Here is a 71,350-nt window from a genome sequence, read left to right as displayed (position 1 = left end):
ATGCTATCCTTACCAATAGCTAAAAAGATCTGCCAAGTGGCATTGCACCCAGAAACATGCAGGGACAATCGGATGGGAAGTCAATCAGACACAGGTCAGGGAACCCCTAGTAGCCTCTGGAGGAACCCTGGCTGATGAGGGCTATAGAACTGCAGCATGTGAGCCATATAACTTCTTCCCATCAACGTTGAGCCATCCAACTCTTTTGCTCATACAGTATAGGCAGATTCAGAGACTGACTGGTACCTTCAGGTGATTGGATACTGGCAAAAATACTGCAAAGACCCCCATATAATCCGTCCCGCTTTCAGCATGCCTCAGTTCTTTTCTAATGTCTTTGTGTTGGACATCTCCTCTATGCTAAGGGGGGAATTTTATTACCAGCATGGGTTCCTTTAGTTTTGCGCATTTACCTGACTTTAGCCAATGTTTACATGAGGAGGGTATAAATTATCAGGCACCAGTATCCGGTCTGTTGGCCCATCTCAGTGTTGTTCCTCCTGAGCTCTCTTGATCTGTTCATCATGCTGCACCTTTTTTACTTTATCAGACGCCATCTTGGAGGTAAACTTGGGACATCTATCAAAGAGATCCTAGGCGTGGAGTATATGGGTCAGCTGACCCAGTTCAGTGAATCGCATCTCCAGAGCCACTTTGGTGATAAAACTGGGTAAGTGGAATGTAAGTTTGTGACGGGAGTCACTTTGGGGGGGGGGGCATGGAACCCCGCTCACTTTGAGGTGGGGAGACCCCTGTCTCAGCTCCCCATATCCCTCTTATGTGTAAGTCACCCTGTGCCTGTTAGGGGTACAGGGTGATCTGTCCTAATATTGGGGTGGGGGGGAGGGTTGTTGATTGTTTAATGCCATGTGGTTGCATCCAATTATTCTATTGTTTGTCTTGCTTGGGAGCAAACCATTATGGGATGTATGCGTTTTTTGTGTATTAGCTTAGTGGGGGGGTGTCTCCAGCAGCCCTCCCTCCTGATGGGACTGTGTGCTGGTGTAAAGTTTGATTACCTGTGTGTCTCTTGTTACTAAATGTAGATTGCCCCACCCTGTGTCATTATGCAAGGAGGGGGGGATTGTCCCCTGAGTGTATATATCTTGTATCTGTGTTCAAATAAACTAGTCTACCTCCTGGTTTACTTCAAGACTGGTGTCATCTAGTCTTGTATGGTCGGCTGTGGTGTCTGTTGTCGGTGTTCGGACGGGGAAGCGGTATTCTAACGGAAGTACCCAAGTGCAGTCGGGGTCGGTTCCGTTACAAAGTTCTTTAGTCTTCTTTCTCCACTTTGCTATGAAGCGACGACATTGCCAATGAAAGCGGCAGTCTTCAGACTGCTGGGCCAGGTATATCACTCACAGTAGAACAGGGAAGTTCAATGAGCCGGAACTACTTTGTGCATCAGGTGTCAGAAAATGGCAAGAAGAATAAAGCAACCAAATGCACGTGCTCCTGCGCTGGACAGCGGACCCCACAATGTCAATATCCCCACATGAGTAAGAAAGGAATGCAAGCCTTGCTGCCCTCAACGGACCAGGGAAATCCAAAGAGAACTTTGTATAAGAAACAAAAAGAAGGTGCACGGTCCTAGTGCATTACCTTTTAAAAATGAGATTTATTTATAAATCGTAAAATACAAGAGAAATAAAATCAGATCAAATGGAAAGCATGTCGCAAAGGATGCAGTGTGGTCCAGAATCCCCTGAGGGTGGTCTGGTGGGGGACTGTGAACCTCTTGATAGCTGGTGGCTGACGTGTTTCGAGGTTGTACCTCTTCCTCAGAGTCAGAAAATGGCAGCTGATTGCTTTAGTGCAGGGGTGGGCAACCTGCGGCTCTCTAGCTGTTGTGGAACTACATTTCCCATGAGGCATTGCAACATTACTAAACTGACAGTTACAGCTATGACTTGCAGAGGCATGATGGAACTTGTAGTCTTGCAACAGCTGGAGAGCTGCAGGTTGCCTACCCCTGCATTAGTGGATTCCTGGCATTTGCTATATGATGTGCTGTTTGACCTGTTCACAAGGTGCGTTTTCTAAGAACAAAACTGTTGTCAATATTTGTATAATGCACTCCTCTCCCTATACGTCAGGAATGTTTATTTTTGTTTTTCTATATGTTCTTCGTTCTTTTTGTAACTGCAACATATATGAAACAAAATGTTATGTACTGTTGAAAACCTTTATTAAACACATTGAAATACAGAAAATGGCAGCTACTAACACAGGTTTCTCAGCCCGATGTTTTGTGTTATGACCAATTCTGTTGTATTTCCTGTCCTCTTAGATCATGGCTCTACAATCTGTGCCGTGGAATTGAAGATGAGCCGGTGAAACCCAGACAGCTACCCAAATCGATTGGTTGCAGCAAGACGTTTCCTGGAAAGACAGCGCTGTGTACTCGAGACCAGGTGGAGTAACCACAGAGAAACGACCAGGAAACCACAGCTCAGTGACTTATGCAGGCAACCTTACACCGCCCCCTCAATATTTACCATTATCTGTGCACTTTTATTTAAGATCTCTTTATACTATGTTCTCCAACAGTCTACTAAGCAGCAATAACTGTTGATGGTTTCCACATAGCAGCTATTTGTTTTTTTCTGTTATTCTTCCAAAACAGATTTCGTTTCAGATACTTTAGCCCTGTCTGATGGAGTTTTGTTTCCGGCAGGTGCAGCACTGGCTCTTACAGCTGTCTCTGGAGTTGGAGGACAGGCTAAAGAAGGACAGGGACAATGTAAGTACCTGCCAGTGCCACCCCATATGGAAGAAAAATATATTTTAAAAATATTCTTCCCAAATATATTGCCGTATATTTGAAATGCTACAATTTTGGCCGTATTCAGTATATTTCAATAAATATTTAAATTAAATTAAAAAAAAAAAATATATATATATATATATATATATATACTCTGCCTGTTCAAATGCGTTTTTATTACAAAATATATGAAAAATATTTTTCAAAATACATTGCAAATATGTCTTTAAAAAAACAAATCTACATTTTTGGAATGAATTTACAAATATATCTAACAATATATGTTAAAATGACTTTTTCTATATGTTAAAAAATATCTGAAGAATATATTTAGAAAAATATATATTTTTAAATATATGCTTCAGATTTTTTTTTTTAACATATAAAAAAGTTATCTTAACATATATTTCAACATGCAGTGTGTATACATACACATATATTTATTTGTGTGTGTGTATGTGTGTGTGTGTATGTGTGTGTGTGTGTGTGTATGTATATATATGTATGTGTGTGTATGTATATATATATGTATGTGTGTGTATGTATATATATGTATGTGTGTGTGTATATGTATATATATATATGTATATATATATATATATATATATATATATAATATGTTGTAGATGTACATGGACGTCATTGTGCTTGCACGTGCCGCCCATGGGCGGTTTGCAAGTGGTTACATACCACTCAAATAAAGCTATGTCTCAAAATATTTATGTAAAATTCATTTGAGTGCAGTGTTGATTGACCGAGTAATTGTCAGTCAAACTATCAAAGCACTGCAAAATGGCCTGAAAAGGGAGGGCTAGAGGGTGTAGCATGCTGGTTAAGGGATTTCTTAATACCTTTTTATAGTGCATTGAGAACATTTAGAAAACGCTGGTTGAAGTCCTTAAAGATGTCAGCAGACAATCTTTTAGTTACTCGGTGGGGGGGGAGGGGGGAAGAAAACCTGTAAGGAGGCAATGTCATAGTGTCAATTGATTGTCTTGGATACTTGCATCTCCTGCATTCACTTCCATAAATTTCTCCTCTGTAGAATCACAGAGTGGCCAAACTACTGACAGTGGGCACACACCGGCAGGGAGACCCTGGATGGAGCAGTGTGTCCCGCTGCTGTGCCCTTGCCCGCTATGAAGCACAGAAGATCAGCAGTGATGCCTTTGCGCTCCTGAAAAGTTTCAATGTGGCCGGAAGCCACCAAGCTGCATGGTGAGTGGGTGCCTTTACATACGTCTGAACAATCATTGGGGACACAACATATATTAGCCCTCCCCTAATAATATAGACCCTAAATAGAAAGCAGAAGAACATGCTTTTTCCTCTTTGGGTTGTACACCTTTCAGAAAGTTAGGACTTCAGCTTTGGTTTAGTATCAAAGAGGGTAGGATATCCTCTACACTATATTGCCAAAAGTATTGGGCTACCGGCCTTTCCACGCATATGAACTGTAATGGCATCCCAGTCTTAGTCCGTAGGGTTCAATACTGAGTTGCCCATCAGACATGGGGATGATTGTATGAACATAATAGGTTTGATTTACTAAAACTGGAGAGTGCAAAATCTGGTGCAGCTGTGCATGGTAGCCAATCAGTTTCTAACTTCAGATTGTTCAGTTAAGCTTTGACAAAACCTGATTGGTCTCTATGCAGAACTGCACCAGATTTTGCACTTTCAAGTTTTGTTATATCAACCCCATAGAGTCGCATGACAAGTTGCAACCCATGTATTTTAATAAAAGCCGTTCAATCTATGCAAGTTAAAGTGTCCCTACATTACTTTGATGCGGCTTGAGTGTCATAGACTGCAAAGCGATCTGTCAAAAGTTGCATCCTAATGTTATTGATGTACCAATCAAATCCAAAGGTCAACATTCAAAGTTTCATCCAAGTCGTACCCATCCAAAGTTGCAATGGAAAACGCACGACTTTGGAGTCACACAAGTGTGAATGGAGCCTTAGCCACTGTGCTGACTGATCAGTTGGATGATGAGGATGATAAAGCACTGAGTTTATGTTCAATATTTAATCACGCAGGTGATATGAACATGCATGTATATGTACCTGTTTGTTTGGATGGACTTGCATTTATAACTAGCTTCCTGGTGGGGTTCCCTTTGCTATCACAGGGAGAAACAATGTCGCTTTTATATCAAATTTGCTGCTTTCATTACTGCTGAACAACAGTCTTGCACAGCTAAACAGTCAACCCTAACCCAACAGCTAAGTACAGATATGGGGACTATTTTACTGCCAATGTGTATGCCTTCTTAGCCAGCCTTATAATCCAAGGAGCTGTCAGATAGCATAGTCGTGTTCCTGGTTACAATTCTCTCAACTGTAGTTAATCACTTTAGGTTGTTCCTACTCATTGAACAGTGAAAGAGCATCACTATACTGATGAGGTGCTACCAGCGTTACACAAGGCTGATATCGGAACAGGTTCAGATACTTAAAAATATGCATAGTTAGATTAACCACTTGCCGACCGCGCTATAGCCAAAAGACAGAGGCGCACATTGTGCACGCTCTGTGACAGCTGAGTCTGTCTTGGAAATTCGCTTTCAACAAATTTTTCCTTACCGTGAGTACCCGCAGTTGGATGCGCAGCAATCCCCCGTAAAGCTGTGCGAACTTTACTGCAGCCGTATTGCGCCCTCCACTTACCGCGACTGTAGCTTAGCTCTATGATTCCTGTGCCTCCAACTGGTTTAGCTCTGTTGAGATGTGGGGAAAATGGAGCTTCCGTGACCCAGGAATAATCAGATGATACTCTCAGGTTGGAGGTTGAATTCACTCTGTCTCTGGTTCTAACCCCAGACTCTTGTTTTATTAAAAGCACACACATGCCCCCCCCCCCCCCCACACGGGGTCAGGTCAATCCCCTCCCACAGAACAATGTATAGGGAGTGTCCATACATGAGAATGTACATCCTGTTTGGAGTGTAGCATTTCCTCTTATCTATACTGAAAACCAGTTAAACCAGTCCTCCCCTCCCCCATAAGCTCTCTTTGGAGAGCAAGCTTCCCATCCTTTACATGCTATCAGCTCCTAGTAGTATGTACATTGTCTGTACAAGCATCCCCTAGATTAAACAGTGCCAGTCTGTATCTGAATGGGCCCGATACGATCTTTATTAAAACACATCCATCCAGATACAGTTCAGGTCGGTAGTGGCTTGTAAGATATACATGAGCCTACACACGGAGTTCGCACTGCCCGGCGCCTGGCCATACGAAGTCCATGTGGTACTGTGCTGTTGATATGTGAATACAGGCCCGCGGCATTCGCATCGAATGCCGTGGTGGCATACACGCCATTCTATAAGCGGAGAGCCGGTAACTGGCAATTCTGACAGGGAACATTTTGGCTGCACTGATGTGGCAGCATTGATAATCAGGGTACAGATCATCAGTGTAGCCTCCTCAGTGCAGATCAGTGAAGAAGAAAAATTACTTCTTTGCAAAATGTTATTACCGAAACTAAGAAAAATGTGTTGTGTTTTTTGTTTTTGTATTTTGGGGGTTTTTTTGTTTTTAATCTTCATTTAGCAACAAAAAACCCAGTGGTGATTTAAATACCACCAAAAGAAAGCTCTATGATGAAAATTTCATCTGGGAACAGTGTTGCATGACCGAGTAATTGTCACTTTCATCATTCACTGTGTGCGCTAGTAATACAGAGTCATGTCAGAGCTTACTGAGTTTCAAAGAGGACAAATTGTTGGTGCCGCTTAGCTGGAGCCTCTCTGACTAAAGTTGCCAACTTATTTGCCGTGACACGAGGTACAGTATCAAAAGTTATGGCGGCATATACAGTTTCTGGGAAAACGGTCTCTGATCAGCATAAGCAGGGTGGATATGGTCAACTGAGGAAAAGAGACAAAAGGACATTGCGCAGGATTGTGACCCGGAATAAGAAAACAACTGCTGCAAAAGTGATTGCAGAACTCAATCTCAGTCTTCACAGGACGTGGCGAAAGTGAGGCTTCCCACCTGTTAGCTATGTGTCTCATCACTTCCGTTTTCAACGCGAAACATGGCGTCACTTTCACACCTACAAATCATGTAGTGTTTTTTTTTTTTTTGTTTAACCTCTGTATTATGCATCACAAGGTGAGAAAAAAAGTGCATAATGGATTAGAGGCTGAATGGTGGGAGGTCAGTATTTTCGTGAAAATGAGCTGGTAAAAAATGGTAACTCTGCTTTTGTTGCGGGGAAAAATGGTGTATATACAATTGTGAATCAAGTCATATTGTAATTGAATGTTATTACCCATTTGCTGACTGACCTGTAGCAGTTTTACTGCTACAGGGTGGCCACTCTGCGCAGAATCATGTGTGTGTATATGTGCATGATTCTGCATTTCCGGGTAGGGGGCGCGTGCCTTCCTATCTGCGCTGTCATTGGCTCCTGTAGATGTCAATCACTGGGTTTTGGCCAGCGATTCTTGACCGGGACTCGGCAATCGGTGGACCAGCTGATACGAGAGTGTAAACAACACAGAGCTCTCTCCTGTCAGCGGGGACTTGCTGCTTTTTATCTCTCTGAAAAGCGGGAAGATAAAAACCAGAACACCCCCTAGTAAAACACCACAAAGCACATAGTCAAATCAATACCTAACACACACTTAACCCTTTGATTGCCCCAGAGGTAAACCCCTTCCTGCCCAGTTCCATTAGTACAGTGTCAGTGCTTTTTATTAGCACTGATCACTGTATTCATGTCACTGGCGATGTCAGTGGCAGTTCCATCCAGATTCCGTTTAGTGTTAGAATGCTCACCATACTTTCACATATCCCACGGATTACCACTATTACTAGTATAAAAAATAATTCCAGTATACAGTATATACCATTGTTTGTAGATACTATAATTTTCAAGCAAACCAATAAATATACTGGTAGTTTTTGGTAAACAAAAAATACCATAATTATTTTTTTTTTCTAACAAAAGTGAAGTTACTCTTTAAATCTGTATAAAAAGTATTTCAAATAAATGTTTTATAGCTCTTCTGCTTCGTGCATCACATAAAATGATTCATCCCTGTTTTTCCTACAGGTCTCCAGCGCTCAATCTGCTGGCACTCTCAGCCAGTAAATTTGCAGAGACCGCATCATCTGGAAGTGGAATCGCCAGCTTTCTCACCAAAGATACAGCCAGTACCCAGAGGGCTCCAGGCTGCCTCACGCAGAAGCCGCCAAATAGCCCTAAAACTCCACAGAAAGAGCGCCAAGAATCGGAGAACAGAACTCCCAGTACCATCCAGATGATGTTCCAGAGAGCGGTGGAGAAGAGGAAGAACATCCCAGAGGAGGCCTCTCTTCCAAGTGTTTCCACCCAGAATTCAGACGATAAGACAGACAATGTGAATGGCATGATGTCTGTCCGGAGATCCTTTTTTGAGTCCAAATCTCACCAACAGCTTACAATGGACCTGGAGAAATCTGAACCTCTGAGTAGTGTCCAGGATGGAGGGGCCTCCTATGAGGATCAGTTGTCTAATAAATGTATTTCATCTTCCATGGGCCCTGGAGAGGAGAAACTAGGAAAGCCTGAGGAAGACATGCTAAGCTGTGAAAAGTGTCATCAGCAGATCCTGGTGTGGGACATCCCAGAACACATGGATTTTCACTTTGCCCAAGAATTACAAGACTCTTTCTCCACTCCTAGTTCTAGCACTGCTCTAGCTAGACCCACCATGACCCCTCAAGCCAGGCCTAAAAACAAAGCTAAGGACCACCCAACTCCGAGTGCAAAACGTGCCCGGAGTGAAGGTAGCAGGACGTTAGATACCTTCTTCAAAAAAGCTCCTTAGGTCCTGCCTTCTCTGTAGGTCTTTTGCTGATGTACCAGATTGCTGCATAGGGATCTATTACCACCAGAAGCTTCTATGTAAAGATATGGAAAACCTCTGCGACCATTAATATTTTTATTTTCTGAAGTTGTCAGATGATGTAACTTATTTTTAAAATAGGACCTGAACTGTGGAAACTGGACCTAGAAAACAGAATGCAAAGAGCACTGTACTAGTCTCCAGTATTTCCTGGCAGAGCACAAAGTATGTAACCAGTATTGCTTGTAGGCTGTGACTGTAAATGATTACTGCCTTGCTTTCTGGGTGGAGGTGGCCATCTTGATAGAGGAGCAGAGCTTTTGTTCCTCATGTCAGAGCTGCCCCCAGTGACTGGTGATTTGATAATGGGTGGGGTAATAGTGGGGATGAAGGAAGCACAGATCCACTGAGTGGATGAAGCAGGGAGATCCTTGCACTGCAGGTCCTCAGGTACAGCTTCCTCTCCAGCAAGGAGAACAGTGATCAGCACTGAAGTGTCATCAACGAATCTCACTATAAATCTGGTGAGACTGGCAGTAGTGCCTTGGATAATCTCCCCCTGCAGATACACAACTATGAGGCTACAGAACAGGAGTGCCTAGGCACATAAAGTGCGCTATCTTTCAGGAGCACTGCAGGAGAAAAGGTAAACCTTTCCAGGGTAATGCTTTAGGCACTATTATTTCTAGATGTTCTCTATAGGGCAGCAAATCTTTGAGTTCAGGTGCAATTAATTCAAAATAGTATGTATCTCCGCTTTATCAAGTACAGGAAACTTAAGGACCAGATTTTTTTTTTTTCCCCAGTCATAATGAACAGAGGGTAAGCTCTGGGTCAAGCCAGAAGTCAAGGCCTCATGTATACTAGGACTACATATACAGTTGCAAGAAAAAGTATGTGAACCCCTTGGGATTACGTGGAGTTTTGCATGAATTGGGCATAAAATGTGCTCTGAACGTCATCTAAGTCACAACAATAGAAGAACACAGTCTGCTGAACATAATACTACACAAACATTAGATGTTGCCATGGTTTAATTGCACATAACATGTAAACATTCACAGTGCAGGGAGGAAAAAGTATGTGAACCTTTGGACTTAATAACTGGTTGACCTTCCTTTGGCAGCAATAACCTCAACCAAACATTTCCTGTAGTTGCAGATCAGACCTGCACAACGATCTGGAGTCATTTTGGACCACTCCTCTTCACAAAACTGTTTCAGTGTAGCAATATTCTTGGGATGTCTGGTGTGAATCGCTCTCTTAAGGTCATGCCACAGCATTTTATTCGGGTTGAGGTCAGGACTCTGACTGGGCCACTCCAGAAGGCGTATTCTGTGCTGTTGCAGCCATTGTTTTGTTGAATGACTTGTATGCTTTGGGTCATTGTCCTGTTGCATCACCCATCCTCTGCGGAGCTTCAGTTGGCGGACAGATGGTCGTACGTTTTCCTGCAAAATGTCTTGATAAACTCTGGAATTCATTTTCCCATCAATGACAACAATCCGTCCAGGCCCTGAGGCAGCAAAGCAGCCCCAAACCATGATGCTCCCTCCGCCATGTTTTACAGTGGGGATGAGATTTTGATGTTGGTGTGCTGGGCCTTTTTTTCTCCACACATAGTGTTGTGTGTTATTCCCAAACAACTCAATCTTGGCTTCATCTGTCCACAGTATATTTTGCCAGTAGTGCTGTGGAACATCCAGGTGCTCTTTTGCAAACTTCAAACGTGCTGCAATATTCTTTTTGGACAGCAATGGCTTCCTCCGTGGTGTCTTCCCATGTACTCCATTCTTGTTTAATGTTTTCCTTATTGTAGATGTGTCAACAAAAAAGTTAGCATGTGCCAGAGATTTCTGTAGGTCTTTAGCTGACACTCTGGGATTCTTCTTTACCTCATGTGCTCATGTGTTATGTGCAATTAAACCATGGCAACATCTAATGTTTGTGTAGTATTATGTTCAGCAGACTGTGTTCTTCTATTGTTGTGACTTAGATGACGTTCAGAGCACATTGTATGCCCAGTTCATGCAAAACTCCACGTAATCCCAAGGGGTTCACATACTTTTTCTTGCAACTGTATATTATCCGAGGATAAAAGAACATTAATGTACTACAAGGAGCCTGCCTTTTCGCAGTATTGTTGGATTCATCTTGTGACTCTTTCAGGACACTACTTATCTCTTTGGCACTGACCTCTTCCCAGCCCTTTAGGGGTTCTAAGAGGTGGAGGCGGGCGTTCGGGTCGTGTGACTGCTGTGATTGGCTGTCACAGTTGTTGCATGATCAAAAAGCTCCTGATCGCATCGGGAGCTTACCGATCCCTGCCAGCTACTGTGCAAGGAGCTCACTCACAGCACACTAAGTATTTTTAATAGGGCCACATATGTGCGGCCACTCAACGTCAAGGCCCACCAGCCGAGCGGCCACATGTATGCATTCTGCCAGCGCTAAGAGGATAAGTTCCACAGTCACCAGTCAAAATCAGACTTTTTTTTTTTTTTTTTCCTCTCCAGTTATTTTCCAATGCCTTAATTCTGTTTGGTTGCTTTAGAGCAGCCTTTCTCAACTTTTTTTTTTTTACCCTGGAGGAAGCCTTCAGTTTTTTCCAGAACTCAGGGAACCCCTGCTTAAAAAAAAAAAAATCTATACCGCACAGTACACAAATAGACATAATTGAGGAAAATGGTGACACTGTCCTGCTAGCGTGACAGTATGTTAAAAAAAAAAACAAATAATTATAAAAAAATAAAATGTAAAAACAAATTTTGTAAAATTATACTTTTTGGTTATAAACTAATTTTGTTTTGTTTTTTTTAACTGAAAAGATAGATGAATACATTTTGGTCAAGCTTTATGAAGAAAGATGATTTATTTGCTAAATTTTATAAGAAAAACACTTTTTTAAAAACATTTTTGGAATTTTTAATTTATATAGCAAAAAAATAAAAATCCCAGTAGTGAATCTATCTATCCATCCATTCAGTCGTATCCGACCCTTGGCGATTGCATGGACCGTCACTTGTAAGCAACTTTTTTCATGAATTCTCTTAGCAATTATTTTACAGGGTAGGTTGCCAGGTCTTTCCCCTACCATGCAGGAGATCCTGCGTGGCCAGGGATGAACCAGTAGTGAACAAATACCACAAAATAAAGTTTTATCTGTCTCAAAAAAAAATGCTAAAAAATTCATATGGGTACAGTGTTGCATGACCGCGCAATTGTCATTCAAAGTGCGACAGCGCTGAAAGCTGAAAATTGTCCTGGACAGGAAGGGGGTGAAAGTGTCCGGACTGGAAGGGGGGGAAAGTGTCCGAACTGGAAGGGGGGGGGGGGGGGGGAAGTGTCCGGACTGGAAGGGGGGGAAAGTGTCCGGACTTGAAGTGGTTTAAAAAAAAAAAGAACTTTCCCCTCTCTGCCTTAATCATTCGGTCCCCACATCAGATGGTGCACATGACATTTGCGCTTACCGTGTTGGCATCTAAGCGTGTGTGACACATTTTGAATTTTAGTAATCACAAGCTTGAGAAACTTGCATTGGGGGAAAAAATTACAAGAAACTATTTTTTTTTCCTAATTCCTATTTTTCTCAAATTTAAAATCTAGAAAATGAAAAATATAAGGATCAAAATCTGCTTCCAAATCAAATCCCTTTCTGTACCAATAAAGAAAAAAAAAAATTATACATTTAAAGCAGAACTTCACCGCAACTGAGCCCCACAAAGCAAAAACGCTGTTTGATTCATTTTTGTGGTTAAGGCAATGTTTCTCAAAGTTTTTTCAGTCAAGGCACCTTTTTAAAATGATAGACAGTCTTGAGGCACCCCATTCTAAAATAGGATTCCTCAAGACTATCCATACTTTTAAAAGAGCACCCCATTCTAAAATGTGTAAAACTATTCTAATAGTTTTATATAACACAGCAACACCCACACATGTAGGACACCCAACATTGGAGGTGATTTATTCTTCCAAAGCAAATACACTTTTGCACACTGGTACTGCCTAGTATTCCGATGTTTCTCTTCTCCCTCAGTTTTTATCCATCACTGAGCTAATGTGACCCCAGCAATGACGGAGAGGGGCGGGGGAAGATCAAACTAGGATGCTGTGCAGGCAACTGACATCCTCCTTATCGACTGATGATGTCATTGGTTGTCAGGACGCCGGCGGCTAGAATGTCATAATGGTGAACAATGAAAACCTGTGGCTTTGCGTAACTAAAAGGCGGGCTTGTTCCACCCGCTGGCTTGTATATAAGTTTTTGGCAATTTTTAGACATTTTGCCAAGGCACCCCTGAAGAAACCTCATGGCACCCCAGGGTTCCTGGGCACCCTGGTTGAGAGAGGCTGGATTAAGGAACCCCTAACAACCTCTGGAGGAAAGGTATTGAACAAAAGAGGGTATTGATGAATATAGCGTGTTCAAAGATCTTATCATCCTTAAAATTCATACATCACCTTAGAACATACTAACAAAGCGCACTAAATTTAAAAAAATATAGAATTTATTCCTACAAAACATTTCCCGGGTTTTAAAAATAGTTTTTCCTTCATTAGGCAAGTATGGTGTACATCACAGACTCCACATACATCAACAGATTCCATACTTTTCAGCCATTTAGCAGTATTACACTACAGTGTGGTCAGTGCGTTTTTTGCACGCTTCCATACTTCCGCAAGCTGGTGGTGAAATTGGCAGTATGCAAATATAGCTATGTGATGGTTATACATTTCATAACCGTAATAAATACAGTACTTTTTGTGTATGGCTCTCAATATAGGAAAGTTGGAAATACATACTGAGAGCAATACAAATGTATTTACTGTATGTATTGTTTTAGAATATAATACCATCACACTAAGAATTTGCATACTGCCTATTTTACAGCAATCCCGAGGAAGTATGGGAGCGTGCAAAATGTGTTAAATATATATAATTCACAACCAACTGGTGAATCAAAGCGGCGCATACACTCCACAGCGTCAAAACTAAAAAAAAATTGATATTAATAACTTTCCTATAATCACCGATAGATAGTATATCCTCTAAAAGTATATATCATATACAGTTGTGCTCAAAAGTTTGCATCCCCTGGCAGAAATTGTGAAATATCGGCATTGATATTGAAAATATGACTGATCATGCCAAGAAATGCTCTTTTATTGAAGGATGATGATCATATTATTATTATAATACAGGATTTATATAGCGCCAACAGTTTGCTCAGCGCTTATATGAAGCCATTTATTATCAAATAGTTGTTTGGCCCTTTTTAAATCAATGATAATAGAAATCACCCAAATGGCCGGATCAAAAGTTTCCCTCCCCTGGAATGTTCAACCTTGGTACAGACACACAAGCTGACACACCCAGGTTAAAATGCCAATTAGAGGCTAATGTCCCACATCTGTGGCTTTTTAAATTGCAATTAGTGTCAGTGTATAAATAGTCAATGAGTCTGTTCGCTCTTACGTGGAAGCACTGACTAGGCTAGGTACTGAGCCATGGGGATCAGAAGAGAACTGTCAAAAGTCCTGCGTAACAAGGCAATGGAACTTTATAAAGATGGAAAAGGACATAAAAAGACTGTATTTTACACCAGTGACAAAACCACAACAAAATTGTGCTTATATTATACCCTGTTCCAAATTATTCTGCAAATTCTATTTAAGTGTCACAAAGATTAAATATTTTGTTTTTCAGTTTAACTTATGGATGGCATTGTGTGTCAGGGCTCTTTTGATCACTGGAAACAATCTCGGACACCTGTGATAATTAGATTGGCCGGTGAGCCCAATTTAAGGAAAAACTCCTAAAGGAGGGTGTTCCACATTATTAAGCAGAGCACCATTTTCAAGCAATATGGGGAAGAAAAAGGATCTCTCTGCTGCCGAAAAGAGTGAAATAGTTCAATGCCTTGGACGAGGTATGAAAACATTCGATATTTCACGAAAATGTAAGCGTGATCATCGCACTATGAAGAGATTTGTGACTGATTCAGAGCACAGACGGGTTGGTGCAGATAAAGGCACATTGAGGAAGATTTCTGCCAGATCCATGCATCGGATCAAGAGAGCAGCTGCTAAAATACCATTACATAGCAGCAAACAGATATTTGAAGCTGCTGGTGCCTCTGGAGTCCCACGGACATCAAGGTGTAGAGCAGTGGTTCTCAACCTTTCTAATGCCGCGACCCCTTAATACAGTTCCTCATGTTGTGGTGACCCCCAACCATAAAATTATTTTCGTTGCTACTTCATAACTGTAATTTTGCAGTGGGAGGAGTAGTGCCACGTCATTGGTGTCAGTGGGAGGAATAGTGTCCCATCACTGATGTCAATGGGAGGAATAGTGCCCCATCATTGGTATCAGTGGGAGGAATAGTGCCACGTCATTGGTGTCAGTGGGAGGAATAGTGTCCCATCACTGATGTCAATGGGAGGAATAGTGCCCCATCATTGGTATCAGTGGTAGGAATAGTGCCCCATCGTTGGTGTCGGTGGGAGGAATAGTGCCCCATCGTTGGTGTCGGTGGGAGGAATAGTGCCCCATCGTTGGTGTCGGTGGGAGGAATAGTGCCCCATCGTTGGTATCGGTGGGAGGAAAAGTGTCCCATCACTGGTGTCGGTGGGAGGAAAAGTGTCCCATCACTGGTGTCAGTGGGAGGAATAGTGCCCCAACACTGGTGTCAGTGGGAGGAATAGTGCCCCATCATTGGTGTCAGTGGGAGGAATAGTGCCCCCATCATTGGTGTCAGTGGGAGGAATAGTGCCCCATCGTTGGTATCAGGGGGAGCAATAGTGCCCCATCGTTGGTGTCAGGGGGAGCAATAGTGTCCCAACGTTGGTGTCAGTGGGAGGAATAGTGCCCCATCGTTGGTGTCAGTGGGAAGTATAGTGCCCCATCGTTGGTGTCAGTGGGAGGAATAGTGCCCCATCGTTGGTATCAGTGGGAGGAATAGTGCCCCATCGTTGGTGTCAGTGGGAGGAATAGTGCCCCATCGTTGGTGTCAGTGGGGGGAGGAATAGTGCCCCATCATTGGTGTCAGTGGGGAGAATAGTGCCCCATCATTGGTGTCAGTGGGAGGAATAGTGTCCCATCACTAATGTCAGTGGGAGGAAAAGTGTCCCATCACTGGTATCAGTGGGAGGAATAGTGCCCCAACACTGGTGTCAGTGGGAGGAATAGTGCCCCATCATTGGTATCAGTGGGAGGAATAGTGCCCCATCATTGGTGTCAGTGGGAGGAATAGTGCCCCCATCATTGGTGTCAGTGGGAGGAATAGTGCCCCATCATTGGTATCAGGGGGAGCAATAGTGCCCCAACGTTGGTGTCAGTGGGAGGAATAGTGCCCCATCGTTGGTATCAGTGGGAAGTATAGTGCCCCATCGTTGGTGTCAGTGGGAGGAATAGTGCCCCATCGTTGGTGTCAGTGGGAGGAATAGTGCCCATCGTTGGTATCAGGGGAGCAATAGTGCCCCAACATTGGTGTCATTATTTTTGTTGCTACTTCATAACTGTAATTTTGCAGTGGGAGGAGTAGTGCCATGTCATTGGTGTCAGTGGGAGGAATAGTGTCCCATCACTGATGTCAATGGGAGGAATAGTGCCCCATCATTGGTATCAGTGGGAGGAATAGTGCCACGTCATTGGTGTCAGTGGGAGGAATAGTGTCCCATCACTGATGTCAATGGGAGGAATAGTGCCCCATCATTGGTATCAGTGGAAGGAATAGTGCCCCATCATTGGTGTCAGTGGTAGGAATAGTGCCCCATCATTGGTGTCAGTGGGAGGAATAGTGCCCCATCACTGGTGTCAGTGGGAGGAATAGTGCCCCATCGTTGGTATCAGGGGGAGCAATAGTGCCCCATCGTTGGTATCAGGGGGAGCAATAGTGCCCCAACGTTGGTGTCAGTGGGAGGAATAGTGCCCCATCGTTGGTATCAGTGGGAAGTATAGTGCCCCATCGTTGGTGTCAGTGGGAGGAATAGTACCCCATCGTTGGTGTCAGTGGGAGGAATAGTGCCCCATCGTTGGTGTCAGTGGGAGCAATACTGCCCCATCGTTGGTGTCAGGGGGAGCAATAGTGCCCCAACGTTGGTGTCAGTGGGAGGAATAGTGCCCCATCGTTGGTATCAGTGGGAGGAATAGTGCCCCATCGTTGGTGTCAAAGGGGGAGGAATAGTGTCCCATGGTTGGTGTCAGTGGGGGGAGGAATAGTGCCCCATCGTTGGTGTCAAAGGGGGAGGAATAGTGTCCCATGGTTGGTGTCAGTGGGGGGAGGAATAGTGCCCCATCATTGGTATTAGTGACACCAATGATTGGGCACTATTCCTCCCACTGACACCAATGATACTTACCTTGCTGACCCCTGCTCCAGCCTGGGCTCGCTCGCTCCCTCCCTCTCCCATTGTACAGACACTTACCGGTCAGATGTCTTCCTTCTCCGGCCGCTCTCCTCCTCTTCACTCGCTCGATCTTCGCGGTGCCGCTCGGCTCCTCCTTTCCAAGCTCCACCTCCTCGCCGGTGATTGGCCGCCTGTGTGCCTCTCCTGAGCTACAGTTCCGGCGGCCAATCACCGACGAGGATTGATCCCGGGGGTGTGTCCGGATGACAGGGACTGCATGTCATCCCGCCCACACCTGGAGACGGACAGAGGAGCGGTGTCTCGATTCCTAAGGCCATCGGAAATATGTGTTTTCCGATGGTCTTAGGCGACCCCTGGGAAAGTGTCGTTCGACCCCCAGGTTGAGAACCGCTGGTGTAGAGTCCTCCAGAGTCTTACAACTGTGCATAAACCTTCTATTTGGCCACCACTAACCAATGCTCACAAGCAGAAATGGCTGCATTGGGCAGACAAATACATGAAGACTAATTTTCAAACAGTCCTGTTCACTGATGAGTGCCGTGCAACCCTGGATGGTCCAGATGGATGGAGTAGTGGATGGGTGGCGGACAGCCACCCTGTTCCAACAAGGCTGCGACGTCAGCAAGGCGGTGATGGGGTCATGTTTTGGGCTGGAATCATGGGAACAGAGCGGGTCGGCCCCTTTAGGGTCCCCGAAGGTGTAAAGATGACCTCTGCAAAGTATGTGGAGTTTATGACTGACCACTCTCTTCCCTGGTACAGAAGGAAGAACTATGCTTTCCGTAATAAAATCATCTTCATGCATGACAATGCACCATCTCATGCTGCAAAGAATACCTCTGCATCAATGGCTGCTATGGGGATAAAAGGAGAGAAAGTCATGGTGTGGCCTCCATCCTCCCCTGACCTCAATCCTATTGAGAACCTTTGGAGCATCCTCAAGCAAAAGATCTATGAGGGTGGGAGGCAGTTTACATCCAAACAGCAGCTCTGGGAAGCTATTCTGACATCTTGCAAACAAATTCAAGCAGAAACTGTCCAAAAACTCCCAAGTTCAATGGATGCAAGACTTGTGAAGCTGCTATCAGATAAGGGCTCCTATGTTACAATGTAACGTGACCGCTTCAAATGTTGTTAAAAGTTTGATTGAAATAGCTTTTGATTTCAGTAAATATGCTGCAAACACAACAAATGACAATTTTCAGTTCTTTACAGCCAATGATAAAAAACTTCTCGTGATGAAAACCATATGGTATCATCAACCATGTACAGTGCCCGCAGTGCGCCCCCACTCGAGTGTACACTCACCAAATTTGCTTTTATTATAGAGTGATGAAGAAGGTTTCCATTGGTATAAACAGGAGGTTCCTCTGAAAACAGCCCACTCAATGATCAAATGACAGGATAATTCGAATCTCCATTCCATTAGCACTCCATACTCCACCATATCATGAAAAGAGAAGAACAAAAAACCCGCTCCAATGGTGTATTACCCAAGATAAATTGATTTATTGCTCCAAGTATTGCACTTACAATGTTAAAAACAAACACAAGCCCATATAGCACATATCTGTGACCAACAGATCCTGCCTCGTGCTCTCACCACCTCCGGAACTGTCAGACAGAATGCAGTTACGTCACTTCCGGTTACGTCTCTGTGATGGAAGAAAGGCAGGACAGAACACACAGAGTGGATGGCAGACGCACAAAGCTTTATTGAGACAAACAGACAGCAGTCCTTCAATATGGGGGGTGGCAGAGAGGGTGGATTTGCCACTAAAGGGTAACGAGAGGCCCCACCCACTTATAGTCCACTAGAAGAGCCAAGGGGGTGTCCCTGTAACAGGGGTAGTCTGACACAGGAGGGGGTGCTAGGGGTCACCACTGCAACAGTTCAGGTAACACAGTGGGGAAGCAGGTACTCTCGGATCCAACAGGGTGCCTGGTCTCCCAGGGGTAGAAGCAGAATCCAGGTACCTGTGGCGTCCAGATCAGGCGGGTGGCCTCTGGCTCTGGCAGACGGGCTGTGGTAGTCTCTCCCCCTTCTGTGGGGTCTCTTGCAATCGCAGGCAGTGATAGTCTCCCCCCCCTTCTGTGGGGTCTCTCGCAATCGCAGGCAAGCTTTCTCTGGCCGTTCTTCTCTCCTGTGGGATCTCTGTGAGGCTGGGGTAGGCTTGCAGAGTCTAGTCAGAAAGGTCTCACCGAAGGTTGAGATCCTTTGCTGACTGCACACCGGAATAAAAACGGAGCGCCTAGCATCAGCCTCTTAAACTGCTGCAGGACGCTCCCCGGTCGCCTTGGCAAGGGAAGGGAATACTAGACCCCAGGGAGAATCAGGGTGGTTACAGGGACATCCTGGGGAGCAGGGATGATGCCTGCATAGATGAAAAGCAAGTTGGGAGGTGTGCAGAGAGCTCCCAGCCAGCTGGCCCGTGAGGGAGGGGGCCCAGAGTAATTTGATTAGGCCATTTGGCCTAGTGACACAGGGGACAATTGGAACAATACAGAGCAGGACTCTGAGGGCATGTGATACAAGGCATTAATAAGGGGATTAATAATTGGCAGGCTCCCATACCGTGACAGTCTCTATGTCATTTTCGGTCTGCCGCACTGTCACGCCCTGATGCGTTTCGTCATATCCTGACTTACTCAAAATGTGTTGACCACTCTAGTATAAATAGTGCTCCGTCCTTGAAAAGTATGTGATTTGTTGATTATGTATGCTGAGTCTGTGATGTCCATCATCCGTTCAAACTATCAGAACCCTGGTTATGGTAAGGTTGTACACACACAGTGGACACTCCACAGGCTGACTGTTGGCTTTTTATGGAAAGCATTCTGTCAGCTGTAGAGCTGCCCAATCTCTTTATGTGACCCCAGGGGTGTGCCCTCCTACAGAGAATAATTTAAAATATATTACACGGGGGCTTTTTGTTCCTTATGTGATATAAATAAAGTTTTAGTGAAAGTAAAAAAAAAGATAAACCCAAACACTGAACATCCGCAAATAAAACATGTTAGCCCACCCTGGCCCCGGTGTGTGCATATATGAACATAAACGCACCTGTTGGGGGATCTCACATACGGAAACATTGCTTGCAATACAGATGTTGCATATTGCAGCGCACACACAAGTGAGAGCAATACCTATAGAAATAACTCCTGATTCATTCTAAAATTATGACCTGTTGCGGCTTTTAAAGGATAAGTTCACCTTTTGGAACATGTTACATGCTCCACCCATATTTAGGGTGGAACATGTAACATCAGCTGCAGCCTCTCCCAGCGCCCGCTGTCACTATTTGAAGATAACATGGTAGTGTGGGCAGGGGTGTCCCTAGGGTTGGTGTCACCCGGTGCGATAACACTTGGTGACACACCCTCTGATGATCCCCGCAGGATGGATTGTGGATTGAGCATAATGGATCGGACTCCGATCCATTATGCTCCCCAGTCCGCAGATCCGATCCATCCTGTGGGGATCTTCGGCTTTCTTTACAGCTTACCTTTTCGTGGAGCGGGTCTGGTGTCACCCCGTGTGGCGTGCCCCCCCCCCCCCCCGCGCACTTGCCTCGGGACGCTACCGAGTGCAGCCCCCCCTCCCCCACAGGGCTGTATCATTCATTCAGTTTCCTGTGAATGCATAAACTACAACTACCATCAGCCTTTGCAGCTGACTGCTTGTAGTTCTGAATGGACTACGAGGTCAATGATGAGCTGCCTCATAGTTCATTTACAAGCCCTGCAGTTGTAAACAGTCAGCCTATAGGAAGGTACAGGTTGAAGCTGCAGTGCTTGTCTGCAGGGGTCTGGCATTGCACCCCTGATTCACTGATCAATGCTTTTCAGGCTCCTTAGGGAAAAGATAATAAATGCACATTTATTTTCCCCTAAAAAATATGTGCGTGCATTTTTTTTTTTTTTTTTTTCCCCAAAAGGTGAATGTATCCTTTAAAGCACGGGTGTCAAACTGGCAGCCCTCCAGCTGTTGCCAAACTACAAGTCCCACGAGGCATTGCAAGATTGACAGCTACAAGCATGATACCCAAATGTAGAGGCATGATGGGACTTGTAGTTTCGCAACAGCTGGAGGGCCGCCAGTTTGACACCCACTTTAAAGCATTGCCTATGGCTACCATAGTAGATGGTCATTTTTCAGGCACCTGCAAATTTAAAAACGTACACGTTGGGTATCTATTTACTTGGCAAAAACTCCTTTTTATATTAAACCAAAATTAGGTAATATATTGTGCGCCCTATAGGGTGGTGTATTTTTAGTGAAACTTTGCGCTATATAAACCGTTGCGCAAATAATGTGTGACAAAAAATTGGAACTACCACCATTTTATTCAACAGGGTCTCTGCTTTCAGACATTTGGGGGTTTTAACTAATCTTCAGGCCTAAAATTTATAGTTTTAAACGTGTACAAAAAATGCAAATTCAATGAAAAGTTGACGTATTTTTGGGTTCTATTGGTTCTCCTTCATCAGGGCTTAGAGTGTTGAAGGAAACCGTGTGGAACATTAATGCTGAAATCCTGCTGAGGGGGTAGATTCATTCACTGGAGGTAACAATATAGCCTGCTTTAGGCATTGGTTTTCCAGCTAAATTTGCACTGGGTACCCGGGCTTTAATCTAGGTTCACACTTATGCGGTTTTCAGAGCGTTTCTCTATTTGCAGAAATGCACTGCAATCTATCTAACATAATTTCCTATGGCACACTTTCTTGCTCTTACATAGAAGAGACATTTTTGGGCCTATTAAGGGCTAACTTTCAGTCATATGAGTCCACGTTACTATATGATCAAGACTCCTGATATTTACATGCCATTCATGTTTGAAGATACATATACAGTTGTGTTCAAAATAATAGCAGTGTGTTGAAAAAAGTGAATAAAGCTCAAAATCCTTCTAATAGCTTTTATTTCCATCCACACAAATGCATTGGGAACACGACACATTCTATTCCAAATCACAACATGAAGAAAAATACATCAAATTTGTGTTGTTCCTCTAAACAAATTGAAGAAAAGTGAATATTAGACGGTTCAAAAAAATCGCAGTGTTTGTATTCTTCTTTACAAACTCAAACATTCACTATATAAACTGAGAAATGTTTGAAGATTTTGCTTTCCTTTGAATGACTTCATGAATATTTGGTTGTAGTCGCACTGTTTCTGAGAACTGCTGTACATCTGTGTTGCATGGAGTCACCCAACTTCTGGCCCCTGTGATCAGGTATTCCAGCCCAGGATGATTGGACCACATTCCACAGTTCTCTATTTCTTGGTTTTGCCTCAGAAACGGCATTTTTGATGTCACCCCACAAGTGTTCTATTGGATTAAGATTCGGGGATTGGGCTGGCCACTCCATAACGTCCATCTTGTTGGTCTGGAACCAAGATGTTGCACCTTTACTGGTGTGTTTGGGGTCGTTGTCTTGTTGGAACACCCATTTCAAGGGCATTTCCTCTTCAGCATAAGGCAGCATGACCTCTTCAAGTATTCTGATGGATTCAAACTGATCCATGATCCCTGGTATGCGATAAATAGGCCCAACACCGTAGTATGAGAAACATCCCCATATCATGATGCTTGCACCACCATGCTTCACGGTCTTCACAGTGTACTGTGGCTTGAATTCAGTGTTTGGGGGTCGTCTGACAAACTGTCTCCGCCCACTAGACCCAAAAAGAACAATCTTACTTTCATCAGTCCACAAAATGTTGCGCCATTTCTCTTTAGGCCGGTCAATGTGCTCTTTGGCAGATTGTAACCTCTTCAGCACACGTCTTTTTCCCAACAGTGGGACTTTGCGGGGACTTCTTGCAGATAGCTTGGCTTCACATCGGCGTCTTCTAATTGTAACAGTCCTCACAGGGAACGTCACACCTTCTTTCATCTTCCTGGAGCTGATTGTTGGCTGAGTCCGCCCCATTTTGGCTATTCTTCTATCCATTCCAATGGTAGTTTTTCGCTTTCTTCCACGTCTTTCAGGTTTTGGTTGCCATTTTAAAGCATTTGCCATCATTTTAGCTGAGCAGCCGATCATTTTCTGCACTTCTTTATATGTTTTCTCCTCTCAAATCAACTTTTTAATTAAGGTACGCTGTTCTTCTGAACAATGTCTGGAACGACCCATTTTCCTCAGAATTTCAGAGAGAAATGCACTGTAACCAGCATGTCCAACATTTGCTGCCTTCCTTCCTTAAATAAGGGCAATAATTGCCACCTGTTTTTCAAAGAATGAATGACCTCACTAATAGAACTCCACCCTGCTATTATTGTGAACACGCCCCTTTCAATGAGTGATTCAATGACACAGAATCAGCAGCATGCATGTCATGACTGTCGGGTCTGTTGGATTTCTATGACTCTACTACACCTGCTAGGAAATTATTTGCCATGTAGAAATATCATTTCCACCAAAAACAGCGATTGATCCGGTTAGTGATGTCTGACTGCTATTATTTTGAACACAACTGTATATATTTTTTTTTTTTTATGCAAACAAGAGGAAATCTTCATTGAAAACGGATCGTTAGATATCCTTTCTTCATATATGTCCAATCACGGACTTTATTGGGGTATAAATTATATATCCCAATATCCATTCATGATCTCTCTCCATCTGACTAATATGTTCATGTCATTTATTTTAGATTTAGAAATATATTGCCATTAATAGATGTCACTCCTTTAAGGGATATCAGCCTCTTGAGGCTGGAAACATATTGACAATTTCTCATATCAGCAAACCATTCATGACGATGATGAGATATAATGAAGGTAATACTATTTTAGTACTCCATGGAGTATCCACTAAATGTATTTTGAATCAGATTTATTTTGATATCATACTTATGTAAAAAAGGATCCCCATATTCATATCATTCACTACTTATGTTGACTTCCTAGGATTTTTTTTTTCTACGTTACTTCTATATCCATATCTGATGATCATACATATGAAGTGAAAAGATGTATCTTCTTACAGCCATGTCACTATTGGAAATCAGCAAGGAACTCTGTGAAGCTAGAATCATTCAGACCATATTGAAGGTGGACTCTCCATACATGACTACAACCTCTCCTATATGAAGATTTTTTCCTAAAGATATACATCAGTTTCCCAGCCATACACTTAACCACTTGAGCTCCTGAGGATTTACCCCCCTTAATGACCAGGCCTTTTTTTGCTGTTTGGCGCTGCACTAATTCAAATGATAATTGCGCGGTCATGCAATGCTGTACCCAAACGAAATTTACGTACTTTTTTTCACACAAATAGAGCTTTCTTTTGGTGGTATTTTATCACCAGTGCGCTTTTTATTTTTTGCGCTATAAACAAAAAAAACACAAATATTTTGAAAAAAAAACTATATTTTCTACTTTCAGCTATTAAAAATATATCGTAAACTCAAAGTTAGTCATAAGTTTAAGCCAAAATGTATTCTGCTACATGCTTTTGTTAAAAAAAAAAAATCCCGTGCATTAGCGGGCAAACTGGCGCTATATGGGAGGGGCGCTAACACTATCGGAAGTCACCAGTGACACTAATACAGTGATCAGTAAAAATCTGTTCACTGTAATCAATGACACTGGTGACAGGGCAGTGAAGGGGTTAACTGGGGGGTGGGGGGCGATCAAGGGGTTAAATGGGATTACTGGTGTACTGGCGGGCAAACTGGCGCTATCTGGGAGGGGCGCTAACACTATTGGAAGTCGCCAGCGACACTGATACAGTGATCAGTAAAAATCGGTTCACTGATCAGTGACACTGGTGACAGGGCAGTGAAGGGGTTAACTGGAGGGGGGGAGATATTAAGGGGTTAAATGGGATTACTGGTGTACTAGCAGGCAAACTGGCGCTATCTGGGAGGGGCGCTAACCCTATCGGAAGTCGCCAGCGACACTGATACAGTGATCAGTAAAAGTCGGTTCACTGATCAGTGACACTGGTGACAGGGCAGTGAAGGGGTTAACTGGGGGGGGGGGGGATTAAGGGGTTAAATGGGATTACTGGTGTACTGGCGGGCAAACTGGCGCTATCTGGGAGGGGCGCTAACACTATTGGAAGTCGCCAGCGACACTGATACAGTGATCAGTAAAAATCGGTTCACTGATCAGTGACACTGGTGACAGGGCAGTGAAGGGGTTAACTGGAGGGGGGGGAGATATTAAGGGGTTAAACGGGATTACTGGTGTACTGGCGGGCAAACTGACGCTATCTGGGAGGGGCGCTAACCCTATCGGAAGTCGCCAGCGACACTGATACAGTGATCAGTAAAAGTCGGTTCACTGATCAGTGACACTGGTGACAGGGCAGTGAAGGGGTTAACTGGGGGGGGGGATTAAGGGGTTAAATGGGATTACTGGTGTACTGGCGGGCAAACTGGCGCTATCTGGGAGGGGCGCTAACACTATCGGAAGACGCCAGCGACACCGATACAGTGATCAGCAAAAATCGATTCACTGATCAGTGACACTGGTGACAGGGCAGTGAAGGGGTTAACTGGAGGGGGGGGAGATATTAAGGGGTTAAATGGGATTACTGGTGTACTAGCAGGCAAACTGGCGCTATCTGGGAGGGGCGGTAACCCTATCGGAAGTCGCCAGCGACACTGATAGTGATCAGTAAAAGTCGGTTCACTGATCAGTGACACTGGTGACAGGGCAGTGAAGGGGTTAACTGGGGGGGGGATTAAGGGGTTAAATGGGATTACTGGTGTACTAGCAGGCAAACTGGCGCTATCTGGGAGGGGCGCTAACCCTATCGGAAGTCGCCAGCGACACTGATACAGTGATCAGTAAAAGTCGGTTCACTGATCAGTGACACTGGTGACAGGGCAGTGAAGGGGTTAACTGGGGGGGGGATTAAGGGGTTAAATGGGATTACTGGTGTACTGGCGGGCAAACTGGCGCTATCTGGGAGGGGCGCTAACACTATCGGAAGACGCCAGCGACACTGATACAGTGATCAGCAAAAATCGATTCACTGATCAGTGACACTGGTGACAGGGCAGTGAAGGGGTTAACTGGGGGGGGCGATCAGGGGGTTAAATGTGACCTAGTTGTGTTCTAACTGTGGGTATGTGCGGTTTTACTCACTTTTACTGTGTCTTCTTCTCTTTCTGGAACAGAATGTGTCCAGGCAGAGAAGAATGACATCATATCCTGTCCTGTGTAAACTTCAACACAGGACAGGATAGGACAGGGACCGATCATCTGATTTCAGCCAGACATCACTGGCTGAAATCTAATGATTGATCCCTCCGGGTCGAATGGTGTCACCCGTGGGTCGGCGGGAGCGCGCACGCCCCCTGCTGGCAAAAACGTTGGGAGCGCGGAACCAGTTTTAAAACGTGGTTTTGCTCCTGAGTGCCGCCCTGCACATGTATATATACAGTGGTAGGACGGCAAGCGGTTAATCACCATGATTCAGCTAAATGTACACGCAGGACATTTTTGTTTTTAATTCACTGTTTTATTTTTTTGATTGACTGTGCGTTCACCATGTCATATGCCCACCGTCTCTGAGGATCCTAGTGATAATAAAGAAATTAACGTATTTTTCGCTCCATAAGACGTGCCTAGGTTTTAGAGGAGAAAAACAAGAAAAAAAATATTCTGAACCAATAGACTGCGGACACGGCCCAGGGGATGACCAGAGACTGCGGATACGGTACAGGGGATGACCAGAGACTGCGGACACGGTACAGGGGATGACCAGAGACTGCGGACACGGTACAGGGGATGACCAGAGACTGCGGACACGGTACAGGGGATGACCAGAGACTGCGGACACGGTACAGGGGATGACCAGAGACTGCGGACACGGTACAGGGGATGACCAGAGACTGCGGACACGGTACAGGGGATGACCAGAGACTGCGGACACGGTACAGGGGATGACCAGAGACTGCGGACACGGTACAGGGGATGACCAGAGACTGCGGACACGGTACAGGGGATGACCAGAGACTGCGGACACGGTACAGGGGATGACCAGAGACTGCGGACACGGTACAGGGGATGACCAGAGACTGCGGACACGGTACAGGGGATGACCAGAGACTGCGGACACGGTACAGGGGATGACCAGAGACTGCGGACACGGTACAGGGGATGACCAGAGACTGCGGACACGGTACAGGGGATGACCAGAGACTGCGGACACGGTACAGGGGATGACCAGAGACTGCGGACACGGTACAGGGGATGACCAGAGACTGCTGACCTTTGGGGAGGGAGGGGGAACGGGTACCTGAATTTGACAGGTACCCGCTCCCACTTCCACGGAGTTGTCCTTCCTCCTCCTTCCCGCGGCTTCTGTGACAGCCGTGTGCCCACTGCGCATGCGTGAGAAGCGCTGCGCTTTGTGAATGGCCCGGAGCCTTCTGGGATCTGTCATGTGTCCTCACGCATGCGCAGTGGGCACCCGACTGTCACATAAGCTGCCGCGGGAAGACTTCAGCGCTGGAGCGCGGAACAGGTAAGGTCCTGCAGGAGAGAAGAGCTGAGCGGCTGGCCCGATATTCTGACATGGTGGCGGAAGAAATACCGGACCGGCCGCTTTATATTTGCTTCATAAGACGCACTGACATTTTCCCCCTTTTTTGGGGGGGAAAAAAGTGCGTCTTATGGAGCGAAAAATACGGTATTTGCATCTACTATTGATGTTTTTTGATTAATCTGCATTGGATTCAAAATACCGTTTGCAGTTTGCTCTAGTCGACTGCTAACTTTTTCTAATATGCTTATATTCGTTTTATAATCCACACCCCAATGTAGGGTTAGTCGGAGAGACACAATGGTGGTTACACCTTATATGATGGCATTTCCCCTTTTTTGTTTATACTATTATAACATTGTTGACTTCCTACACTGGTCTGCTTATTATTCCGTTTCTATGGTTTTTACACAATATTTTCCATGCTCCTTTCATTTATTTTGCAGTGGTTTGTAGTAGGTCTCTGCCCTGTAGTTTCTTCTGTTGACTAGTAGTAATGGCCTTGTAGTCCTATTGGACTATCCTGTGAAGGAAGATTGCTCATTCATCAATGCAGCGTACTACTTCCAGTTTGTTAGAGCACAGGCTCTCACAATGTACCCTGCTCTCCATGCGGATTGCTTGGCATTTACAGGTAGGACTGGGCCGACTGAACTCATTGCCAAGATTTTACCATTCTCCATGCGGATTGCTTGGCACTTACAGGTAGGACTGGACCGACTGAACTCATTTCACACTACATCCTCTGGGATAATTTTCCATGTAGGAGGTATTGGATTTAGACAACATGGGTGGATAAAGATAGTTTTTAATTTATTCCTACTGCAAGACTTGTGAGAACCTCTATACTTGTGAGAGAAGAAAAAAAAAAAAAAAAAAAAGTTGTCATCACAGAGTGGGGGGGGGGGGGGGGGGGTGAAATTTTCAATCTGTTGTAATTAGAATGTACACCTCATATTGCCAAGATTTTACCATTCATATCCAGCATAACACATCAGTATTCTCCTGCAATATTATTTTATTGCCTGTCAGAACACACATCTTACAATAATGGTCAGATAAATATTTCCATCTTCAGGAATCATAAAAAACAAAAAAAAACTGTTCTCCAGATGTTCAACATTCTCATCCAATAGATTGAAAAGAACAATGATTTAACCATCTCTGGCTCAGACTCTCCATACCATGATCAGCACTCCTACCACAAGCAGGGAACACATCCTCCAATCACAGTCCAGCTGGCTGTATAAGGCACCATCTGACTGGTGGTTAAGTCCTGCACACAGAACCAATCATCTGATTGAACAGTCTCAGCAGTCAGCCAGTGTTTCCATTAAACACGGTGTTGGCCCAGCTCCTCAGAGGGGATGACGCGCCCTCGGCTTCAGTCCATCTGCGCTGCATCCAACTCATTCAGGAAGCGGCGACATTTCCCCATCAGAACCATGATGGCTTCTTTCATCAGGACATCGGGGGCCAGGATGCCAGTGGACTCTATGGAAACTGAAAGGGGAGAAAAACGGATTCAGGACACCTCTATTGATTAAGAGGGTGGATATAGAGAAAGCTAAATGCTCCACCTGTTGGCTATACCCTTCCTTCAGCCAGAGCCCCCCCCCCCCGAAATTTCTAGTGCCTTGAGTTGAAACAGTACATGTGTCAGTGCGTTGTGATTGTCAATGGCATCACAAACCACCACTTATGCAACCTCAGCTGCAATGGAACACCATGGAACTGGTACATGACAGAGTCTTGGTGCATTGGCAGGCAATTCATTTAAATGGGCTGTCATAATGCAGTGTACATGAATTAATACGACATAGTAGAATGGTCCTTGTGCTCAGCCTCTGTGGGCTGTCCTTCCCCAGGCACCGCCCTCAAATCTAGCTCAGTGTTGGGGTCAGCACACAGAGGGGTCCCTGTGCTCAGGCTCTGTGGATGGTCCTTCTCCCCCAGGCACCACCCTCCAATCTAGCTCAGTGTTTGGGCATGCAGAGGGGTCCCTGTGCTCAGGCTCTGTGGGCGGTCCTTGTCCCACAGGCACCGCCCTCCAATCTAGCTCAGTGTTTGGGCATGCAGACAGAGGGGTCCCTCTGCTCAGGCTCTGTGGGCTGTCCTTCCCCAGGCACCGCCCTCAAATCTAGCTCAGTGTTGGGGTCAGCACACAGAGGGGTCCCTGTGCTCAGGCTCTGTGGATGATCCTTCTCCCCCAGGCACCACCCTCCAATCTAGCTCAGTGTTTGGGCATGCAGAGGGGTCCCTGTGCTCAGGCTCTGTGGGCGGTCCTTCTCCCCCAGGCACCACCCTCAAATCTAGCTTAGTGTTGGGGTCAGCAGACAGAGGGGTCCCTCTGCTCAGGCTCTGTGGGCGGTCCTTGTCCCCCAGGCCCCACCCTCCAATCTAGCTCAGTGTTTGGGTACGCAGACATAGCAGTTCCTTTACTTTGCATTTATGAAGATTTTCTTCTCATTCCAGCAGCTCCCTCTGCAGTACAGACTTCAGGCGGACGGCGTCCAGCGCCACACCAAACCCCAAGGGTGGAGATCTGCTGATGGAGAACGCCTTGCTAACCCTTTTGGTAGTCTTTGGTGCCTCTCAACTCCCACAATCCCTGCTGTAGGACAATCTCCATACAGTAATACACAGGGCACACCATACTCACAGATAAAATGGTCTCGCACCCGTGCCATGCGCACCAGGTTTTTCAGGTCCTCGTGGCGGAAGATCTCTCTGCTACACGTATCCATCCGCGAGTTCTCTACACGGGCCACTTTCTTCCCTGCAAAAAATAACACTGCATTATGGCCTATGGATGCCCTAGTGATGGGGGGGGGGGGGGGGGGGGGGGGGACGACGACTCCATTACGGTCTATGAATTCCCCAGTGATGGGAGGGACTGCATTACGGCCTATGGATGCCCCAATAATGGGTGGGAAGCTGCATCACGGCCTATGGATGCCCCAGTGATGGAGGGGGGAGTGCATTACAGCCTATGGATGCCCCAGTGATGGGTGGGAAGCTGTATTACAACCTATGGATGCCCCAATGATGGAAGGGGGGGGGGGGGGGGGGAGTGCATTACGGCCTATGGATGCCCCAGTGATGGGGGGGGGGGGGGGGGGGAGGGGGAGTGCATTACGGCCTATGGATGCCCCAGTGATGGAGGGGGAGGGGGGGGGGGGGGGGGAGTGCATTACGGGCTATGGATGCCCCAGTGATTTGGGGGGGGGGGTGCATTACAGCCTATGGATGCCCCAGTGATGGGTAGGAAGCTGTATTATGGCCTATGGATGCCCCAATGATGGGGGGGGGGGGTGCATTACAGCCTATGGATGCCCCAGTGATGGGTGGGAAGCTGTATTATGGCCTATGGATGCCCCAATGATGGGGGGGGGGTGCATTACAGCCTATGGATGCCCCAGTGATGGGTGGGAATCTGTATTACGGCCTATGGATGCCCCAATGATGGGGGGGGGTGCATTACAGCCTATGGATGCCCCAGTGATGGGTGGGAAGCTGTATTACGGCCTATGGATGCCCCAGTCTTCTACACAATGCAACTAAATGGTGAAAGCACCCCCAGCATACTTATGGTGAGAGACTGGCACACAAGCAACAAGGAGGGGGAACTCTGCTCCCCACCACTGTTATCTCTCTCTCTCCTCCAAAAACAAGAGCGACCAACAGACGGAGTACTAGGAGAAGAACAATGCTCACCACAAACCAACCCCCCAGTCATTCTCCATGATGATGGAAGAGACCAGCAGACTTCCCGAGTACCAGGAGAATGTCAGCACTCTCCACCAGTGTGACCGCACACCAATCCCCCCCAATCCTCTCCACTGACAGACTTAACCAGCATGAGGAGGATGACACTCACCATTCACATCATCCACCATGATAACTCCAGGCGAGAAACATTTCTGCAGCCTCTCCGCCAGGTCGCCCTCTATGGGGTGCAGCAATGTGATTTCCGGCAGTAAGCGGTAACTGGCTGTGGCCACGGGGGAGAACTTGGCGTGGTCCTTCCCTGCAGGGAACACACAGAGTTCAGCACACATTCAGGCCCTGCTCACACATGCAATGCCTTTTTACCTCACTTTTGTGATTTATTTTTTTTTATTAGATTTCCAAAATATAACAATGGGTTAATAAGACACTGATAGTAGGAGGAAAAAAAAAAAAAAAAGTACAATGTTGACTATGCCCTGGAAGAAGGAACACAAGAGCTTGAGGATAATAAAAATACTTTTTACATAGAAACTGGATGAATGATAATGGTTTCAAGTCGGTTTCCATCTACCAGTGGGGCAAAAAAGTATTTAGTCAGCCACCAATTGTGCAAGTTCTCCCACTTACAAAGATGAGAGAGGCCTGTAATTGGCATCATAGGGAGACCTCAACTATGAGAGACAAAATGAGAAAACAAATCCAGACAATCACATTGGCTGATCTGGAAAGAATTTATTTGCAAATTATGGTGGAAAATAAGTATTTGGTGAATATGAAAAGTTCATCTCAATACTTTGTTATATATCCTTTGTTGGCAATGACAGAGGTCAGATGTTTCCTGGAAGTCTTCACAAGGTTGGCACACACTGTTGCTGGTATGTTGGCCCATCCTCCATGCAGATCTCCTCTAGAGCAGTGATGTTTTGGGGCTGTCGCTGGGCAACACGGACTTTCAACTCCCTCCAAAGGTTTTCTATGGGGTTTAGATCTGGAGACTGGCTAGGCCACTCCAGGACCTTGAAATGCTTCTTACGAAGCCACTCCTTCGTTGCCCGGGCGGTATGTTTGGGATCATTGTCATGTTGGAAGACCCAGCCACGTTTCATCTTCAATGCCCTTGCTGATGGAAGGAGGTTTGCACTCAAAATCTCACGATACATGGCCCCATTCATTCTGTCCTGTACATGGATCAGTCGTCCTGGTCCCTTTGCAGAGAAATGGCCCCAAAGCATAATGTTGCCACCCCCATGCTTCACAGTAGGTATGGTGTTCTTTGGATGCAACTCAGCATTCTCTCTCCTCCAAACACGACAAGTTGTGTTTCTACCAAACAGTTCTATTTTGGTTTCATCTGACCATATGACATTCTCCCAATCCTCTTCTGGATCATCCAAATGCTCTCTAGCAAACTTCAGACGGGCCGGGACATGTACTGGCTTAAGCAGGGGGACACGTCTGGCACTGCAGGATCTGAGTCCCTGGTGGCGTAGTGTGTTTCTGATGGTAGCCTTTGTTACGTTGGTCACAGCTCTCTGCAGGTCATTCACTAGGTCCCCCCGTGTGGTCCTGGGATTTTTGCTCGCCGTTCTTGTGATCATTTTGACCCCACGGGGTGAGATCTTGCGTGGAGCCCCAGATCGAGGGAGATTATCAGTGGTCTTGTATGTCTTCCATTTTCTAATTCTTGCTCCCACAGTTGATTTGTTCACACCAAGCTGCTTGCCTATTGCAGATTCAGTCTTCCCAGCCTGGTGCAGGTCTACAATTTTGTTTCTGGTGTCCTTCGACAGCTCTTTGGTCTTCACCATAGTGGAGTTTGGAGTGTGACTGTTTGAGGTTGTGGACAGGTGTCTTTTATACTGATGAGTTCAAACAGGTGCCATTGATACAGGTAATGAGTGCAGGACAGAGGAGCCTCTTAAAGAAGAAGGTACAGGTCTGTGAGAGCCAGAAATCTTGCTTGTTTGTAGGTGACCAAATACTTATTTTCCACCATAATTTGCAAATAAATTCTTTCCAGATCAGCCGATGTGATTGTCTGGATTTGTTTTCTCATTTTATCTCTCATAGTTGAGGTCTCCCTATGATGCCAATTAGAGGCCTCTCTCATCTTTGTAAGTGGGAGAACTTGTACAATTGGTGGGGACTAAATACTTTTTTGCCCCACTGTATACACAAAGTTTGACTAGAAGGAGATTCCCAGAGCACTATGAGTTAGCAGCAGGCTCCATGCATGTTCCAGGTCTGCCTTATAAGGTAGTGAAGCCAAGGATAACAAAGACCACTCGGGGAGACGGCATACTGAAGTCAACAAAGACAGCTCCCATGTTTCTATCCCACCCCGTCCTAATCCACACCCTGCCCTTTCCAGGTATCTTACCAACTCCCTTGACGCAATGCACGATGACGTGGATCTCCTGGCCGGGCCGAAGCTGAGCGATGAGGATGTCGCTGTGCACGGGCCGAGGCGGGTCAGTGTCATGGAAGAGATCCGACTGGTTTCCCTGTGGGAGCCACTTCATGTGACTGGTGTATACTGCAGAGGAAAGCAACAGGGTTAGGGGAGCCCAAAAAGGAGAGGGAAGCCTTATTGGGGGGGCAGGTTCTAGAGGGATTGGGCAGTCCCTAGGTGGTGAGGCCCAAATTAGGGTTAGGGGCAATTGTCAGAGGAGGTGATGAAGGAATCCAAAAAGGACAGGGAAGCATCGGGGGAGGCCCAAGGGGAGAGGGAAGCTTCATTGAAAGACTTGCTCTGGAGGGAAGGGACAGCCCTGGAGTGGGGTGGGAGGCCCAATTAGGGTTGGGGGCAACCTTGGAAAGAGGGGATGAGGGAGTTAGGAAGGACAAGACAGTGCCAGGGAAGTCCAACGGAAGAGGGAAGCTTCATTGGGGGCACATTCTGAAGGCATGGGGCAGCCCCTAGATCGGGTGTCGGCAACCCGCGGCTCCAGAGCCGCATGCGGCTCTTTTTCACCTTGGCTGCAGCTCCGGAGCACACTGCCCACCAGGTGACAGGCAATAGGGCAGCAATGGGCAAACTACGGCCCGGCGGACCTTTTAATCCGGCCCGCGGAGCTAGGCTCCCGCTAGGCTCCTCTCACAGTCCGCCCTGAAGACCGGTGTAGCATGAAAATCTGTCTCCTATGAGGATCTGTCCCCCTCGACGTATCTGCGCATGTGCCGGAGATCGCCGATCGGCTGCGAATGCCTGAAACTGGCACATGCGCAGATACGTCAAGGGGGACAGATCCTCATAGGAGACAGATTTTCATGCTACACCGGAACGGCGCGGGAACACGGCGAGAGGAACGCGCGGAGCAAAGGTAAGTGAATTGACACAGGGGGGACTTGGGGACTTAATATGGGATGAATTAATATGGGGAATGAATTACTATAGGGGGGATGAATTACTATAGGGGGGATGAATTACTATAGGGGGGATGAATTACTATAGGGGGGATGAATTACTATATGGGGGATGAATTTTCAGTTTTAAAAATGTGGCTCTCAAAATAAATTTCAATCCTGGTTTTGGCGAGATTTGGCTCAGTTGAAAAAAAAAAAGGTTGCCCACCACTGGCCTAAGGCTATGATTGTGATTATGACGATACACTGTGGCCCTGATTAACCCTTTGCTTACTGGGCCCTTAAACCCCCTTCATGACCAGAGCGCTTTTTGCAATATATGCAGTGTCGGATTTGTTTTAAATGTTGCAATGGTTTTGCGGCTCCCAGTCTTTTTTTCCCCTCTCGGAAACGGGTCCAAGTGGCTCTTTATGTCTTAAAGGTTGCAGACCCCTGCCCTAGATGGTGTCGGGGGCAACTTCGGGAGGAAGGGATAAGGGAGTCCAGGACAGGGCAAGGTCAGGGGAGGTTTGAGGAAGAAGGAAGCCCCATTAGGGAGCCAGTTCTGGAGAGATGTGACAGCCCCGGGGTGTGGGGTCCAATTATGGTTAAGGGGAGGGGGCTTTGAAGAGATGGAGCAGCCACTTGTACTCTGGGGGTAGAATCAGCAGGGGCCCTTGAGAGAACAGAGACCCAAATGGAGAGCAAGCATCTCACCTTTATGGTCCAGGTAGAGCTCGCTGGGATCGGAGGAGTCCTTAGCCGCACGGGGGTTCCGCGTACATCTCACATTCAGCTCAAACTGCAATGTGTCAATCTCCGTTCCTTCTGCGTCATCTAGGGGGCGACAGCAGCCATGAAGGACTTTGACAGTCTCGTATTACATGCAGCTGGGTACACCCATGAGAAGTTACCTTACCCGAGTTCCGATACTCAAACAGGCGGGGATCGGTGCGGATGGGGATGAGGCCCAGGCGGTGGGCGAGGATCTCGTCCTGTATGATCGATGTGTTCTTATAGACGTAAACTTTCTCTATGGCCATGGTGGGGACCTGCGGGGGAGAACAGGGAGATAACCCCCTCAGACTGAGCACAGGGGGAGAGGGAACTTGGATTTTGGCTGTTTTTGGTGGAGTGCTGAGGGTGCAGAGCCTTGTCTGGTCTGGGGAGATTATCCTCCACTTCCTGTCCTGGAGGCAGATAAAGCCCACCCTATTTTCTGGCTGGAGGACATCCAGCATCATCTAGCGCTTTCTTCCCCAGCCTGACTCTTCCTAAGAGGCAGCCCATTGCTTGAATCAGTGCAGAGGGATCCTGAGAGAAGTACTGAGGCAGAGGAAACTATGTACAGCTCCCTGCTGGCCCCTTCCACCAGCCATGACAAGGATGCTAAATTTGTGTTGCCCGACACATGTAGTCTTAGGTAGGTAGCTTTTTTCAACCTTTAGCCCCATCAGGGCTCGCCTGTCAGGTGGAAGCATTCGGGAGGCAGAGGTACTGCCCGATTGCTTCCACGCAGCCCACGGTGCCAGCCTCCGTTTCCCCCCCTGTTCACCCCCCCCCCCACATGTGAACCTCCCCACTTGCCAAGTATCTCGGTCTCCGCTCGCCCATCTGCGGTGCCCGAGACTGGCTCAGTGTGTGCCGGCATCTAGAGGGGTGGGAGGAGAACGAACAAGTCCGCTCCCCTCCCCTTCTTGTCCTGACCCAGAAGTGATGTTTGACATCACTTCCAGGTCCCCATTCACAGATTCTCGACTGGGAAAGAATGTAATGCAGTGTGATGTGCACTGCATTACATTCAGGGGAGCACAGGGGAGACATTGGGGGTCTTTTAGACCCTGCATGCCTCATTAAAGAGAACCTGTCACCAAAAAATCAACACATAGGGGACTTTTTGTCCCCCATGTGATGAAAAAAAAAAAAGTTAAGTAGAAAAAAAATATATTTTTTTACTAGTAAAAAAAAAATCAAAGCTGCACCCAAGCACATTACATTCTTTCAAAAAAAAAAAAAAAAAAAAAAAAAAGGAAAAATTTGAGCCCCCACATATACGCACGCACAAAAGTAAACGCTCACGCCGGGGCGCCTACGCATGAAAACAACGATTGCAATACACGTTATATATCGCCGCGCGCAAGAATGAGAGCAATAATTCTAGCACCAGACCTCCTCTACACTGATGATCTATAAAAAAAAATATAGGGTACTGAAGTTTGTCGCCATTTCACGAGCGCACGCAAATTTAAGGTTTGACATGTTGGATATCTGTTTACTCGGTGGAACTTCATCTTTTATATTTTACCAAAAAATAGGGTAATTTATTGCTTTTTTGTGCCCTAAAATTAATTTTGTGTATTTTTTACTGAAATTTTGGAGTTTCCTAGACCTTTGTGATAATATCATGCGACATAAACTGGACCTGCCACTATTTTATTCTCTAGGGTCTCCAATTTCAGAAAATATATAATGTTCGGGGGTTTTGTGTAATCTTCAGGCCTAAAATGGTTTTTTAAACGTGTGCAAAAACGGCTCTGGCAGCGAAAGAGATAAAGGATAAGCCGGACACTCCCCTTTCCTGAGGAGCAGCCAATCGGTGCTCATTATACTGCAAGGTCTCTCCCCTCCCTGCTACTCCCCGGGTGCGGTGCTGGAGACAGGCAGGGAGTGGAGGAGGAGATAAACAGTGCAATGTTAAAAAAATTAAATGCTTAAGTCGCCATAAAGTCGCTTTTGTTTTTAAAAGCCTCAGACATCCTAACAGCACCTTAGATTTAAATACGGTTTTGATTAAAATTGATTTTTTTTTTTTTATATCTGGACAAGAAGATTGTCATGAGGGACAAGTAGATTGGGGCCCCGATTTAGTCCCTGGACAAGTAGTTTTTTCAAAAATTTCCACATCTCCGCATAACCTGTCTGCGCTGCATAGAGAAGCACAGAGACCCATTCTAAAATAAGGTATGCAATGAGAATGGAAAGCTTTTACATATTAATGTCAATAGAAAGTTGATGAGGAGAAAAGGAGGAGCCAAGGAACAGAATTTAAGCCAATTAAACTTTATCTTTAATATAAAAAGGAAAACCCAGGAAATAAGGGGGCGATCTCCTGCCTCACCCACCTATCAGATCTCTGGCCCACCTTTCAGGTCTCCCACCTATCAGATTTCCAGCCCCCCTATTAGATCTCCTGCCCCACCCACCTATCAGATCTCTGGCCCACCTGTCAGGTCTCCCACCTATCAGATCTCCTGCCCCACCTATCAGATCTCTGGCCCACCCACCTATCAGGTCTCCCACTTTTCAGATCTCCTGCCCCACCCACCTATCAGATCTCTGGCCCACCTTTCAGGTCTCCCACCTATCAGATTTCCAGCCCCCCTATTAGATCTCCTGCCCCACCCACCTATCAGATCTCTGGCCCACCTGTCAGGTCTCCCACCTATCAGATCTCCTGCCCCACCTATCAGATCTCTGGCCCACCTATCAGATCTCTGGCCCACCCACCTATCAGGTCTCCCACTTTTCAGATCTCCTGCCCCACCCACCTATCAGATCTCTGGCCCACCTTTCAGGTCTCCCACCTATCAGATTTCCAGCCCCCCTATTAGATCTCCTGCCCCACCCACCTATCAGATCTCTGGCCCACCTGTCAGGTCTCCCACCTATCAGATCTCCTGCCCCACCTATCAGATCTCTGGCCCACCCACCTATCAGGTCTCCCACTTTTCAGATCTCCTGCCCCACCCACCTATCAGATCTCTGGCCCACCTTTCAGGTCTCCCACCTATCAGATTTCCAGCCCCCCTATTAGATCTCCTGCCCCACCCAGCTATCAGATCTCTGGCCCACCTGTCAGGTCTCCCACCTATCAGATCTCCTGCCCCACCTATCAGATCTCTGGCCCACCCACCTATCAGGTCTCCCACTTTTCAGATCTCCTGCCCCACCCACCTATCAGATCTCTGGCCCACCTATCAGGTCTCCCACTTATCAGATTTCCAGCCCCACTATTAGATCTCCTGCCCTACCCACCTATCAGATCTCTGGCCCACCTGTCAGGTCTCCTACCTCTCCTGCAATGCCCACCAATCAAATCTATCTTTTCTGCCCCGCCCACCTACTGAATCCATCATACCTCGGCCAGCAGGATGCGCCGAAATGCATTCGCCATCGCCGCGTCTATTCCGACCATATCGAATTCCAGGAGGTCGTCCTCCATCTTGGTGATCTCCATCCGGAAATTCTGCAGAGGAGACAGAGAAGAGGGATGGAGAGGTCTTTGGGTAAAGAACAACCCCTCCCACATAGGTCATGTGACATGCCACCACCTACGGAGGAAATATGGACACAGCTGACAGTCATGTAACATTTCAGAATGAAGTCATCAAGAGCCTGCGCCGACTCCAGGGACCGGAGAGTACTGAGTTCCACCTACCATGGCTGCCTTTGGGTTAATGGGAAGATGGAAGTTAGAGGTTCACTCCACCCATAATTAACCCCCCCCAGGGTTTGGCGGATGGGGTCCTCCATCTAATATACTCTGCAGGCAATGGGTCAAGCAGTGCAGTATGTGAAGCGTCATTATAGAAAAAAAAGACGGAAATTTCATTTAGGTGCAGCGTTGCATGACCGCGCAATTGTCCGTAATGCAAAAAATGGCCTGGTCAGGAAGGGGGGGGGGGGAATCCTCTGGAGGGGGAGGGGTTAAGGGCTCATTGTCTGGCCACAGGAATGTGTGGTTTGGAGGCGCCTCTTAGGCTCAGTTCACATCTCTAGGTGCGATCACGTGCAGGCGTGTTTTTAGCGTGTCACGTTGGCGGCCCGTGCACTTCATGCAGTTTGAGTCTTTGCCAGAAATGCTCTGCAGCAACACGATGCGGTCTGGCATGTCTGGGGATGCATGGGGGTGTCATGAACAAGTGATGGTGTCACCAGGCGGCTTCCCATGTCCTGCTCTATGGGGACGCAGTGGTTGTACAAACAGCTGGAGGTCCCAGTGGCCGTACACCGGGGGGGGGGGGGGGAGGGGCCCTGTCAAGTAGGCAGTTAGGGGCCCCATGATCTCTAACAGGGGCCCTGCCCACCATGGCGGTCACACACTCACCTTCTGGAAGCGCTCCAGGTCCCAGGTGTCGTCATATCCGGGGTAATTCCCAGGGAAGTCCGTACTGTGCACCTAGGGGGACAGAACACAGACAGGTGACATCACAGCGCCGTGTCCCCTCCCCCACCCAGTGTCCCCTCCCCCCGCCCAGGGATCTCCAGGACAATCTCCAGATCAAGCACAGACATGAAGGCTGAGAGCTGATTGGTTAGTTCTGTATAATAGGAGATGGGGGGGGGGGGGGGGTAGGTGCCCCTAACATGCTGACAGGGCAGACAGATTGGTAGTACACAGTATGGGGGGGTAGATGGGGGAACAGCAGGCAGAGGCGCATTCACAGCGCAGGGAGCAGAGTAGATGTAGTTGGGTGGGCAGTATACAGGTGGATGTGCGAGTAGAAGGTAAGTGATGTGTAGTTGGGTGGGCAGTAGAAGGTAAGTGGTGTGTAGTTTGGTGGGCAGTAGAAGGTAAGTGGTGTGTAGTTGGGTGGGCAGTAGAAGGTAAGTGGTGTGTAGTTGGGTGGGCAGTAGAAGGTAAGTGGTGTGTAGTTGGGTGGGCAGTAGAAGGTAAGTGATGTGTAGTTGGGTGGGCAGTAGAAGGTAAGTGGTGTGTAGTTGGGTGGGCAGTAGAAGGTAAGTGGTGTGTAGTTGGGTGGGCAGTAGAAGGTAAGTGATGTGTAGTTGGGTGGGCAGTAGACGGTAAGTGATGTGTAGTTGGGTGGGCAGTAGAAGGTAAGTGATGTGTAGTTGGGTGGGCAGTAGAAGGTAAGTGGTGTGTAGTTGGGTGGGCAGTAGAAGGTAAGTGATGTGTAGTTTGGGGGGCAGTAGAGGGAGGTTGGTCTGTAGTTGGGTGGTCAGTAGGCGGTGTGTAGGTAATAGAAGGTAAGTGGTGTGCAGTTTGGGGGGCAGTAGAGGGAGGGTGGTCTGTAGTTGGGTGGTCAGTAGGCGGTGTGTAGGTGCGTGGGCAATAGAAGGTAAGTGGTGTGCAGTTTGGGGGGCAGTAGAGGTTGGGTGGTCAGTAGAAGGTGGGTGGGCAGTAGAAGGTAAGTGGTGTGCAGTTGAGGGAGGTTGGTCTGTAGTTGGGTGGTCAGTAGAGGGTAGGCGGTCAGTGTGTAGTAGGGTGGGCAGTAGGCGGGTGGGCAGTAGAAGGTAAGTGGTGTGTAGTAGGGTGGTCAGTAGCGGGTAGGCGGTCAGTGTGTAGTAGGGTGGTCAGTAGAAGGTAAGTGGTGTGTAGTAGGGTGGTCAGTAGCGGGTGGGCAGTAGAAGGTAAGTGGTGTGTAGTAGGGTGGTCAGTAGCTGGTAGGCGGTCCCAGTAGGTCGCTCACATTCTGCAGTGAGAACTCTCCCAGCTGCACGCGGCTCCTCATCTCCTCCACAGCCGCCATCTCTGACTCCTCCCACGTGGACCGCCCACCACGGCCACGTCCAGTATGGCAGCCAAACTCCGCCTACCTCTAGAACAGCAGGCCTCTAGCAAGATGGCTGTCGGGCCCCGCCCATTACATCCATTACCGGGGAGCTTCAGCTTACGGCTCCGCCCCTCCACGTCTCCTGTTTACTTCCGGGTGTCAGGAAGAGTATCGGAGATACCCCGAGAGGGGCAGAATGGCGGCTCCGGGGGGCAGAAACCTTCCAGACTGGGGGGGCTTCCAGGACGATGTGCAGGTGACCCCCAAATACCGGCCTAGCCCGCACTACCCCTTCACCTTCATTGTCCTCCAGTATCACAGAATACTGACCCCCCAGTACAGGAGATCCCCCCCCCCCATACTACTCGCCATATGAGCCCCAATACTGACCCCTCCCCCACCTCTAAGGGTCTCCTTTCATATCCGATCCCCCAATACTGACCCCCCCTTCACCTTCCTGCCACCAATGAACCGCCCCCACCATATTCCCCCCACTATTATACCTGACCAAGTGGGGGTCTCCTTCATATCTAACCCCTCCCCCATACTGATCCCCCCTCCTCCTGACATGTAGGTGACCCCTGACCCCCCCACCTTGGTTCCTCCATTCCACACTTAATAACAAGTATTTTTTCTTGCAGACCGGGGGAGGGGCTGCGGTGATTGACATGGAGAACATGGATGACACATCGGGCTCCAGCTTTGAGGACATGGGGGAGATCCACCAGAGGATGAAGGAGGACGAGGAGGAGGGGGAGGCAGACGGAGTCCCTGAGGAGGGCGATGAGGACGGAGCTTTCCTGGGCATGAAGGGGATAAAGGGTCAGCTGGGGCGACAAGTGGCCGATGAGGTGAGTGTCAGCTCCTGGGTCCTGTACATTACCACCTGGCCTGGTTACCCACCCTACTTCTCCTCACCCACCGTCCACCCAGCCTGGTTACCCACCCTACTTCTCCTCACCCACCGTCCACCCAGCCTGGTTACCCACCCTACTTCTCCTCACCCACCGTCCACCTGACCTGGTTACCCACCCTACTTCTCCTCACCCACCGTCCACCCAGCCTGGTTACCCACCCTACTTCTCCTCACCCACCGTCCACCTGACCTGGTTACCCACCCTACTTCTCCTCACCCACCGTCCACCCAGCCTGGTTACCCACCCTACTTCTTCTCACCCACCGTCCACCTGACCTGGTTACCCACCCTACTTCTCCTCACCCACCGTCCACCCAGCCTGGTTACCCACCCTACTTCTCCTCACCCACCGTCCACCTGACCTGGTTACCCACCCTACTTCTCCTCACCCACCGTCCACCCAGCCTGGTTACCCACCCTACTTCTCCTCACCCACCGTCCACCCAGCCTGGTTACCCACCCTACTTCTCCTCACCCACCGTCCACCCAGCCTGGTTACCCACCCTACTTCTCCTCACCCACCGTCCACCTGACCTGGTTACCCACCCTACTTCTCCTCACCCACCGTCCACCCAGCCTGGTTACCCACCCTACTTCTTCTCACCCACCGTCCACCTGACCTGGTTACCCACCCTACTTCTCCTCACCCACCGTCCACCCAGCCTGGTTACCCACCCTACTTCTCCTCACCCACCGTCCACCTGACCTGGTTACCCACCCTACTTCTCCTCACCCACCGTCCACCCAGCCTGGTTACCCACCCTACTTCTCCTCACCCACCGTCCACCCAGCCTGGTTACCCACCCTACTTCTCCTCACCCACCGTCCACCCAGCCTGGTTACCCACCCTACTTCTCCTCACCCACCGTCCACCTGACCTGGTTACCCACCCTACTTCTCCTAACCCACCGTCCACCCAGCCTGGTTACCCACCCTACTTCTCCTCACCCACCGTCCACCCAGCCTGGTTACCCACCCTACTTCTCCTCACCCACTCTCCACCTTCCTGGTAACCCACCCTGCTTCTCACCCACTGTCCACCCAGCCTGGTTACCCACCCTACTTCTCCTAACCCACCGTCCACCTGACCTGGTTACCCACCCTACTTCTCCTCACCCACCGTCCACCCAGCCTGGTTACCCACCCTACTTCTCCTCACCCACCGTCCACCTGACCTAGTTACCCACCCTACTTCTCACCCACTGTCCACCCGGCCTGGTTACCCACCCTACTTCTCCTCACCCACCGTCCACCTGACCTGGTTACCCACCCTACTTCTCCTCACCCACTCTCCACCTTCCTGGTAACCCACCCTACTTCTCCTCACCCACCGTCCACCCAGCCTGGTTACCCACCCTACTTCTCCTCACCCACCGTCCACCTGACCTGGTTACCCACCCTACTTCTCCTCACCCACCGTCCACCTGACCTGGTTACCCACCCTACTTCTCCTCACCCACTGTCCACCCGGCCTGGTTACCCACCCTACTTCTCCTCACCCACCGTCCACCCAGCCTGGTTACCCACCCTACTTCTCCTCACCCACTCTCCACCTTCCTGGTAACCCACCCTACTTCTCACCCACTGTCCACCTGGCCTGGTTACCTACCCTACTTCTCCTCACACACCGTCCACCTGGCCTGGTTACCCACCCTACTTCTCCTCACCCACCGTCCACCTGGCCTGGTTACCCACCCTACTTCTCCTCACCCACCGTCCACCTGGCCTGGTTACCCACCCTACTTCTCCTCACCCACTGTCCACCTGGCCTGGTTACCCACCCTACTTCTCCTCACCCACCATCTACCTGGCCTGGTTACCCACCCTACTTCTCCTCACCCACTGTTCACCTTTCCTGGTTACCTACCCTACTTCTCCTCACCCACCGTCCACCCAGCCTGGTTACCCACACTACTTCTCACCCACCGTCCACCCAGCCTGGTTACCCACCCTACTTCTCCTCACCCACTGTCCACCTGGCCTGGTTACCCACCCTACTTCTCCTCACCCACCATCTACCTGGCCTGGTTACCCACCCTACTTCTCCTCACCCACTGTTCACCTTTCCTGGTTACCTACCCTACTTCTCCTCACCCACCGTCCACCCAGCCTGGTTACCCACACTACTTCTCACCCACCGTCCACCCAGCCTGGTTACCCACCCTACTTCTCCTCACCCACTCTCCGTCTTCCTGGTTACCCACCCTACTTCTCACCCCTGTCCACCTGGCCTGGTTACCCACTCCACTCATTTTCACCCACCTCTTTTTCCTATTTCCCCCTGTCCTCTGAGTCCAGGATACCCACCCATCTTTTCCTCACCCACTGTCCACCTGGCCTGGTTACCCACCCATCTTTTCCTCACCCACTGTCCACCTGGCCTGGTTACCCACCCATCTTTTCCTCACCCACTGTCCGCCTGCCTGGTTACCCACCCTACTTCTCCTCACCCACTGTTCACCTTTCCTGGTTACCCACCCTACTTCTCCTCACCCACCGTCCACCCAGCCTGGTTACCCACACTACTTCTCCTCACCCACCGTCCACCCAGCCTGGTTACCCACCCTACTTCTCCTCATCCACCGTCCACTCAGCCTGGTTACCCACCCTACTTCTCCTCACCCACTCTCCACCTTCCTGGTTACCCTCCCTACTTCTCCTCACCCACTCTCCATCTTCCTGGTTACCCACCCTACTTCTCACCCCTGTCCACCTGGCCTGGTTACCCACTCCACTAATTTTCACCCACCTCTTTTTCCTATTTCCCCCTGTCCTCTGAGTCCAGGTTACCCACCCATATTTTCCTCAACCACTGTCCACCTGGCCTGGTTACCCACCCTACTTCTCCTCACCCACTGTCTGCCTGCCTGGTTACCCTCCCTACCCTCCTCACCCACTGTCCTCCAAGTCTGGGTTACCCACCCTACCCCTCCTTACCCACTGTCCTCCGTGTCCGAACTACCCACCCATTTCTCCTCACCCTCTCTCCTAGACCTTACTTCTAACCAACCTCAGTGTGTGGGGTAGGTGACCTGCCCACTCCTCTCATTGCCTGCTGTCTATGCAGTCGGGGTCACCCTCTCTTTTTCTCCCTCAGATGTGGCAGGCGGGGAAGCGGCAGGCCTCCAAGGCCTTTAATCTTTACGCCAACATAGACATCCTGCGCCCATACTTTGATGTGGAGCCCATGCAGGTCCGGAACCGGTGAGTGTGACCCCCATAGTGGGGTGACAGAGGATCATAGTCTGAGGATTGGAGGATGTAATGATCTCACACCTCCAGTACAGTCACATGTAGAGTACTGAGTACTGTGCAGAGAGAGGTAGGATTATTATTGTTGCACACGGGGGCGGTATTATTCTCACACAGCACATCAAGGTAGTTATGGTGTTGTACTGGCCATTCCCTCGCATTTGCCGGAAATTTCCAATGGCATTTTCTATACTAAGAACTGTATTTACAATATTGGATCAAATGTTCTTATCATGTAATTTAGTGAAATGTAAATATGATGTAAGTTCCCCCTATAGAGTTTTGAGGACCCCCTGTGATGACACCAGCATAACATCTCTTCCTATTTCCCTTTCCCAGGCTGCTGGAGTCAATGATTCCCGTAAAGATGATCAACTTCCCACAGGTGTGTATGACAGTCCAGTCATGACTAATCTACCCCCGATCTGGTTCAGAAAAAAAGGTCTCATGGCTCCTTCTTCTGTCTGCAGAAAATTGCTGGAGAGCTGTACGGACCCCTCATGCTGGTGTTTACCATGGTGGCCATTCTGCTTCATGGCATGAAATCATCTGGAACAGTCATTGTAAGGGGGAAAGGGCAATGAGGGGTTGGGGGGTGCGTTATCAAATAATGGATGTGGTACAGAATGTGAGCTACAGTTCAGGATGAAAGGGTTGGTTGGGGATCAAGGGTATGGTATTGGATAGATTTGTGAATGTGATATAGGATGGAGAGTTTGGTTGGGGATGGTGGGTGCGGGATGGGATGACTGATGTTGTGCAGGACGTTGGGTACAGTTCAGGATGAAGAGTTTGGTTGGGGATGGCGGATGTAGTAGTGGATGGAGAGTTTGGTTTAGGTGGAGTTTGCAGTATGGGATAGAATGCTAGATGTGGTATAGGATGAAGGGATGGTTGGGAATGGTGGATGCAGTATGGTATATGATGGTGGATGCTGTTTAGATTGAAGGGTTTGGTTGGGGGTGGAGGATGTGGTATGGTATAGGAGGATGTGGTATGGTATAGGATAATGGATGGGGTAAAGGGTGTAGAGTATGGTAGATGAAGGAAGGGATGAGATGGTAGATGTGGTACAGGGAGTGCAGTATGGGTAAGGGTGAAGGGTGTGGGATGGGATGGTTGATGTGGTATAGGATGAAGAGTTTTGTTGGGGGTGAAGGCTGTGGGATAGGATAGAATGGTGGATGTGGTATAGGATGGAGACATAGCTGGTGAAAGTGGATGCAGTATGGAATAGTATGGCAGAAGCTGTATAGTATGGAGAGGTTTGTTGAGGATGGACGATGCGGGATAGGATGGAGAGTTTGGTTGAAGATGGAAGGTGCAGTAATGGATAGGATGGTGGACACAGTATAGGATATGGTAGATGAGGTATAGGATGTACAGTTTGGTTCAGAATGAAGGGTTTGGTTGGTGATATAGGGTCCAGTATTAGATAAGATGGAGAGTTTGGCTGGGGGTGGCGGATGTGGTTTTGGATGGAGAGTTTGGTTGGGGGTGGATGAGGTGTGGTATAGGATAGAGAGTTTGATTTGGGGTGGTGGATGCGGTATAGGATGGAGAATTTGGTTGGGAATGGGGGATGTTGTAGAGAATGGAGAGTTTAGTAGAAGTTGGAAGGGGCAGTAATGGATAGGATGGAGAGTTTTGTTTTGGATAGTGGATGCGGTATAGAATGGAGAGTTTGGTTGGGGATGGTGGATGCAGTAATGGATAGGATAGTGGATGCGGTATAGAATGGAGAGTTTGGTTGGGGATGGTGGATGCAGTATAGGATGGAGAGTTTGGTTGGGGATGGCGGATGCAGTAAGGAATGGAGAATTTGATTGTGGATGGCGGATGAGACATAGGATGGAGAATTTGGTTGTGGATGATGGATGAGGTATAGGATGGAGAGTTTGGTTGGGGATGGCAGATGAGGTATAGGATGGAGAGTTTTGTTGGGGATGGCGGATGCGGTATAGGATGGAGAGTTTTGTAGAAGCAGGAAGGTGCAGTAATGGATAGGATGAAGGATGTGGTATAGGATAGAGAGTTTGGTTGGGGATGGTGGATGCGGTATAGGATGGAGAGTTTTGTTGGGGATGGCAGATGCGGTATAGGACAGAGAGTTTGGTTTGGGATGGCTGATGCGGTATAGGATGGAGAGTTTTGTAGAAGCGGGAAGGTGCAGTAATGGATAGGATGGTGGATGCGGTATAGGATAGAGAGTTTGGTTTGGGATGGCGGATGCGGTATAGGATGGAGAGTTTTGTAGAAGCGGGAAGGTGCAGTAATGGATAGGATGGTGGATGCGGTATAGGATAGAGAGTTTGGTTTGGGATGGCGGATGCGGTATAGGATGGAGAGTTTTGTTGGGGATGGCAGATGAGGTATAGGATGGAGAGTTTTGTTGGGGATGGCAGATGAGGTATAGGATGGAGAGTTTTGTTGGGGATGGCGGATGTGGTATACTATGGAGAGTTTGGTTGGGGATGGTGGATGCAGTATAGAATGGAGAGTTTGGTTGGGGATGGCAGATATGGTATAGGATGGAGAGTTTGGTTGGGGATGGCGGATGTGGTATAGGATGGAGAGTTTGGTTGGGGAAGGCGGATGTGGTATAGGATGGAGAGTTTGGTTGGGGAAGGCGGATGTGGTATAGGATGGAGAGTTTGGTTGGGGAAGGCGGATGTGGTATAGGATGGAGAGTTTGGTTGGGGAAGGCGGATGTGGTATAGGATGAAGAGTTTGGTTGGAGATGGAGGATGTGGTCTAGGATGGAGAGTTTGGTTGGGGATGGTGGGTGCGGTATAGGATGAAGAGTTTGGTTGGAGATGGAGGATGCTGTATAGGATGGAGAGTTTGGTATGGGATGGGATAGTGAATGTGGTACAGGGTGTGCAGTACAGGTCAGGATGAAGGGTTTGGTTGGTGATGGAGGGTGTGGTATGGGATAGGATGGAAGATTTGGTAGAAGATGGAGGCTGATTTAATGAAGAGTTTATTCTTTGGCACACAGGTGGAGGGCACACTCATGGGCACCGCCATTGGGACTTGCTTCGGATATTGGCTTGGAGTTTCATCCTTCATTTATTTTGTTGCCTATTTGTGTAACTCTCAGATCACCATGCTGCAGACCCTCTCTCTGCTGGTGAGTACTAGTATTCCAGTAATAAGATTTTGCACTTGCATTTTCAGAAAGCGCTAAGTAAATAAGACGATGTTTCAGAGAGAGTGATTAAAAGCAGGTTCCTAATGCTGTGCTGTCTCTTTAGATAAGCCATAGTGCTCTGGGAATCCTGTGTTATGGGCACTCAGTGTGACCCTCTTCTCTTGCAGGGTTATGGCCTCTTCGGACACTGCATCGTCCTTTTCATCACCTACAACATTCATTTCCACTCTCTCTTCTACATCTTCTGGCTGGTGATCGGTGGCCTATCTACCCTGCGCATGGTGAGTAATGTCCCCATGGGGAGCAGTTCGTATCCCCTCTCTATCACTGTGATCTAATTTGACGCTGTTCCCTTGTCATCTTGCAGGTGGCGGTTTTGCTCTCACGCACAGTCGGTCAAACACAGCGCCTGATCCTCTGTGGCTTTATAGCCGCTCTGCACATGTTGTTCCTCCTCTACCTGCACTTCGCCTATCACAAGGTGGTGGAAGGTAAGGACATCGTCTGTATGCCAAGGGGTCTGGTATGGCTTCTGTTGGCGTAGAGACAATATGAGCTAAAGTGGACCTGTCATATGGAAATGAAAGAGGTAGTGTGTTCAGGCTTCACCTCAGAGAGGTCACATTTTAAATCTGAACTCCAGACCTCTTTTCAGTCTTGCAGTTGTACAGCTATCATCCACGTGTGGCCAGGATTTTACTTTTGTGCTCTGGCCGAGTTCTATTCTACTTGCACATCCTGGGAGCTTAGGAGCGTCCAGTTGGAAGGACAGGGCTTGATTGGTATTGTGGGTGGAGTCGCTGGGGGGGGGGTTTGTAGAAAAATTCTGATTCCTATTTGTAATATTTCCTGTGCCTGCTCACCCCCCATGCTCTCTTCTTGCCAGGTATCCTGGACACACTGGACGGACAGAACATGCCACCCCCTTTCCAAAGAGTCGCTCGTGATTTGTCCTTGGGCACCAACTCGGTTCTGAATGTGACCCTCCAGGCCTTGCCCGCCCAGTCTGGCTGAGCGCAGGTCACATGACAGGAAGTGATGCAGATACAAAGGACTTCCTCAAAGACTGACCCTTGTAGGGCACGTATCTTCTAGAGATGGTATGAGGGTTCCAAGGATTATTTCCTCTGAACGGTGCCCAGTTGGGTTTGCTGGGTTCTTCTTTTGGACTGGATCTCTGTAAAGGGTCACATACCCCCTCTCCTGATATACTAATTTTATTTTAAGATGCTGTTATAATGTTTGGTCAGCCCCTCCCTCAGCAGCCTGAGCGTTGATGATGGCAAGTTTACAGGAAGTGATTTTATGGAGCTATTGGCTGTCTGGCTAGAGAATCCACCTCTACTCATGTACAGAATTCCACCAAAGCCACCAATTCCTTTGTATAGTTGGTTCTCATTGTCTGATGAAATCTTCATCGATTATTTTAGGCTTCATAATAAATTTAGAGCGGTGTGACCCCTGAGTCTTCCATTCCTCCAGGGGTTTAGGGCCCACCTCAGTTTGGGAAAGGTTCGTTTATTTTATATAAATTGGTAATGTTATATAAAGCGTTAATTTCAATCGTCTAATAAATAATTCCCAGTGATCCTCCCATGAAAGTCCTTGTTAAAGCAACCTTTTGTAGGATGACAACGTTCTGTTCCTGTCTCCCAGTTGTTCTGCGTTGTCACCCTTCCACAGGAGACTATAAATGTCCATTGCATCACCCATAACACAGACACAGTCCACTGTGGTCACCATCATGAGAACCTGCCCTGATAAATGCTATGCAGCCATCTCTGGAGTGCATGTGGATGGGAAATAGCTGCAAAGATCAGCAGCACAGAGATGGAACAAAAGGGAAAACATAAATCTAAAAATTACTACTGTGTAACTATGGAGCTACAGGCTCCAGGCAAAAATTGAATCTTGGGTTGTAGATGGGGGATTGGACTATAGGCCACCACCAGAAGGCTGTCCCTTTAGGTGTGCTTTTAGTTTAGGTTGCACTTGTGTCCTGCTCCTGAAGGCAGCGGCATCAAACCCATCCATGAGAAATTCAGCTGTGTCCTCCAATGAACGAGAAAGAAAAACTAAATGTCATCCAGTCAGAGAATAGATCTACTGTATTCTCCCACTGTTTGGGGACATTGCAGAGAACATCGCCTTCTCATACTTACCAACATTTCCTTTCACAGGCATGACTTTATCATATGGTGGGTCCTAACCTGTATGGCTGGAGGGAATTGACCTGTATGCATTTGTGGATGGAGGGAGGTGTAGAAAGAGGGAAGGACCTGGCCCTGTACAAGTCTTTGGATAGATGGTCCCAGGCTGTAGGCTTTTGTGGATGGAAGGACGTGTCCCTATAGGCATGTGTGGAGGGAGGAACCCGGCCCCGTATGAGTCTTTGGATGGATGAGACCAGCCTGTAGGCATGTGTGGAGAGAGGAACCTGGCCCTGTATGAGTCTTTGGATGGATGGACCCAGCCCTGTGTGAAGGGATGAACCCTGCCCTGTACATGTGTGTGGAAGGACCTGGCCCCATTTGAGTCTTTGGATGGATGGACCCAGCCTGTAGGTGTGTGTGGAGGGATGAACCCAGCCCTGTATGAGTCTTTGGATGGATGGACCCAGCCATGTGTGTAGACGTGTGTGAAGGCATGAATCCAGCCCTGTACATGTGTGTGGAAGGACCTGACCCCGTATGAGTCTTTGGATGGATGGACCCAGCCATGTGTGTAGACGTGTGTGAAGGCATGAACCCAGCCCTGTACATGTGTGTGGAAGGACCTGACCCCGTATGAGTCTTTGGATGGATGGACCCAGCCATGTGTGAAGGGATGAACCCAGCCCTGTACATATGTGTGGAAGGATCTGTCCCTGTATGAGTCTTTGTATGGATGAAAGCAGCCTGTAGGCATGTGTGGAGGGAGGAACCCGGCCCTGTATGAGTCTTTGGATGGATGGACCCAGCCATGGATGTAGGCGTGTGTGAAGGCATGAACCCAGCCATGTACATATATATAGAAGGACCTGGCCCCATTTGAGTCTTTGGATGGCTAGAACCAGCATGTAGGCATATGTGGTTGGAGGGGCCCAACACCGCCTGTGTCTGTGGATTGAAAGATATTATATGTAGGGGGAGGAGACCGGCATTCTTTGTTGGCTTAGATAACAATGTAGCGTGCTCCGCTCCCAAGCCCTAAGTCTGGTCACTCTTAAAGTGGAAGTAAAGTCCACATTGTAAGTTGTACCTACAGGTGAGCATATAATGTAAGGCTTCCCTGTACTCAGTGAATATCTCCCAAACTTGCACCATTTTGGTGATACACAGCATGCAGCCGGTGATGTGACCTTCAGAGCTCCGTGCCACAGCTGAGGGCTCCCGTGTGCATGCGCAGGAGTCGCATCTTCGCACCTCTGGTCATTCATACATCCGGAGCCCACAAACCCATAAGGAAAATTGGGTAGAGATGACCGCGCTGGGGAGCTGTGACAGCACGGTGCTGGAGGGCTCTGTGTACAGGCAAGTCTGTCATCATGTACTAGAATGCGGTGCACACTAGTACAATATGACCTAAACCTGAAGGGGGCCCGTTATTAATTTTTTTGTTATTTTGGGCATTTAATACCGCTTTAAAGGCCCGGATGCTGACCGCCAGCATGAGCTCGTCTTATACCCCATAAATCACGAGTCTGGAAAGGGAAAAAAAGAAAAAGAGCTGGCTGCACTCCAGGAAAGTTCAAAGGTTGGCAGCCATTGTTCTAGACAAACAAGCAATCGGACCCCACCTGGGATCAATAGAGGTGTCATAGCAGGAGGTGTCAGGTGGGGGCTCATTGCTTGTGTGTAGGGAGCAATGAAGGTTCCAGTGTTTGTACTCCATGGAATGTTCAAATGGCTTGTTCTTCACGGGCACATGTTCCAGTTGGGTGGGCGTAGAGTCCAGTACAGGGTATCCTCACATCCGAATTGGTGATGAGAAATTACCCCCGGTTCACATCTGTGCGGGTGGTGCCGCTGCGGATCCGCACGAAAATCCATGAAGCCGCACCACCCGCACAGAGAATTGCGGACCCGCGGGCGGGTGCCATAGTTCTAATGGCACGCCGCCTGCACTGGGAAACGCATTCGTACTGAGAACCTCGGCTGCGTTTTCCAAAGTAGTGCAGGAACTTCTTTCCCTGCGTGTCCCGGGGTATGTGAGTCTATTCAAATGAATGGGCTCTCGTGCACATGCAAAACGCTGCCGCATAGGTGTGAACCGGGGGGGGGGGGGGTTAAAGTGGAACTCCAGCCAAACACAGAAAACATCCATGTAATGGTTTCACCTGCCAGATCTGTGATTTCCATCTCTGACCCCACATTTTGTGTCAGTCTACCCATCTGTACAGGCCCCATCCTGAGGCAGCCATTGCCCCTTGATGGTTCTAGGGAGACTGGGTACCTGTGCATTCTACTGTATCCCATTGGGCCCCAGAGCCAACGCTGCACCCAGACGTCAGGATTCTTTCCGTTTCTGCTCTGTAACATATCTGTGTTCCTTTATGGGCCTGACTCCACCCTGAACCATTCAGGCAAATAATTGTGGGGTAAAATTGCTAGTAGCTACTTGCACAGTGCAGTAACCTTTTAACAGCCAATTAAAATTCACTACAGCCAGGTAAGCGGAAGCCTGATTGGTTGCTGAGACACATGGGAGGGGCTGCACCAGGGGCAGAGGTCAGCTCAGGCTGTACTGCACATTACCCGTCCCTAGGGGGGGCTCTGCTACTTCAACCTCCCTCACTCTCCAGCTATTTCCCATGGAGAGAATACTGCAGCCGGTCTGGGGAGGATTTTCCGTATAGAAGCCAGATATGAATTCACTATCTACTCCACCTCTGGGCTCATATATTATACATCAGGCTGTGTGTGAAATCCTGATATCCTCATTCCCTGCACAGCAGCGTGCCAACTGAAGGGGGATGGGCAAGCTAGGAGTGCTGCATAGGAAGAATGAGCAGATGACCTCATCAGTGTGCTGCTACTCATAGGCAGGGGGCATCCCCATCCCTCAAAAGGAGGGGGGGATTGTATGGACACAACACTGGTCCATTGTGGGGTCAGCCATACCATGAACCAGTCATTACCTCCTCCGACACTTCAGCCAGAGAACACCCACGCAGGCTGCCCCGTCATCTTCCTGTACACTCAGGAGCTGGGAAGCAGCACCTATCCGACCCTCTTCATTATGTAGACAGGTACAAAATCTACAGCCACCTGTACATCAGAGGTCCCACAATACATAATAAAATGATGTAAGATTATGTTTCTAGAACTTGAAATCCATCGTCCAACCACATTTGTGAATGGATGGGCCTTGTCATCTCTTCAGTTGTAGGAATTCTCCTCCTAACATGCCTGCAGTTACCGGTGCGAAAGCCATAGAAGGTGGTCTTTTCATCCTGGAGGAACCCCCAAAATCTCTTTCTGACCTACAGCTCTCGGTATGTTAGTGTGATGTAATCAGCGAGTTGTAGATGTAATAGTAAATTAAATTAAAAAAATCAAATAAAATGTGTCTCCTGAGTGTGGAACCTGGAATTGCTTTGCAGTGACAGCACTGTGGGGGAGATTTACTAAAACTGGAGCACTCAGAATATGGTGCAGCTGCGCATGGCAGCCAATCGGCTTGTTCAGTAAACCCTGGAAGCTGATTGGTTTCTATGAAGAACTGCACCATGCGGTTTTAGTAAATAACCCCCTATATGGCCTTTGGTGCTCAGAGGCAACACTAAGACAGGCGTACATAGATTGGAGGTAAACCTGAGACGTGAAATGTGAACAAGCAAGAGAAAAGAAAAAATACGCAAAAACTACCACCAATTACAAACGGATTATGAAAGTTCAATAAATTAGGGTCCATGGGGCACTTTGGGCAAACTTCATATAGTATTGCAGCAGAACTCTGTGTAATGAAAAAGAAAAGAAGCGCCTCTAAGTGCAGCAGAACCACTTTCATTAACCATTTGAATACCGGGCACATTTACCCCCTTCCTGCCCAGGCCAGTTTTCAGGTTTCAGCGCTCTCACACTCTGAATGACAATTGCGCGGTCATACAACATTGTACCCAAACTAAAATTTTATCATTTTCTTCACACAACTAGAGCTTTCTTTTGGTGGTATTTAATCACCGCCGGGGGTTTTATTTTTTGCTACCGACAATTTTGAAAAAAAAACACGTTTTTCTTTGTTTCTGTTATAAAAGTTTACAAACAAATAATTGTTCTTCATAAATTTAGGCCGAGATGTATTCTGCTACATGTCTTTGGTGAAAATAACCCAAATTAGGATGTATTATTTAGTTTGTAGGAAAGTTATAGAGTTCACAAACTATGGTATAGATCTGAATATTGATCAATCCTGAAGTACTGACAGCCAATCTAATTTCTTGAGGTCCAAGAATGTCAGGACGGTACAGATATCCCCCAAATGTCAGGACGGTACAGATATCCCCCAAATGTCAGGACGGTACAGATATCCCCCAAATGTCAGGACGGTACAGATATCCCCCAAATGTCAGGACGGTACAGATATCCCCCAAATGTCAGGACGGTACAGATATCCCCCAAATGCCAGAACAGGACAGATATCCCCCAAATGTCAGGACGGTACAGATATCCCCCAAATGTCAGGACAGTACAGATATCCCCCAAATGACCCCTTTTTGCAGAGTAGACAGTCCGACGTACTTCATAAGAAGAATGGCGAGTTTTTTGAAGTTGTATTTTTTTTTTCATAATTTTTCGGAAAATGAAAAAATGCAAAAAATTATTTTCACTATTTTTTTTTTTTACATACATGTTACCAGTGCAGTACAGCATCATCATATAACTGGCATGGCGGTGATCAGGGACACTGACTGGTGACAGTATGAAAAAAAAAATATATATTTTTTTAAATTTTTTATTACATTTTTTTTAAGATTTTTTTTTCATATTTCACTATGTCCTAAGTAGTACAATGTTACCATAGTAACATTGTACTACTTTGGGGATGTGATCAGTATTTTTTTTTTTTTTTTTTTTACACAATTTGCTTATAGCAAAGAATTACTTTGCTATAAGCAAGCATTTACCTGAATGACATCGATTCATTCAGGGTTTTTTTTTTTTTTGTGCTTAGCTGTGATTTGGCCACAGCTAATCACATGAATGAAGCCATCCATTGTATACAACTGTCATGTGACCTGCTGTGATTGGTCACAGCAGGTCACATGGTACCGGCAATGGGGCCGATACTCAGATCTGTCATCGGCCGAGTCCGAGGTACACGGCAGGTGACAGATCGCGCCGCTGTGTGGCTCTGCAAGCGCGAAAAGTGCATATGTGTGGGAGGACGCCATTTGGTGTCCAACCCGGAAATCCAGTACATTTTTCTGTCCGCTTTTTGGCTATTGGCCGGGCGTGTATTGGTTAATTACCAAATGTAGAACAACTCACATGTATTGGTAGTAAAACAGGCTTATTTGAGGTGCGGCCTCAAGGAGGTAGAGGAACGGCTGTGTCCCGGCTTTGACAGCCGCGTCTGCACCCAGGAATAACATGGTGGCAGGAGGGAGAAGCTGGCCGGCATGTGTAACCTCCCGAAGATGGCGTCTCGAACGCACGTTGAGGCGCGAAGTCGGTGTGATGACGTCAAGGTTGACAAAGGAGCATGCTTCCACCCTTAGAGGTTAGCGCATGCTCTGAAACACGTCGCTATGCATGCTGGTCCTTGACGTCATCACGCTGACATCGCACCATTTGGTACTTAACCACCTCCTGTCCAGCCGGACGGTGGCAGTGCAGGGTCGGGTGGCAGTTTATAAACGGCCTCCCCGCACCCTGCTTGTGCGCGTTCCCTGGGAGCGCGCAGCACCACGATCCGGTGCCCGCTGGTGTCCTCTGGACACAGTGGAACACCGATCGTCGGGCAGGACCTCTGTAAGAGGTCCCGATCATGTGATCACTGATTGGCCAATCAGTGATCACATGCAGAGTAGTAAGCAAGATGTCACTTGTGACATCATTGCTTACTACGTGTGAAATATGTGAACGATCACATGGTACAGGGCTATTCACAACAGCCTTGTACCATGTGACAAGCTGTGACCAATCACAGCTCACACAGTAGTTCTCAATGACTGCAAGAATGCAGCCAGAGAGAAGGAGAAATTATTTCTTTTACATCCTTTATGGGTGTAAAAGCAATCAGTGTAAAAAAAAAAAATCTTCATCACCCCCCCACAAGTAGTACAGTGTCACCATGGTGACAGTATGTAAAAAAATAAATAATATAAAAAATGTTTTAAAAAAGTAAAAAAAAATGTTTAAAAATAATTTTTGGTTATAAACTAATTTGGGTTTCTTTTTTTTTTTTTTTTTACTAAAAATATAACGGAATAAATTTTGGCCAAGATTTATGATGAAATATTATTTATTTGCTAAATTTTATAAGAAAAACACTTTTTAAAAAAAATTTTGGACTTTTTAATTTACATAGCAAAAAAAATAAAAATCCCAGTGGTTAATAAATACCACCAAAATAAAGTTTTATCTGTCTCAAAAAAAAGCTAAAAAATTCATATGGGTACAGTGTTGTATGACCGCGCAATTGTCATTCAAAGTGTGATAGCGTTGAAAGCTGAAAATTGACCTGGACTGGAAGGGGGTGAAAGTGTCCGGACTGGAAGGGGGGGGGAAAGTGTCCGGACTGGAAGGGGGGGGGAAAGTGTCCGGACTGGAAGGGGGGGAAAGTGTCCGGACTGGAAGGGGGGGGGAAAGTGTCCGGACTGGAAGGGGGGGGGAAAGTGTCCGGACTGAAAGGGGGGGAAAGTGTCCGGACTGGAAGGGGATGAAAGTGTCCGGACTGGAAGTGGTTAATAAAAGTGGTTCTGCTGCACTTAGAGGCACTTCTTTTCTTTTTCATGAAATGTAAACAAAGCACATCCCTCTATAGTGTGTACTAGTCTCAGTCCAGAGCACTAAGCCCTGGTTCACACTTGTGCAACGTCAAAGCCGACTATTAGTGCAATTTCAAGTACAGCTTGCTGCCATCTGTGTGATTTCATTTAACAGATGTCAATGTAAGTGGCACAGAAATAGTGCAGGAACCTTTTTCTGAGTCGCAGCAACTTGAACGGTTCCTTTGCCACAAATTGGGTGAGACTTGTCATGTGACTTTGAACTGTCAAGTCACATGACAAGTCGTACTGATGTGAACTATGGCTTAGTGTCATTTCTGTCTGCTGCCTTGTTCCTCTGCTATCAGCATGAGTCACATCTGATGAGTTTTCCTTGGCAGTCCTCCATTCTGGTGGCTTCATTAGCTTTTTATTTTAACGTGGTGGTAAACCTCAGACATGAAATATGAGCAAAGCATTTCCCTCTATACTGTGTACTTGTCTCAGTCCAGAGCACTGAGTGTCATTTCTGTCTACTGCTTCTTTCCTCTGCTATCAGCACAAGTCACTTCTGACAAGTTTTCCTGACACCAAGAGAAAAATGGTGACGGGGGAGGGGCCTCCAGCTGAAGGACAGCCTCAGCTCTGAGCTATGAAAAGGGGGGGGAGGGGTTCCCTTTCCTCCAATCAGCTCTCAGAGTTCTCACTAATGTAACTTCAGAGTGTAAATTCTGCACTTTGGATGCAGGGGACAGACACCTGTAGATAAACAGGTACAACTTATGGAGGATTTGTTTCATCTCTGTGTATCACCAGTCACTTCCCCGGGTGCATGGAAGGGTTTACAAGCACTTTTCAGTGTACACCTGTGCATAGGGATGCATGCAAACAGCCGCTGCTTCCAACACTGACAGCCCAAACGCACACATTTGGGGCTGCGCACTTGGACGGCTGTCAAACTGGGGGCAGTTGCTTTGTCCATGCAGCCCCTGCATCCCAAATGATCATGTATAGGATTGCCTGCATGGAACACCTGTCCATCCTCCATGCTGGCTAACACGGCCCTCGCACAGGCGTGTGCTTAAATACACCCGTGCACACGTGTTCTAAGGGGTGTGTTTAGAAAAAGTCAACAGAGCTGTTTGTGCAAGTGGGGACACAACGGATTATTCGGCTATTTCCTCTGCAGGTCAAATGGTTATCTAGTCATTAAAAATACAGCAGATTGGGAAAATACTACTAGAGGCGAGGATCCAGAAGTATTTATTTCCAGGCTCTAGCGGCCATAGTGAGGTGTCATTCCGATCCACTGTCTTCTGTATGAATGAGTAACATGTGACCTGGAGAGAAAATAGCCTCATAACATCCGATCTTAACTTATTTGCACAGAAGGAATGTACAGGCAGCGCTGCAGGACAAAGAGCTCTGCAAATATTTTAAAAATACACCCCTCACTTTGCTTTTGTTCAGGGACACCGCTACATTTGCTTTGGTGTACCGTGACAACACTACAATTGATTTGGCTCACCATGATATTATATTTGATTTGGTGCTATGTGACAGCACTACAGCAGTCTTGGTGTACCGTGACAACACTACATTTGATTTAGTGCGCTGTGACAACACTACAGCAGTTTTGGTGCACCACGACAACATTACATTTGCTTCGGTGTACCAGGACAACACTGCATTTGATTTAGTGCACCGTGACAACACTGCATTTGCTTCGGTGTTCCATGATAACACTGCATTTGATTTAGTGCGCTGTGACAACACTACAGCAGTTTTGGTGCACCACGACAACACTACATTTGCTTCGGTGTACCGTGACAACACTACATTTGATTTAGTGCACCGTGACAACACTGCATTTGCTTCGGTGTACCGTGACAACACTATTGCTTTGGCTCACCATGACAACATTATATTTGATTTGGAGTATCATGACAACACTACATTTAGCTTTGGTGTACCGTGACAACACTACACTTGCTTTGGTGCTCAGTGACAACACTACACTTGCTTTGGTGCTCAGTGACAACACTACACTTGCTTTGGTGCTCAGTGACAACACTACACTTGCCTTGGTGCTCAGTGACAACACTACACTTGCTTTGGTGCTCAGTGACAACACTACACTTGCTTTGGTGCTCAGTGACAACACTACACTTGCTTTGGTGCTCAGTGACAACACTACACTTGCCTTGGTGCTCAGTGACAACACTACACTTGCTTTGGTGCTCAGTGACAACACTACACTTGCTTTGGTGCTCAGTGACAACACTACACTTGCTTTGGTGCTCAGTGACAACACTACACTTGCCTTGGTGCTCAGTGACAACACTACACTTGCTTTGGTGCTCAGTGACAACACTACACTTGCTTTGGTGCTCAGTGACAACACTACACTTGCTTTGGTGCTCAGTGACAACACTACACTTGCCTTGGTGCTCAGTGACAACACTACACTTGCTTTGGTGCTCAGTGACAACACTACACTTGCTGTGGTGCACTGTGACAACACTACACTTGCTTTGGTGCTCAGTGACAACACTACACTTGCTTTGGTGCTCAGTGACAACACTACACTTGCCTTGGTGCTCACTGACAACACTACACTTGCTTTGGTGCTCAGTGACAACACTACACTTGCTTTGGTGCTCAGTGACAACACTACACTTGCTTTGGTGCTCAGTGACAACACTACACTTGCTTTGGTGCTCAGTGACAACACTACACTTGCTTTGGTGCTCAGTGACAACACTACACTTGCTTTGGTGCTCAGTGACAACACTACACTTGCTTTGGTGCTCAGTGACAACACTACACCTGCTTTGGTGCTCAGTGACAACACTACACTTGCTTTGGTGCTCAGTGACAACACTACACTTGCTTTGGTGCTCAGTGACAACACTACACTTGCTTTGGTGCTCAGTGACAACACTACACTTGCTTTGGTGCTCAGTGACAACACTACACTTGCTTTGGTGCACTGTGAAACTTGTTTTTAGGCTAAAATAACCCAGATTTAAACCATTGCCCCCACTGCTCTCCTACATGCTGCATAGTGTTTGCAAGAAAATGCAATGTAAATACCTTTTTTTTTTTTTTTTTTTAAATCTTCTGAACAGTCACATGACCACAAAGCTTTGGCTGCTCTATGTAAATGAGCGGCTGGTGAGTGACAATGGCTGCAGCAATGGAGGCTGGTGGGTGACGTCACGGCTGTGTCATTCAGCTCTGTTGGCGGCTCTCACACCTATACAGAGCAGCTGCAGCTTTTCAGCCCCGCGACCACTCAGAAGTAATTAGAATTTTAAAAAATAGCAGCAGAGACGATGTTTTAAACGTGTTACTTTATCCCTTCCACTAAATACCTGCAATAAAAAAATAAAAAATGTAAAAGATTGTGACCCCCCCCCCCCCCACCATTTTCTTTACAACAGTTTTGGGAAACTGCATCCCAGCCCATATCCAATAATAAGTAGTTTGCAACCCATCACTTTTCTGCATAAATCCCAAATGTCAGCAAAGGGGGAGTTATTTACTAAAACTGCACGGTGCGGCTCTGCGCAGTAACCAATCAGCTTCCAGGTTTTGTCAAAGTTTAAATGAAGAAGCTGATTGGCTACCATGGACAGCTGCACCAGATTGTGTGAGTGCTCCAGTTTTAGTAAATCTCCAATGTGTTAAATAAGGAGTACACAAAAATGACAAATAAAAGAAATGACTGAAGAGCCAGAGAGGAGCGACACCCCCAGCCTGAGAATACGTCATTGATGAATGCAGCCCTCCGCTTCTTCCATGAGTCCCATTACAATGTTAAAGCCCAACTCCAACCGCTCCGTATCCGCCACCCCCCTCTGCCAATCCCTCCACTGGCTTCCGATTCCCCAACGCATAAAATTCAAACTACTAACACTGACGTACAAAGCTGTTCATAACGCTGCCCCAAACTACCTCACCGACCTGATACCCAAATACCACCCAACCTGTACTCTTCGCTCCTCACAAGACCTCCTACTCTCTAGCTCCCTGGTCTCCACCTCCCATGCCCGACTCCAGGACTTCTTCAGGACTTCCCACATCCTCTGGAACTCACTATCCCAATCCATCAGACTGTCACCTACCCTCCTCACCTTTAGGCGCACCCTGAAAACCCTCCTCTTCAGGGAAGCCTACCCCAACCTCACCTAACTGCTGATCTCCTCCACTCCTCCTACCACTCCATCCCCCACAGCTATTTCCTCCCGTACCACCATCCCCTCCCTCCTAGATTGTAAGCTCCAAGGAGCAGGGCCCTCGATCCCCTCATGTATTGTATTGTTACTGTATTGTCTCATGTTCTGTCCCCCACTATAATGTACAGCGCTGAGCAAACTGTTGGCGCTATATAAATCCTGTATAATAACAATAACTCCAGGAAAAGTATAAATCCTGCTTTGCAGAGGGGAGTGCGATGCGAATTCTGGGAACTAGACTGTGTTATGCGATCCGTTTCGGGGTGTCATTAATTTAACATTGACACCCATAACAGATCACATGGACACTGTGCAATGCAGTGCAGGAAACGAACAGGATTCACTGTGTTTCCCGCACTGCATTTGTGTGTTCCGGGGCACAAAGTGGAATTCCAGGCTACCAGCTAACTAGCCTTCAGGCTCGGTTCACACCTATGCGGGTTTCATTTGATCCGTTTCTGCATTGCCTTTTTGAAGCTTTTTTTTTTTTTTTTTTTTTTCTATTTTTCTTGTTGCTGGGCAGATTTAAAATGCATAAAAAACGCATCACCTGCTTCTCTGTAGCATTTATATTTGAAACCTATAGAACCAAAAATGCAAGTTTTTGCATTAAAAAAAGTCCCTGACCCTTTCCAAAAAAACGCACCGGGTGAAAACATGGAGATGTCAACTTGTCCCATAGGAAATCATGTTCAATGGACTGTAGTGCGCTTCTGGAAACCGCTTAGGTGTGACCTGACCCTCTGGTAAATCTGTCCCCTCCTAACACCTATGCTAACATCTATCTATCTATATATAATATGGCAGCACAGTGGCTAAATGGTTGTGTTGACGCAATTTCCAGTTTCGGTAGTTTTGTGTGGCGACACGTCCAGTGAGTGGAGCGTACGTGACTTTGTGGCGCTCCGGAGTCATCTTTATTATCGCTGTATACCTTTGAGGGCAGCACAGTGGCTAAGTGGTTAACACTTCTGCCTGGCAGTACTCGGGTCATCAGTTCAAACCCCAGCCACGGCACCACCTGCCTGGAGTTTGCATGTTCTCCTTGTGCCTGCGTGGGTTTCCTCCGGGTACTCTAGTTTCCTCCCACACTCCAAAGACATGCTGGTAGGTGAGTTGGCTCCTGTCTAAATTGTCCTTAATATGTGTATGTATGAATGTGACCTTAGATTGTACGCCCCTTGAGGGTTAGGGACCTTAGATTGTACGCCCCTTGAGGGTTAGGGACCTTAGATTGTACACCCCTTGAGGGTTAGGGACCTTAGATTGTACGCCCCTTGAGGGTTAGGGACCTTAGATTGTACGCCCCTTGAGGGTTAGGGACCTTAGATTGTACGCCCCTTGAGGGTCAGGGACTGATGTGAATGTACAACATATATGTAAAGTGCTGCGTAAATGGACGGCGATATACAAGTACCTGAAATAAATATATATATATAAATTTTCAGCTCGCTCTGGTCCAGTCATGTGATTTGTCTCATTTGTGTCGGCCCGTGGCAGCTGCAGGGGAGAGAAGAGCGTGCCAACAAAAGAAGGGCCACAGGAGCCTATAGGTGATGTCACCGCTCCAGGCTTTATTAGCCATTTTGGGGCACTCTCTCCTGCAGCCACCACTGGCTGACACAGGATCATGTGATCGGGGCAGGCTGAAAAGAGGCAAAAATATGTTACACAGATTAGTTAGCATAGGTGTTGAAGGGGGGGGGGGCAGCTTTAAAGCTGGTTAGGTGGTAGCCTGGAATTCCACTGGTATATCAGGGGCGGACTGACCATTTGGAAACTCGGGCCCGGGGTCCCCATGAGATGCCCCTGGTACTTTTCATAGGATTTTTTGAATTTGGGCAAGGACACAGGGGCCCCATGATCCCCTATTGCCCGGGGGCCCCGTGAGTTATCAGTCCGCCCCTGTGGTATACACATTCCCAATGTACTAACCTGATCCCACTCCCCCACCAATTAAATACACCAGGAGTGTGTACACAGGAGGTTACAGTATGAGACCAAGGTTGAGGTAGGACACTGGATCAGCAAGATGCATCATCTGCAAGGCTGAGATATATTTTATATATATATGTTTTGTTTTTTTTTTATTTTTGTTATAATTTTTTTTTTAATTTAAATTATTGCATCACACTGCCACCAAGCTGCCCCAAGTCAGTTCAATTTTTTTTTTTAATAAAAACTAAACCCAACAGAGAAACATTTGTAGAAAACACAGTCAAGTACTACATTACAAATCACTGAGTTGTTGGTGTGCTTTGTAGAATTTTCTAAGAAGTGAAAGTAGAACTAAAGTCATTTTTCCTCCATGTTGCATACAGTAATTGAGGGTTACAACCCTGTCAGATTTTTTTTTTTGCCATCTGGAGTCCCATTGAGATTTCCCTTCACTTCCTGTCCTATAGCCACAACAGGAAGTGGTCTCCAAATCTAGAATTGGTGTCCCCATTGGAATACTCCTATATTCCTGTGCTGGTGACGGCTCAAAATTTGGATTTTCTTTCACTCTCGGGAGAATGGTTTCCAGGCAAAAAAAAAACAACAAAAAACACTGAAGGGAGACAGATAAAAACCTGACAGGCGTTCTAATCCCTCACCACTCTATCCGAAAAGTAGGTCTTTGCTGCAGTCGCACATTAAGACCCCATTCACAGGGGTGTACTACAGCATATGTCCATGGGAGGGCTGACCCACATGGTGTTCCATGCATCCCTGTGCATGCAGTCCCATTCATGTCAATAGGATGCAGTGGCTGCAGAGACACAGCTGCTGCTCCCAATCTGACATTTGTGCAGCTGCGGGGCCCTGAACGCACACTGTGTTCGGGGCCGCGCACGCATACTGTCTGTGTTCAGGGCCGTGCACGATGTCTGTGCACACAGTGTTCGGGGCCACGCATGCACAGTCTGTGTTCAGAGCTGTGCTCGCAGTGTTTGGGGCCACACACGCACACTGTCTGTGTTCAGGGCCGTGCACACAGTGTTTGGGGCCACGCACGCACACTGTCTGTGTTCAGGGCCGTGCATGCAGTGTTCGGGGCCACGCACGCACACTGTCTGTGTTCAGGGCCGTGCATGCAGTGTTCGGGGCCACGCACACACACTGTGTTCAGGGCCGCACACGCACGTCATATTGCAAGTAGCGACTGCATTCCAATGGACACCAATGTGACTGCCTGCACAGGGATGCATGTGGGTACACATGGCCCTCGTAGGAGTGTGCGCCGTAGTACACCCATGTGAATGAGGCCCAAGGCCCCCCCTACACCTGAGCCCCTAGGATGTAAAATTCGGGCGTACTTCCCCGCCCAGGTTCTGCGTACGGCCAACACTCGAAGTCTGCGGCTGTATGCGGGTATACGCCGGTGCTTGCATAAACAGGTGACTCTGGTCACAGCCTGTACGCAAGCACTGGGGTATACAAGGGACTATGTGACGGAAAAGTAACATGTATTTGCCAGCCTAGGAGTTGTCTTACAGCAACCGATGACTTTGATTTGATATGAGCAACTGTACGGCGCCCCCTGTGGCTCATAAGCTGGGAAATACACCTGAATTTTATACCGCATGGCCCCAGGTGCCAATGTGTACGAAGCTGAACAGTAAAGTGCTTCTAATTTTCAAATACAATCACTGTAGATGTGAACATTTCTGCATATTTTAATGTTCGAGGTCAATAAGAAATGAACTGATACATGACAGAAACTGTACACATTGGATTTGTTGCAAAAAAACAAAAAAAACTTGACTAGATCTTTCCCGGAGCATTACCGGGTGATTTCAGCTTCCCTGAATCCCTCAAATATTGTACAAGGCTTGGGACGTGAATCCCTTGGAAAGCTGGATTTGTCTTTGTTATTTGGTTAAGAGTTGCAGTCACCTCAGAAACTTCCATGTCCTTGAGGCTTTCAAAAAATTTAGCTGTAACGTCATCCTTTGCCACAGGGAAGGCAGGTGGTGAAGCTCTTGGTGCTGTGTTTAACGGGTGGGCAAATGGGGCCCTACAGTGAGGACCAGAAGAATTTCCCAGCTGGCTGTAGGCATCAGGGGTTCTGGTAGTACCTGCTGCATTTCTTAACATTTCCTGTGAACCTGGGACTCTTGGAAAAGCAAACCCCGTTGAACCTCTCATAGATGCACGAGGAGCAAAGTGTGGATCAGCAGAACCTCTCATAGGTTCACAAGGAGGGTAAAAGGGATCAGCAGGACCTCTCATAGGTTCACGAGGAGGGAAATAAGTATCGGCAGGACCTCTCATAGGTTCACAAGGAGGGTGAAAGGGATCGGCAGGGCCTCTCATAGGTTCACGAGGTGGGAAATGAGGATCGGCAGGGCCTCTCATAGGTTCACGAGGTTGGAAATGAGGATCGGCAGGGCCTCTCATAGGTTCACGAGGTGGGAAATGAGGATCGGCAGGGCCTCTCATAGGTTCACGAGGTGGGAAATGAGGATCGGCAGGGCCTCTCATAGGTTCACGAGGTGGGAAATGAGGATCGGCAGGGCCTCTCATAGGTTCACGAGGTGGGAAATGAGGATCGGCAGGACCTCTCATAGGTTCACGAGGTGGGAAATGAGGATCGGCAGGACCTCTCATAGGTTCACGAGGTGGGAAATGAGGATCGGCAGGGCCTCTCATAGGTTCACGAGGTGGAAAATGAGGATCGGCAGGACCTCTCATAGGTTCACGAGGTGGGAAATGAGGATCGGCAGGACCTCTCATAGGTTCACGAGGTGGGAAATGAGGATCGGCAGGACCTCTCATAGGTTCACGAGGAGGGAAATGAAAATCGGCAGGACCTCTCATAGGTTCACGAGGTGGGAAATGAGGATCGGCAGGACCTCTCATACGTTCACGAGGATGGAAATGAGGATCGGCAGCACCTCTCATACGTTCACGAGGATGGAAATGAGGATCGGCAGCACCTCTCATACGTTCACGAGGATGGAAATGAGGATCGGCAGGACCTCTCATAGGTTCACGAGGATGGAAATGAGGATCGGCAGGACCTCTCATAGGTTCACGAGGATGGAAATGAGGATCGGCAGGACCTCTCATAGGTTCACGAGGAGGGAAGTGGGGATCGGCAGGACCTTTCATAGGTTCACGAGGAGAGATACGGGGACCGGCAGAACCTCTCATAGCTTCACGAGGGAAGTTAGGATCAGCAGAGTTTCTTTTAGGCTCATGAGGGTAAAGAGAATCACCAGAACTTCTCATTGTTTCCCGAGGAGGTATGTGAGCAGCTGAATTCCTCATTCGTTCCTGTGTATTTGGGGCTACAGAAAATGAGAGATCAGCATTCTTAGAGGGCTCATGTACCTTGGATACCCGAGTGGCACCAGCGCCAGCAGGATTTTCGTGTGGATAGGAGGGTCTGGAAGGGTTAACGGCAGATCTTTCTACATGTTCATTTGGAGGTGGACCTCCAATAGATTCGGCACCAGCTCTATCCAGAGGTTTGGGCAATACATGTCTTTGCTGTTCAGAAGTTTCTTGATTGTTCAGCTTTGAGGGTGAAAACTGCTCTTCCTGAACATCTTGAGTGCTGTCAAGTACAGGTTCGGAGGACGGTGTTGGATCTGCCGTAAGATTTTTACCCTCCAAACGAGCCATCATCCTTGGATTACTTTTAGCTGCAAAGTCGTGTTGCATGTTTGTTAGCGACTCACTGGACACCAGTGGATTTTTTTCTGTAGGAACTCCAGAAATCCGGAAGGAGAGCTTTTTGTTTGAACGCTTATACTCTGCTGCTAGGGGTACCAGTGGATCTCCGTTACCCAGCTGGTTTGCAGAAAGCTCCTCTGATTGGTTGCTTTCATTGGCAGTCTGATTTTCCTCCTCAGAGTGTGTTGGGTATGAAGCAGAACCTGGAGGTAAGATGGTACCCTGCTGGTTCTGAAAGTTGGTTAAAGATTCTTGATTTGTATCAAAAGAACCTACAAACTGGTTATTATTCCCATCTTGTGCATTGCCGTTGGCCTCCATCTTTTTCCTCTCTGTATCTTTTTTATGGCGAACCAAGGCTTTTCCCAGTTTTTCAGAAATTTTTATGAGGAAGTGTACATGACGAAGTTCACAAACCTGAAAGTTCTCCAAGAACTCAAAAAGTTCCTTGCTGCTGGGAAAAGCCTTTTCAATATTACAGTCCGTATCACTGTCACCACCTCCATCATCCATATTATTTTCTTTTTTCTCCTCCAGGCCATTTTCCTGTTCTCCACCAGCTGGCTGGTCCTTCTCCTGACCCCCTGAAGTTGGATGGTCAATCTCCTCCTCTCCACCAGCCGACTGGTCAATCTCCTCCGCTCCACCAGCCGACTGGTCAATCTCCTCCGCTCCACCAGCCGACTGGTCAATCTCCTCCGCTCCACCAGCCGACTGGTCAATCTCCTCCGCTCCACCAGCCGACTGATCCATCTCTTCTCCCCCTCCATCCACCGGCTGGTCCAAATCTTCTTCCCCTCCATCAACCGGCTGGTCCAAAACTTCTTCCCCTCCATCAACCGGCTGGTCCAAATCTTCTTCCCCTCCATCAACCGGCTGGTCCAAATCTTCTTCCCCTCCATCAACCGGCTGGTCTAAATCTTCTTCCCCTCCATCAACCGGCTGGTCCAAATCTTCTTCCCCTCCATCAACCGGCTGGTCCAAATCTTCTTCCCCTCCATCAACCGGCTGGTCCAAATCTTCTTCCCCTCCACCAACCGGCTGGTCCAAATCTTCTTCCCTTCCACCAACCGGCTGGTCCATCTCTTCTTCCCCTCCACCAACCGGCTGGTCCATCTCTTCTTCCCCTTCACCAACCTGCTGGTCTATCTCTTCTTCCCCTCCACCAACTGGCTGGTCCATCTCTTCTTCCCCTCCACCAGCCGAATAGTCCATCTCCAACCCTCCAGCAGTTAGTTGGTCCTTCTCTTGTCCTATACCAGCTGACTGGTCCTTCTCCTGTCCTCCACCAGCCAGCTGGTCCTTCTCCTGTCCTCCTGCAGTTGGCTGACCGTAGTTTGTTTTCCACATGACTTGCTTCCTCTGGCTGGCTTCATAGGCTTCCTTCAGCTGTCGGAAGGTCACCACGTGGGGTTCTTTGGCTGCCTCGGGGTCAGGTTTCTCATCCTCCAAAAACTCATCGTTGGTGAAGTCCATCTTCGGGAGCTGTGGGCTTGGTTGGTAATTGACACAAGGAGGAGGCGATGGAGCGTCTTGGCTAAACATCTTGTCCTCCCCCTTCACAATATTGATTTGGTTTCTCCCGAACTCCTCTTCCACCTTCACGCAGATCTGCCGCAACTTCTTGAGTTTCTTTGGCCCCTTCAGGATAGTGGCTTGGGTGATCCCGAAGGTGGGGTGATGTTTGCTCAGGTACTGGATTCGGTGCCTGGCTCCGACGATGTGCATGAACATGTGGTTGCGGGCCAGGAAGCAGTTGCAGAGCTTACACTCGTAGCGGCTGTAGCCGTGACCCTGGACGTACTCGTAGATATACTCCAGGCCCAGCGCGGGCTCTGCGTTCTGGCAGGCGTTGATTTGGTCCTCCAGGGTCTCCTTGGGTTTCGGGGGCTCTTCCCCATCTTCTCCATCCCCCTCCTTGTTGTCTTTCAGGGCTTCCTCGGCCCTCCTGTGCCTGGCCCCCAAGAAGTGGCTCTGAAGGTTGACAGCCGAGGCACAGGCGACTTTACAGATGTGACACCAGAAGGCGAGGGACTCCTCCTCACCCGCGGAAGGGTTCTCCATGTCAGCGAGCAGACGGCGCGACTACCGCCAACCCGAGAGCTGTACGGGACGGACCCGGAAGTGATTGCAGCACTGGCCCGCGCTCTTGTTAAAGGGAACGTAATGAACGCACGTGGTTGGCCGGCACCGGGGAGCGTATGACGTTTTTGGTGACGTATATTGGATGGGCAAGTTCGGCAGATGCGCCATGTCAGGGCGGAGTCCGACGATGACGGACGTTTTTGGGCGGGACCACATGTGCGTCATTACGTTATCAGGCGGGCGGAGAAACACGTGGTTGGGAGGGAACGTAGGTGCGTCTTGACGTTTCGGGGGAGTGGGCGGAGTCCTGCGGTGACGCGCTGGTTGTCATAGAAACAAGACGGCATCAGCTGGAGGAGCGGAGACCCCGGAACCGGCCCATGTCACCCCGGAGATCGGGTAATTCAGCCCCCCCCCAGAGGTAGCACCATCCCCCTACCCGGGGTGATGTCCCAACCCCCCATCCGGGCAAGAATACCCCAACCCACCATTGGGGGAACTCCTCCCCCACCCGGGTGTCCCGGCTTCTCCCCCCCAGAGGGAAAATACTCACGTTACAGGGAATAACAGATCATGGCAAAACGGGACAGACCCCGGCTGGGGGGAGGCGGAGTTAGTGGGGGGATTAGGTGATTAGGAGGTTAGGTCAAGGAGAGGAGGATGAATATTTTTTTGTGAAGGGGGGGGGGGGCAGGGTGAGCATGTTTGGGGGAAGGGGCGGAGCTGGATAGACAGGGTGGGGAGTAGGGCCAGATAGAATGGGGGGGGGGGGGTGATAGGTTGTAGAACTGGGCTAAACAAGATTGGGGGGGTTAGTTAGGATTGGGGGGGTGGTATTGGACTAGACAGAGGTTGGGATTGATAGGACGGGGGGGGGGGGGTTAGTTAGGGTTAAATAGGAGTGTGAGAGGTGTGATTAGATAGGATGGGGGAGTTAGGATCATTTAGGATGGGGGGGGGGTTAGGATGGAGGTTAGAGTTAGGGGGTTGGGTCTTGGAGGTTAGGATGGAAGGGTATGTTTGAGGGGGTCTGGTTGTTACCCACATCTGTATATCTCACACCACCTCCCATTTGTATTGCCCCCCCCCATACAGTATTTGCTCTCAGTTAAGGGTGGATTCATCATTCCCTATGCATTATGTACTCCTGGGGGGAGGGGTAGTTCCCATGCATTATGTACTCCTGGGGGGAGGGGTAGTTCCCATGCATTATGTACTCCTGGGGGGAGGGGTAGTTCCCATGCAGTATGTACTCCTGGGGGTGGAGGGGTAGTTCCCATGCATTATATACTCCTGGGGGGAGGGGTAGTTCCCATGCAGTATGTACTCCTTGGGGGAGGGGTAGTTCCCATGCAGTATGTACTCCTGGGGGTGTAGTTCCCATGCAGTATGTACTCCTGGGGGTGTAGTTCCCATGCAGTATGTACTCCTGGGGGTGTAGTTCCCATGCAGTATGTACTCCTGGGGGGGAGGGGTAGTTCCCATGCATTATATACTCCTGGGGGGGAGGGGTAGTTCCCATGCATTATATACTCCTGGGGGGAGGGGTAGTTCCCATGCAGTATGTACTCCTGGGGGTGTAGTTCCCATGCAGTATGTACTCCTGGGGGTGTAGTTCCCATGCAGTATGTACTCCTGGGGGGGAGGGGTAGTTCCCATGCAGTATATACTCCTGGGGGGGAGGGGTAGTTCCCATGCAGTATATACTCCTGGGGGGGGAGGGGTAGTTCCATGCATTATATACTCCTGGGGGGGAGGGGTAGTTCCCATGCATTATGTACTCCTGGGGGGGGAGGGGTAGTTCCCATGCATTATATACTCCTGGGGGGGAGGGGTAGTTCCCATGCATTATGTACTCCTGGGGGGGAGGGGTAGTTCCCCATGCAGTATGTACTCCTGGGGGGGGGGGGAGGGGTAGTTCCCATGCAGTACGTACTCCTGGGGCGGGGGGTAGTTCCCCATGCAGTACGTACTCCTGGGGGGGGGAGGGGTAGTTCCCCATGCAGTACGTACTCCTGGGGGGGGGAGGGGT

At 47.9% G+C, this 71,350-nt stretch overlaps 4 protein-coding genes across 4 annotated transcripts in view; 2 read left to right on the top strand and 2 right to left on the bottom strand.

The window, feature by feature from the left end:
* POLH (DNA polymerase eta) overlaps positions 1-8,727 on the top strand; it is a 27,414-nt gene extending 18,687 nt beyond the window's left edge. The window contains exons 7-11 of the mRNA XM_089664503.1: positions 551-670; positions 2,294-2,417; positions 2,681-2,746; positions 3,816-3,988; positions 7,838-8,727. Coding sequence (XP_089520629.1) covers positions 551-670; positions 2,294-2,417; positions 2,681-2,746; positions 3,816-3,988; positions 7,838-8,594 — 1,240 coding nt within the window. The 3' untranslated portion in view covers positions 8,595-8,727. The remainder of the gene's footprint in view (positions 1-550; positions 671-2,293; positions 2,418-2,680; positions 2,747-3,815; positions 3,989-7,837) is intronic.
* Positions 8,728-28,500: 19,773 nt separating this feature from the next.
* On the bottom strand, positions 28,501-41,100 carry LOC149433256 (DNA-directed RNA polymerases I and III subunit RPAC1-like). The gene is made up of 9 exons (XM_089664502.1): positions 41,009-41,100; positions 39,685-39,756; positions 38,716-38,823; positions 35,497-35,629; positions 35,295-35,414; positions 33,613-33,768; positions 31,381-31,530; positions 30,163-30,279; positions 28,501-29,003 (listed from the first exon to the last, which is right to left on the bottom strand). The coding sequence occupies exons 1-9, from the start codon at positions 41,066-41,068 to the stop codon at positions 28,885-28,887; spliced, it is 1,035 nt and encodes a 344-aa protein (XP_089520628.1). The 5' UTR covers positions 41,069-41,100; the 3' UTR covers positions 28,501-28,884.
* Positions 41,101-41,192: 92 nt separating this feature from the next.
* Positions 41,193-50,015, top strand: LOC149433255 (protein YIPF3). The gene is made up of 9 exons (XM_089664501.1): positions 41,193-41,348; positions 41,734-41,943; positions 45,106-45,212; positions 45,600-45,645; positions 45,731-45,823; positions 48,262-48,393; positions 48,582-48,695; positions 48,782-48,905; positions 49,301-50,015. Exons 1-9 carry the CDS (start codon positions 41,289-41,291, stop codon positions 49,426-49,428), a joined length of 1,014 nt encoding a protein of 337 aa, XP_089520627.1. The 5' UTR covers positions 41,193-41,288; the 3' UTR covers positions 49,429-50,015.
* Positions 50,016-63,723: 13,708 nt separating this feature from the next.
* On the bottom strand, positions 63,724-69,488 carry LOC149433254 (uncharacterized). The gene has a single exon (XM_089664500.1). It carries the CDS (start codon positions 69,295-69,297, stop codon positions 65,317-65,319), a length of 3,981 nt encoding a protein of 1,326 aa, XP_089520626.1. The 5' UTR covers positions 69,298-69,488; the 3' UTR covers positions 63,724-65,316.
* Between the last annotated feature and the right edge of the window lie 1,862 nt (positions 69,489-71,350).

Source organism: Staurois parvus, unplaced genomic scaffold (genome assembly GCF_062004578.1).
Source record: "Staurois parvus isolate SC_StPar_1 unplaced genomic scaffold, SC_StPar_1.0 ptg001925l, whole genome shotgun sequence".
Taxonomy (NCBI): domain Eukaryota; kingdom Metazoa; phylum Chordata; class Amphibia; order Anura; family Ranidae; genus Staurois; species Staurois parvus.
This window is presented reverse-complemented; position numbering and strand designations above follow the sequence as displayed.

Excerpts from the sequence above, each read along its gene's own strand:
- LOC149433256 (XM_089664502.1), bottom strand. The coding sequence starts at position 41,068 with ATGGCGGCTGTGGAGGAGATGAGGAGCCGCGTGCAGCTGGGAGAGTTC. Across the intron at positions 33,769-35,294 it reads GCTCTACCTGGACCATAAAG|TATACACCAGTCACATGAAG; the intron begins GTGAGATGCTTG and ends TTTCCTCTGCAG. Across the intron at positions 30,280-31,380 it reads CATGGTGGATGATGTGAATG|GGAAGAAAGTGGCCCGTGTA; the intron begins GTGAGTGTCATC and ends TATTTTTTGCAG.
- LOC149433255 (XM_089664501.1), top strand. The coding sequence starts at position 41,289 with ATGGCGGCTCCGGGGGGCAGAAACCTTCCAGACTGGGGGGGCTTCCAG. Across the intron at positions 48,394-48,581 it reads TGCAGACCCTCTCTCTGCTG|GGTTATGGCCTCTTCGGACA; the intron begins GTGAGTACTAGT and ends CTTCTCTTGCAG. Across the intron at positions 48,906-49,300 it reads CTATCACAAGGTGGTGGAAG|GTATCCTGGACACACTGGAC; the intron begins GTAAGGACATCG and ends TCTTCTTGCCAG.
- LOC149433254 (XM_089664500.1), bottom strand. The coding sequence starts at position 69,297 with ATGGAGAACCCTTCCGCGGGTGAGGAGGAGTCCCTCGCCTTCTGGTGT.